Below are 71,568 nucleotides of genomic sequence, written 5' to 3' on the forward strand. Positions count from 1 at the left end.
ACTATACTATGACTTTTTTTTTAACATTTTTTGCATTGCTATACTATGACGTTTTTTGACATTTTTTGCCTTGCTATACTATGACTTTTTTAAACTTTTCTTTTTAACTTACTATATTATGACATTTTTTGCCTTGCTATACTGTGACTTTTTCTTGCCTTACTATACTATGACGTTTTATGACGTTTTTTTGCCTTACTATACTATAACGTTTTTATGACATTTCTTGCCTTACTATACTATGACTTTTTTTTTAACATTTTTTGCATTGCTATACTATGACGTTTTTTGACATTTTTTGCCTTGCTATACTATGACTTTTTTAAACTTTTCTTTTTAACTTACTATATTATGACATTTTTTGCCTTGCTATACTGTGACTTTTTCTTGCCTTACTATACTATGACGTTTTATGACGTTTTTTTGCCTTACTATACTATAACGTTTTTATGACATTTCTTGCCTTACTATACTATGACTTTTTTTTTAACATTTTTTGCATTGCTATACTATGACGTTTTTTGACATTTTTTGCCTTGCTATACTATGACTTTTTTAAACTTTTCTTTTTAACTTACTATATTATGACATTTTTTGCCTTGCTATACTGTGACTTTTTCTTGCCTTACTATACTATGACGTTTTTATGACGTTTTTTTGCCTTACTATACTATTACGTTTTTATGCGTTACTATACTATTACGTTTTTATGACGTTTTATGCCTTACTATACTATGACGTTTTTATGACTTTTGATGCCTTACTATACTATGACGTTGTTATGACTTTTAATGCGTTACTATACTATGACGTTTTTATGCCCTACTATACTATAATTTTTTTATGACTTTTCATGCCTTACTATAAAATTACTTTTTATGTCTAACTCTTTTGACAGAACTGAAATGCGACCCCAGAGCAGCGAGAAAACACAAAATACGAAACACACCAGGAATAACAGTGCAACGGAGTTTATTTGATAGAAAGCAATATTGATGGTGAATGTTGAGGGGAAGTGGGTCTGGCGAATCCAATTGTATGGAGAGTAAACACATTCTGAAAACATAAAAGCAGGCTGGAGACCAAGAGCAGGTGGGTGCTGTGGTGTGGCAAAATTGGAGTTTGGCAGGATCAGCAGACCACAAATGAGGAATTCTTCTGAAGCAAAGTAGAACAAAGTGTTAGTGCAGTCAAAACACAGAGAAGATCATTGAATCACAAACTGACAAGACCAGCCGAGAGAGTAAGTACTATGTCGTTTTTATGTCTCAATGTACTATTTACGTACGTTTTTATGACTTTTTATGCTTTAATATACTATGATATTCACAGCACAGGAGAACAAAGAGTTAGTACAAACAAAACAGAGTAGATCACTGAATCACAAGATTACTCAAGTTATACAAACTAATCAGAGCGGCCGAGAGAGAAAGTTCATATGACATTTTTATGCCTTACTATACTTGATGTTTTCAGGCCTTACTCTGCTCTGACTTATGACATATATATTAAATATGTCACTATATCAAGAGAGATGTGAGAGACCATATGTGTCACTTATAAGAGGATATAGGAAGATATAAGTTCATAATATATATTTAATATTCCTATTGCAATGCAAGGTCATTAAAATATCATTATTAAAATTCGATGTTTGTATATTCTTATATTCTTTGTATATTCTTAATTCTCATTAAAATGTCTATCGTTTATATATATATATATAATATATATATATATATATATATACATACATACACAATATGAACATATACTAACAGGCTTTGAGATGGATATACATTCATGTAACGTGTATAATATAAACCTATAATACAAACAGACATACTAAAATACATGTTTCTATTTGCTATATGTCAATATATGATATTGTTCCAATTGAAACAGGTTTCATATGTAATCTTTACATACATATATATAAAATACATATATGATTTTACTTCATGTGTACATATATCTTATATATGAAATTCATCACATCTACTTATATTACAATTGCATATGGACCTTCCTGAATCTAAATCCAGATCGTATATGTTAATGAACCGTTTGGTTGATGGCATTAAAAAGTCAGTCTCTTTGTTTTGGAGGGGTGGTGGGATTGTTGCGTCTCTACTAATGTTGAGACCGAACCTACGGCCTCGCTCTCAGTCCTGATCCAGGATCCAGTCTGTGACAGTGGGGCAGTGACTGTTTGAAACACTGACCCCCTCCAGGTCCGTGAGGACGCCCTGACCTCCTGCTGGTCCAGGGAGCAGCTCAGTCGACCTGGACCTGGAGCCGGTCCCGCTCTCCTCTTTGTCTCGTCTGGAACAAGACATTTTTATGAGGCCTCCTCTTTCCAAACGTGCACTGAGCGAGCCCAGCCCTGTAATTGGCTAAATTATTAGTCATTAGTTCCATCATATGCTAATTAGCTCATATGTAAATTGCGGGGCCAGATGAATCCCAGCGCCCGTCTCTGTGTAATTAGTCTGTAATTCCTCTGCATCCTGTGGAACAGGCCAAAACTGTGTCTGATGCAGGAAAGGGAGGGACTGGGGACTAATTAGAAATATCTCACACGAAGCATTAATTACATTAATTAATTACAACAGTTTCTGTGTCCCAATACTTTTTTCCTTCCTTCTCCCCACAACTGGGCTGCGTCAGAGGAGGACATCACAAACCAACAAGGAGCCTGACTGCCGCTTAATCAAAGATGAGCCTCCTTATTTGCATTTCTAATTGGAATTAATTAGGATTGCCCAAATTGTGTGTGTGTGTGTGTGTGTGTGTGTGTGTGCTCGGAGATTTTCTTGCTTGTGTGGATTTCTTCATTTATCTGATGATGCCATCATGAAAAGCACATGGGCAGTAGGCAGGACGCCAGACGTCTGATCAGCAGCTGTCACACTAACAACATCTGGATCACCTCTGGAGCATCTTCACTTCTACAGTCGCGTTGATGAGGAGTTCTTTAAAACCTTAACTGTTTATGATCTTATCATATATTCCTCACTGGGTCTGTTGGACTGAACTACAGACTCCAGATGTTAAACATCTGCCTTCTCCCTACATGTTACAGTGAGGGGTTTAAGAAAGGGGCTACACATCCTTTACTGATGCTTCAGGGATCATAGGACGTTCATAAAAACCTTTGGGACATCAGGTTGTGAACTGGGGGTCGATGAAGGGGCCATCATGTGGCCTCTGTGGGAGGAGCAGCACTCTATTTCTCCTGGTGTTTGATGATGGTTTGTGTGACGAGCCATTAAAGACGCAGCCGTCACACCACAGCAGCTCAGAGACTTCATACAGGATGTACCAATAAACTGACAAACCTGTTTTAAGAGGAATATTCCCTTGATTCTGTCTCTACAGGTTCACGGCTTCATGTCTCAGAGCCTCTGTTATCCACTGCAGCAGGTATTACTCCTCCAGCGAGGGCTAACTGTGGGTAACTGAGTAAGAAAAGACCCTACAGTTGCATTCAGGGACTAATCCAACAGTCTCTCAGACACTGACGTGGGTTTTCAGTGAAACAGCAGCTCAGTCTCCATCAGTCAGCAGCAGGTCGCAGCCTCTGTGTGAACCCGGCTCAGGTTTCACACCGGGGCTGAACAGAGACGCTCCCTGCTGCGATTCCTGGAAGGAACAGAAACGTCTGTGAAGCTCCGTCTGGGTCGAACCTGCTCTGAGGTGGAGTTCTGGTTCTGTTCGACAGCCCTGAGACGTTCAGGTGAACGCAGCGAACGTCCCGTCTCGTGTTCGTGTAAACAGAGACAGACACGTGGAATATGTAGCACATGACCTTGGCTCAGGCTGTGTCTAATTCAGTCTGCTGTAGTTTTGAGGGCAGCACCGCAGGCGACGCTGCACACCCCCCTCCCACCCGGCACCCCCACCCACACATGACCCCAGGCTATCTGTCTGACAGCCACCAATTAGGACTTCACCAGTAACTACCCCAGACCCTCATTAACAGTTAATTAAATCAAATCTATCAGGAATTATCTGCAGAAACCTGGGAGGAATACCTTCAAGAAAAAGCTCCAGTGACGAGAAGCTGAGATGGAGCTTTTGTTCTCAAACGTCCTTCTCTCCGACACGAACGAGGGAGGTGATTGTTTGACCTGTGGACAAAAGCTCAGCTGCTGAACCTCCAGACTTCAGCTCTCACCTGAGGACACATCAGACATCCCGAAGACCACAACACGATGAGAAAGACGAGGACACTTCACAAACAAATGTACAGTTTTATTCAAAAAGCAGCTGACGCTTTTACACATTCTATCAGAACAACAGGAAAAAGGTTAAAATCTTCCATAATGTAAACATTCACAAAAATAACATCCATTTATTTATTTATTTATTTATTCTCCAACAGGTAACAAAAGTCTACAAAAAGACTCAGATCTATGCACAGAAATAAAAACATAGAAAAGTCAGTGTGGCTGGACTGTACAGGGGGGCGTCATCGTCTCCGTCTCCTCCTCCTCCGGCCGTCGTCGCTTCGCCATCAAGTGAACTTATACGTGTGACTGTCAAGGAAAGTGACTGTTTCTACAGCAACCTGCATCCTGCGCCTGATCGTCCAGGTGAATCAACACCTGTGAGCTTCATCAGCCACGTGATGAACCGGCCTCTGAGCGAATGTCACATGACTAACGACCGCAGCAGTGGTCTGTACTACATCCACCAACAACACTGTAAACAGGAAGTGAGGACACTGGTCACTCTGCTGCTTCGGTTAGTTCTTGATTATCTTAAATCGGACTGTGGTACAATGAATTCTGGGTAAATTAAGACCTTTTTTCAAATAAATTTAAAAAAAAAAGCATCCAACCGCTCAGCTCCGTTTACCGCAGCAGAAAATGTCTTTAAGAGGAATTCAACAGTTACGGGGACGTTTTATTTTGAAAATTCAACAAAGAGTGAAACAATAGAAGAAGAAAAACCTGATTTTAATTTCTAAAAACTTTCTCTTCTCTTTGCTCTCTCCATAACAATGTCAGCAAACAACAATTTATGAGCCAGGTTTTCCTGTTTTTTGTTGTTCAGTGCTACTGGACAGCGCAAGTGTCACTTGATTGTTACCATGGTAACATTAGCTCATCCACCATGACAGCATAAGAAGACGAAATATAAAGTATAAATGTATAATATTTTATATTTAAAGGAAGAAGTCAATTAACCACATATTTATAATAAATGATATTGTGCGCTGGTACAATGTGACGAAGTTCTTTCTATACTCAGATTGAAGCTCAGTGACCTTTGACCTCTGACCGCCAAGAATCCGGGAGAGCGTTTGTACCAGATTCGGAGCAACAGGACGACCTGAGAACATGAACTGTCCCGACTCTGACTGTGTCTGAACATCTTCACGAATCATATCTTTAATAACAACAGAGCAGAGAAATCACACGTCAGTGTCAGAAGCTGCCATTGGCTGAAAAAGGATATGAGTCATAGTCCAGTTTCTGGGTCAGAACTCCGGTCAAGATGAATTCAGCGTTGTGGACATCTGGACAAAGAGACGACAGACGACATCAGCACAAGATCAACTGGAACGTCACAAGCTGAAGGTTTACTCTTCGCTCCGTCACGGCCTCCACCCGAACTTTTAAAAACACCCACCCAAACAATCCAACATCTGTTTAAATGAAGCTTCATGTAGAAGGTTTTCAGCTGTTTTTCGTCTCGTGAAAACAGCTGGACTCCCGTGTTCCTACGCTCAAGCGCTTCTACGGAGCGCCGCTTTCTGCTTCACTCAGCTGACCTGCGGCCGCGGCGTGATACAGTGCGCTCCGTAGATGCCTGAGCGTAGGAACACGGTAGTTCAGTGGTTGAAAAAAAATGTAGTGCCAAAGGAAAATTGCTGTTTTCACAGGAAGATAAACCACTGGAAATATTCCACATGAAGCTTCATTTAAACAGATGTTGGATTGTTTAAGTGGCCGTTTTTAAAAGTGTCTAAAACAGGTTTTTCCTCGTGGCCCCGCCCACAGTAACACATCGCTCTGACACTGTCGGTGCGTCGGCTTCCTAACAGACACCACTCATCATCATCTGCTGCAGGTGATGTACCGACTGTATGTGACGAACTCACATTACAACAAAAAACCAGAACTGTCCCTTTAATACTGAGGTCACGTCTACATATATGTTACATGTATCTGAAGCTGCGACAGTGAGTCCAGGTGTTTCCTCACCTGCAGGAGGCCGACAGAGGTCAGAGGGACTCAGTAGAGTTCAATAAAAACAAAGTGTGTGTGTATGTGTATGTGTGTGTGTGTGTGTGTGTGTGTGTGTGTGTGTTACCAATGTTTTTCAAGAAGTACTCTCTGAGGAGGTGGAGGTCGTTGTCACAGGAAATTAAGATGATTTCTGGAAGGTTCTGCAACAAAAGACCAGGATGCAGTTAGTAACAATAAAGTCAGACTTTATGTTTTTATTTTTAGGTGTCAAGACTTTATCAAGACTGAAGCTTATTAATGAGTTTGTTTGACTTTTTTGACCTTTTTTTTTCACCTTTTGTGTGGAAACCAAGTTAAAGAAAATATGAATCATATTAAATGTCTGCAGAGAACTTTAAGGACCTTGTTCTGTTTGTGCTCCATGATCTTCCTGTAGGACGGCTGTTTGGCCAGCAGCTTTCCTCCAGCGCTCTCCAGGATGGACTTCATGGTGCTGAGGCTGGGGCAGATCCCGGGGGTGAGGTAGAAGTACTTCCCCTACAACATCCATCACAACAAACAGTCAGTCAGTGAGCGACAGGCTGCGTGAGCTCCGGTGTAAAACCAGAGGAGAACTGAGGGCGTAAAGTCGTGGTCTGACCTTGAAGAGCGGAGCACCGTGGGCTCTCTTCAGTGACTCCTCCAGACTGAAGCCAAACAACACCTCCGCCTCGGCATCCCTCAGAGTGTGACTCTGCTCATCTGCAACACACACACACACACACACACACACACACACACACACACACACACACACACACACACACACACACACACACACACACACACACACACACATTAGACTAAGTAGTGAGAAAACACATATTGGTTTATATTTCTAGCAGTGAGGAAAAGTCCCAGCATGATTTCACAGGCCTTTTTTTAGGATTGTTGCAGCTAAAACACCTGATTTCACAGCAGCTTTTTCTAAAAAGTTGAGATGTATTTAGACGTTTTTTTTGCAATGAAACTGCACGAGGAAATAAAAATCACAATAATTTTTTTTTTTCTTTTTGGATAATTCTTTAAAAATGGAAGACAGCTTAGACAACTAAATCCAGGTCAGTGCAGCTGGTGAGCCAGTCTGTCTGGATCACAGGGAGAGCTGATCTTTACAATCACCTCATCAATTTATCAATTCCCCCCCAAACGATTTCTGCCAGTAAAACAGTTTGATCAGAGTGAACAATGGACGAAAGGATGTTTCTGTCTTTTCATCTTTACTAACGATTTAAGGAACTCAGAGGCTACCAGCAGCTACCGCCATCTTTTAAGGTGGAATGTTTTCTTCAGTGTTACTTGACGACATGGTAATCAATCAATACATCTTAAATGTCAACATGACTTGGATCATGTGTTTTTATCAGCTCTCTTCATGACAGACTCTTTAGTGATGATTTAATCATAATTATCATATGAATTCTTGAGTTATGGCCAAAAATGTGTTTGTGAGGTCACAGTGACCTTTGACCTTTGACCATAAAACTCTAATCAGTTCATCCACGAGTCCAGCTTGGCGTTCCTGAGATAGTGTGTTTAGAAGAACGTGACATGACATATACATACCCACAAACTTCTGGCTCCTCCAGCTCTCCTCCAGCCACTCCGGGCTGACGATGTGTTTGACCACAGACATGGCGGTGAGGAACTTGACGGTGCGGGTCACTTTACTGGCCACCAGGTGAGTCACCTTCTGACTGCTGTCTGCTACCTCACCGCCCAGAGCATGTAACCTCTGCGGGGGAGAAGACAGAGGACAGACCCCATCAAACACAACAGTTGAAGAGAGCCGGCGGCTGATTCAGTCACGTCCTGTTGGAATGAGGTAAGTCTGAAGCTGATGTGGATCAGAACGGGAGGAAAAGAGCGGCGCCAACACGTCATCAGACTGACTTTACCTTTGTGTACTGTTGGACTTGTGGAGGCTCGAAGCCTGTGAACATGACTCGAGGAGTGGACTCTGGAGGAAGCTTCTTACTGGGGCACTGGATCTCCTCCAGTCTGCACACACACACACACACACACACACACACACACACACACACACACACACACACACACACACACACACACACACACACACACACACACACACACACACACACACAATAATATTAACTGTTACATGGTTTGTCTGGACAGCTGATGTTTGGGTCACCTGACTGCACCTGTACTGACCTGGCCTTCTTGTTCGGAGGCTGGTTGGTGGCATCAGAGATCTTCTGCTTCTGCAGCAGCTGGAGACTCTGCACAAACACAACAGACACACAATCAGACGAGCCGCTGTCTGCTGTGTGAACCACGACCTCCAGTCCGACCGGGTCAGACACTGAACACGCGAGCACGACCTGGAGCAGTTCGTCTTTTATGAGTGAAGGTTTAAAGTTCTAATCTGTAACTTACCCACATTAAAACATCTGAAAACATCTGGACCTGTGTTCTGTATGTTGTTGAGTTGTGTTCTCACATCATCACAAATGTTTCCATCAATTCTCAACCCAGAGAAATCTGTGATTTTAATCATGGTGACGTTTCATTGGTCGCCTGTCAGTGACATCATATCCTCTACGATCATGTGTGTGTTTGTCTGACAGAAGCTCAACATTGACTTTTAGCTAGTTTTAAGTCAGATACACTTTTTAACACTTTTAAAGTGTTTTATTCAGTGTTTCTCCTGGTTTTAACCCCCTGGTGTGTTTGTTGTGGAGAGGAGGAAACCTCTGAGGATCATTCAGCTGCTGGTGAAAACCTGCTGAACGTCTGGTTCATAATATCAGAGAAACAATCAGAACGAAGGTTAGCGACAAACTCACCGCCACAGCTTCAGGAGACACTTTGATCGGCGTCCTCCAGGCAGCTACAGAGAAACACAGCGACATCGTATTGTTTTTTTTTTAACCCAGATCTTTCTCTGTTTAATCATCTTGATCCTGTCACTATCTTTCTAATAGTCTTAATTAGTGATGCCACATTCAGCTGTACTTACCCAGCAGGTTCTGGACCAGCTGTGGGTTAGGCACCAGTGGTTCAGGGTGTGTGTAGATGGAGTATCTGCTGTGCTGAATCTGTCTCAGGGCTTCGAAGTTGCCCAGCAGTATGTCACACAGCCACTGGGCATTCACACAGGGGATCTTCCACTCCTTGGCCTTCTCATATTTCAGTCCGCTGGGTCTGAAAGAGACCAGCGGGAAAACCTCATCACCAACACTGAGCTTTCTCCAGAACGGGTCAACGTCTCAAGACCGACGGTGCAGATCCTGATGTCTGACACACAACACACAGATCTACAGGAGAGTCTGACTGTATGTGACACACAGACAACAGAGAAGCGGTCCTTGTTATGTTGGAGACTGTAATCTGATTTTAGTAGTGACTGTAGTTCGACTGTCGTCAGGCTGTAATCTGATTGTAAACGTGACTGTAGCCTGACTGTAATCTGATTGTAAACGTGACTGTAGTCAGGCTGTAATCTGATTGTAAACATGACTGTAGTCTGAATGTAATCTGACTGTAGTCTGACTGTAGTCAGGCTGTAATCTGATTGTAAACGTGACTGTAGTCAGGCTGTAATCTGATTGTAAACATGACTGTAGTCTGAATGTAATCTGACTGTAGTCAGGCTGTAGTCAGGCTGTAATCTGATTGTAAACATGACTGTAGTCTGAATGTAATCTGGCTGTAGTCTGACTGTAGTTCGACTGTAGTCTGACTGTAGTCTGATTGTAGTCAGGCTGTAATTCTGACAGCACAGATCAAAACTGTCATGTTTGTCTCCAGCTGAATGTTGAAGTCGCCACCCGTTGCTTTAATCTCTGATCTCTACCACAGGTTGAGAACGTATTGTAAATATGGATTTCATGCAGTGGTTCAGTTCACGGAGTATTCAACAGAAGGACGAATCACAGTAGAGAGGTGGTAGCTGGTATTTATCATTTTCTACAGGATGCTCCCACAAAGCTCCTTCAACCCCCCAGTCTTACTCTTTACAGATGAGCACTGTGTTACTGCGACACAGGTATCCAGTGTATCTGGCTCCTGCCAGGTAGGCCATCAACTTCAGGTCGTCTCTGTCGGCATCCACAAACCCCGTCACTGATATAATCTGAGAACACAGACAGCAAGGGAGAACAGGTGAGAGAACAGGTGAGAGAACAGAGAACAGCTCAGAGAACAGGTGAGAGAACAAGTTAGAGAACAGAGAACATGTAAAAGAACAGGTCAGAGAACAGGTGAGAGAACAAGTTAGAGAACAGGTGAGAGAACAAGTTAGAGAACAGGTGAGAGAACAGGTGAGAGAACAGAGAACAGGTGAGAGAACAGGTCAGAGAAGAGAGAACAAGTCAGAGAAAATGTCAGAGAACAGGTCAGAGAACAGGTGAGAGAACAAGTTAGAGAACAGGTGAGAGAACAAGTTAGAGAACAGGTGAGAGAACAAGTTAGAGAACAGGTGAGAGAACAGGTGAGAGAACAGAGAACAGGTCAGAGAACATGTCAGAGAACAGGTGAGAGAACATGTCAGAGAACAGTCAGAGAACATGTCAGAGAACAGGTGAGAGAACATGTGAGAGAACAGTCAGAGAACAGGTGAGAGAACATGTCAGAGAGCAGTCAGAGAACATGTCAGAGAACAGTCAGAGAACATGTGAGAGAACATGTCAGAACAGTCAGAGAACATGTCAGAGAACATGTCAGAGAACATGTGAGAGAACATGTCAGAACATGTGAGAGAACAGGTGAGAGAACATGTCAGAGAAGAGAGAACATGTCAGAGAACATGTCAGAGAACAGTCAGAGAACAGGTGAGAGAACATGTCAGAGAAGAGAGAACATGTGAGAGAACAGTCAGAGAACATGTCAGAGAACAGTCAGAGAACATGTCAGAGAACATGTCAGAGAACATGTCAGAGAACAGTCAGAGAACAGGTGAGAGAACATGTGAGAGAAGAGAGAACATGTCAGAGAACATGTCAGAGAACAGGTGAGAGAACAGGTATTGATCCTGCTGCCCCACAGATTTCAGGCGGGTTCCAGACGGTGACCTACGTGCTGAGAGCAGGGCTTGGCTCCAGGAGGGAAGGCGAAGGGCAGATGCAGCGTCCGGTGAGGAGGAACCATCCTCTTCCTCTTCAGGACCGTGTTGAGCCAGTGGGCGGTTACACAGCGTTTCCCCTCTCTGAGCGCCTGGCGGAGACAACACCACACATCAACACCTGTCTCAAACATGACGTGAACCGCACCACGGAGCAGAACAGTGACATTCAGTCTTCACACACTGTTCATCTTCTCCTAACGACGTCTGCTCTTACACGCATGCTTACCTGTACATACATGTTGCTGACTTGGCTCTCACACAGCAGGTGTGTGCAACGGCCGGTCAAGGTGGGGTCGACAGCACCTCCACACGCCTGGATGACCTGAGGGAGGAGTTCAGTAAACATCAACTAATACACAACATCTGTGACCTTTGTTTGTTTTTTTAAATCATCAACAACAACATAAACTGCTGCTACAGAATGACTGAGTGACAGAGTGACTGAGTGACAGGGTGACTGAGTGACTGAGTGACTGGGTGACAGGGTGACTGAGTGACAGAGTGACAGAGTGACAGGGTGACTGAGTGACAGAGTGACAGAGTGACTGAGTGACAGGGTGACAGAGTGACAGGGTGACTGAGTGACAGAGTGACAGAGTGACAGAGTGACAGGGTGACTGAGTGACAGGGTGACAGGGTGACAGAGTGACTGAGTGACAGAGTGACAGAGTGACTGAGTGACAGAGTGACAGAGTGACTGAGTGACAGAGTGACTGAGTGACAGGGTGACAGAGTGACAGAGTGACAGGGTGACTGAGTGACAGAGTGACTGAGTGACTGAGTGACAGGGTGACAGAGTGACAGGGTGACTGAGTGACTGAGTGACTGAGTGACTGAGTGACAGGGTGACAGAGTGACAGAGTGACTGAGTGACAGAGTGACTGAGTGACTGGGTGACTGGGTGACCGGGTGACTGGGTGACAGGGTGACCGGGTGACAGAGTGACCGGGTGACCGGGTGACCGGGTGACAGAGTGACTGAGTGACTGAGTGACAGAGTGACAGAGTGACAGAGTGACAGAGTGACTGAGTGACAGAGTGACTGAGTGACTGAGTGACTGAGTGACTGAGTGACAGGGTGACAGAGTGACTGAGTGACTGAGTGACAGGGTGACAGAGTGACAGGGTGACAGAGTGACTGAGTGACAAGGTGACAGGGTGACCGGGTGACAGAGTGACAGAGTGACTGAGTGACAGAGTGACAGAGTGACTGTCTTACCCTCTTCCATGTGGCCAGCAGCTGTTTGTCAGCCATCTGTTCTGGGTAGTCAGCAATAGCAAACACACAGCCGAGCAGGAAACCGTCCTGTGGGACTGAAGTTTAGAGCAGAACAAGTTAAAGACCTTTTAACTGGACCTGAACCTAGAACAGAATCTAAACTCACACCCTGTAACAGGCAGTTTTTATTGATCTAAATCTAAAGATCTTTTTCTCCGTTTCAGTTCCACCTGAGACCAGACTTTTTTCTCGCCCAGTATCAGAGCTTTTCCAAATAATATCTGTCTGTTCAAACTTCAAAGTATTTTTATTGTACAATAGTGAAACTGACACAAGTGAAGCGCTAATCGGCTTCGAGAGCTGATGGCGATTATCTCAAAATACCAAAGATTGGCTGATTGATCAGTCAACCACTTAACTTAACGCAACTGTATCTACGTGACTTTAAATGCCAGTATTGTCGATCTGCTGGCGTCATTAACCTGGATGAACACAAGTCAACACAGTATGTAGTATGGATGTAGTCCAATCACATGGCTCTAATACACATCTCAAATATAAAGTAAGAATTGTAGTTTCACCTCTCTCCTTCTGCCCATAGACATGCTCACTCGCTCGCTTTTAGTTCCCTCTCTCTCCCTGTCTCTCTATCTCTCTGAGGAGCTGGTTAAATGAACTTCAGACATCTGAATGATGAAATTCATTTCCATCCCTGATAAAGACAAGAAATAAATCCTAAACTCGACAGAGCTTTTGTTCTTCCACCAGTTCCAAATGTAAATACGAACACAGATTCACAGTACTGTTTCACTGTGGACCAGTGTGTTAGACCAGTAGAACCCAGTGCAGCCTGGTTGTACTCACTTTCTTGTCCCAGTTCGTGTCCAAACAGCTGGGAGACGTGAGGAGGCTGCTGCAGCTGAGGCTGCAGCGTGGTGGTCTGCTGCTGCAGGACCTGCTGGTTCTGATGCTGCAGAGTCTGCTGCTGCTGCTGATTCTGCAGGTGCTGCTGCTGCTGCATCTGCTGCATGTGCTGCTGTTGTAGGAAATGCTGCTGCTGCTGCTGCTGCTGTTGCTGCTGTTGCTGCTGCTGCTGTAGATGCTGTTGGTGTAACTGCTGTTGATTCTGCTGTTGCTGCTGTTGCTGTAACATCTGCATACGTTGCTGCTGCTGGAACTGTTGGAGCTGTTGTTGCAGAGCTTGTTGCTGCTGCAGCTGCTGTAAACCAGGCCGCAGGAGCTGCTGGGGGCGCAGCTGCTGCTGGGAGAACGCATGCTGCTGCTGCTGCTGCTGCTGCTGCTGCTGTTGTTGCTGCTGCTGCTGCGAAAACATCTGTTGGTGCATTTGCTGCTGTTGTTGCAGGAACTGTTGCTGCTGTTGGGGCAACTGTGGGAACCCTTGTTGCTGCGCAACCTGAGGCTGCTGCTGCTGTTGATGTTGTTGCTGTTGTTGTTGCTGTTGCTGTTGGTGATGTAGCTGCATCATCTGATGCTGCTGCTGGAGGTGCATCATGGGATGCTGCGGTTGCTGTGGTGGCGGTTGATGCTGCTGCTGCTGGGCAGCCTGGTGCGACTGTTGTTGTTGCAGTAACTGTTGCTGCTGCTCTGCTGTGAGGGGCTGGCCGGCCAGTTTGGACTGACTGAACAGAAGAGGGTTGGTGCTGTTGGGGGTCTGAGCGTGGCTCTGATTAGGCTGCTGCTCCAGTGGCTTTGTCTGATTGGCTGTCAGATTCTGGATGATCTGCAACAGAGGACAAAGAAAAAGAAGTTAGAGAAAACACTGGCACAAACAATGTGAGTGTTTTCATGCTGGTCATCACTCATCCATATTCAGTTCCATCAGAATGATATCAGTGTCGACACGTGGCTCTTGTTGCCTCAGCGACAGCAGACACGGAGAACCTGTCCTAAAACTAGGATTTCTTACGTGTGCAACGTTGGCAGGTCGATTAGCTGGCTGCATGTCAGAGTTGTTAGTGATGTTGCGGAGGGTTCTCGCAGCTGGACTCCACCCAGGGATTCCTTCTGGAACTGACAGACCTAAAACGGGAAGAGGTGAAACCTTCAGCAGCAGGATTCTGGGTTAGAAACAAGGAGCACAACAAAAACTAACATTTATCCATTTAGAAAAGTAGGCTAACATAAAAATAAAAAGCTGCGCCTTCTTTCTAAAGAATCTCAACCTGCAGAGGAACTTCTGTGTTGCAGTCTTTGGTAACACATTTGGTAAAACATTGTGTAAACTCAATCCAACTTAACCGTCCGGACACAGTCGCTCACAAACATAAATTCATGCTGTAACCAGAGAGACATTACCAGGGAATTTATACGATTTATTATTTCATTATTATTTCTGCTTAATACTTTAACCAGCAGGAGCATTAATACATAAGTCCATCAACTTATCTCCAACTTACAGCCATGATCCACTTTTTAGAAGCTACAGATGATCTGACTCTTTCTGCCTGGAGTCCCAGACACGCTGTGAGTCTGACCACTGCTTAGACTCAAACAGCCAATCAGAATACGACATGAAATAATGACAAACACAGTTGCCGACATGACGCTGGTAGCACCATTTTCAGCTGCTAATGCTAATGTTAGCTATGTAGCAATAGCAAAACTTACACATAGCTCCTTTAAATGAAGTTTAATCGAAAACTAGCTTGTTTTTTTTGCTGTATTTGGTGGATGGACAACATTTCCACTTCAATGCTACAACATCACACAATGTGACGCTCCACAAGCCCAGGAGCACCTGACAGGTCAGTATTACCACGCAGGATGTAGTCCTGACATACTGACCCTGCTGTGTGCTGTGACTGATGGCAGCAGCAGCAGAGCGAGCCTCTGCAGGTATGGCTCCTCCGCTGCCAGGTACAGGAGGCACAGTGGCACACAGGTTGATGAGCCCACTGCCTGTAGATGACACCGGGTCTTTGCTGCCAGGCGGCCCGCCTCGCCGTCTGGCTGTGCCGGTCGGAATAGGCGGTGTCGGCGTGACGACTTCAGCCGGCGTCCAGTTGAGGTTGGTACCCTCCTTCTCTGTGGACGAGTCATCATCGGAGTCGTCAAACATGCGCTCGCTGCGGCGCTCCGGTTTCTTGGGCGATGTCGGAGACACAGAATTCAGTTTTTTGGGTCCTGGTCGTCTGCGGGGGCTGGACTCCTCGCCTGACGAGCCGCCGCTGGACATCCGGGATCTGTAGCTTCCATCTGATTGGGAGTGCTGGTCATATGACTCTGCTTCGCTCTCCTCCTCTTCCTCAGGCTCCACGTACGTTAGTCTGGGGTGATAGAGCGCCTCATCCTTCTTGCTTTTGTCTGGAAAAGAGGAAACGAATCAGTCGTTTTGTATCATATTATATATTATTGTAGTTTCACGCCTTTAAAACAAAAGATGTTGCGTAATACCTTACATTCAATCATTTACATAATTTATACCTAATTCATGTCAACCATAAAGGTAGAGGGTCACTACACAGAGCAGTGATGGTGTCCAACATTATTTTTCAGCTGACGCATTTATCAGTTGACCATTTATTATAAGTGCTATAGAGCTACACTGATTAATCAATTAATCAATTAGTCGACAACAAATATTCTGTGTGAGGATTTTCTCTGACATGTTTGACAGTAAACTGCTTATATTTCAGGTTTGGTCTGTTTGTCTGTGAACCGAAAATGGAACAGAATTATTCATTATTTTATGACATTGGACAGACCAAACAATTCATTGATTAATTGAGATAGTAATTGGTAGATTATTAGTAGCTCTGCTATGGAATAGTGATGTCACGATACCAGACATCACGGTGTGAAAATATTCATTAAAAACTGTGTTGTATTGTGACGGACTGAACCTTGACGACTGTAGCTGCTTACATTGACGTTGTGAGCTGTCTGTATGTTAGCCTAAACAAGCTAACGTTAGCCTCTGTGAACGTTGTTTGTGTGGAGCGTTGTTACAGGATGTCAGCTGTCATAATTCACAAACAGTAACAGTAACATTTCAGGACGTGAACATGACGACATGTTGCCGATATAACGTGAAACTCACTCAGCCTGAACAGTTGTATAGACATGATGTCTGTCTCTGAGCTGCTTCCTCCTGTGACACCGTTTACACACAACGACCTGTTGCTGCACCACATGTTGTTGTTATTGTTTACTGTGCCTGTCTTCTTCTTCTCTCCTGAGTTTGATGTCAGACTAGAACAGCTGTAGTGTTATTATTCTGCTCTCATCAGTCCTGTTAGACTCACGTCTTCAGTACCTACATCTACAGAACCTCCAGTACCTACAGTCCTGTAGAAAAACAAGTACAGTCACGTTTTGGTATCAACTTGGTACCAAAGTCTCGGTTCTCGTGACATCCCTCCTACAGACACACATCTACAAAACTCAGTGAGAGCACCGTGTAATCAGTATAATCTGGGACCTGAATATAAACTACATCAGACTGGAACATCACCTTTAACAGAGTCTGTGATCCAGTCCAGGGTGACGATCTTGATGCCAGGGTGTTTCAGGGCACACTCAAACTTGGCCTGGAGGGAAAAATACAACAAAAACACACATTGTATAATCAGATGAATCTGTTCAGGTGAACATCACATTTCATTTCATTTATTTCATCTACAAAATCTGTTTTTCTACATCAGCACTGACAGTGAAGATCGATAATTCTGACAGAAAGTCGAGTGAATTAGTGCTGATCACCTTCAGGTCACACACTCACCCCCTTTGGTTCCTTCACCACTAAGTGAGTGACTTTCTTGTTGAGGTTAAGCTGACATTCTCCTCCATAAAAGGTAACGTAAGCCCACACGGCATTGAGATCATCTGGAAGCTGTGTACACACACACACACACACACACACACATGCACACACACACACACACACACAATACAGGACCATCAAAACTGGATGTAGCTCTTCAAATCTGAAGATATGTAAACTTACACACTGTACACACTTACCCTGGGAAGACAAGCTGTCACACCAAAGAAGATCTGTCCTGATTCTGGGGAGAATCCAGTGACTCTGTGGTGTGTTCAGGGTTAAAGTAACACACTGTAATAACGTAAAGCTGCTTTTATTCTTGTATATTTACAAACATTTGAGTCCATTAATTCTCTGGAAAACCATCTCTGATTTTTGCAATCCCTAAACATTAATAATCACTTGTATTGTTGTTTTGTTGAAGGATACGGTAGCAGGTCTCCACAGCGGACTGAGAGGATCACCCAGGACGGCTGGAAAACATAAAGGGAGCGAAAGGTTAAATCTTTCTCATTCACTGTTTGACTGAGGTCAAAAAACAAAACCATTACCTCTCGCAGGCTGTGAATAACCATCAGCACATTTCTGTTTCTGTGCATTCAATTATTTTTTTGACATTTTGGGAAATGTGCTTTTTTTTGTTATCCAGCTGTTTCCAGTCTTTGTGCTAAGCTACGCTAACTAGCTGCTGGGTGTAGCTTTATTTTACCTGACAGACATAGGAGCTGCTGGTTTAAACCCCACCCACCAAATGAAAACATACAGCCGTAGGAGACATGATAATGATTAAAAAATTAAAAAATAGAATTTAAAAAAAATAATAAAAATGCACATTGAGGAACACACAGCCTGACACAGCTTAAATCTGGCATGACTCTTACCTTGACAACAGGCAGGTCAAAAACTTCTCTGGACTCGCCCACCTCAGGGTTGTCCCCATCCTCTGCGATGATGTGGGTGGCCAGGGCATTGTAGGACACCTCCTTCCCTTTTCCCGCTTTCAGCAGCTGCACCACCTGGAGAATCAGCGGACCATTCAGTCAGACTCTACTTCAGTCCGGACTGTCTTCCCACAACACCAGACTCAACACTGGTAAAGGGTCAATGCAATTCTATGGCTATGCAATTCAGGGGTTCAATATCTTGCCCATGGACACTTTGGCATGCCAAAGATCATATAATAGAAAGTTAACAGATAGTAGCAAAACACAAATGTTCTAAACATACTCGAAGCTCTTCCAGGAGCTGATGGCAGTTCAACATCCTAACATTCAACTTCTACTAGATATGAAGTATATTATTTGAAGAAAATAAGTCATGAGGTGTTGGAAAGAACATGATAATTTCAGCAGGTTTTAAAATGAGAAGCAGGGTTTTCCTCTGAACGTCAGTTTGAGGAGTTGTTTTCAAAGTTCTGTATCAAAGAGAAAAGTAGAACTGAATTTGAAAACCAACTTCAACACAGTAAGATACTTGTGTTCTTCTGTATGCAAGTTAGTGTACGTTCAGGTCGATGCGTCCTCCATCATGTCAAAGAGACATCTGTGTTCCCTCTACACCTGAACAAGGTCACAAACAAGTGGAACCTGGCTCAACCCCGCCTCCTTTAAAGCAACATTACCTGCTTGGCTGATCGAACAACGCATTTGCAGAAGGTCTTCCAGTTACATGAAGCAAACAAATCGATAAATCACCGTCACACATTACCGACAGCATCTCTCTTGTGTGATGATGTAGTAAGTGGTTACATGTCTATTACTCACGTTCAAATCTTTAGAGGCTATTGAATGAATGGATTTCAAAGACTGCAGGGGTTCAACAAAGTGTCTGTCACAGCTCAGTGTTCAGTTCAGTGCTCTCTAAACCCTGATGTTTATCTTCTTTGTCCTGCATGTAGCAGCTGCTTTGTCACAGACCCTCTATCTCAGGCTTAACACATCCTCACATTGTTCTTACTGAAGGCATCAATTTGTTAGCGAGGGCCTTGTTTATGTCTTAGATCTGATCCAGTCACTGTTCCGACTGGGGCAAGGGCAAAAAGAAGGGCAGTGAGAGTGTTTTTCAGCAGCCAGTCAGGTATGAAAACTTTACACAAACAGAACAGGATGTGATCCATTAACATCTGGAACTTATCTCCAAAAGCAGCTTGACATTTCTGATGAAAAGTACTTTACTGATTGTTTTCATACTGTTCTTTCTATTGAGCAATAACATGACAAGCTGCCGTATCACCTGACAACGCTGTTGTGTCCCACCAATTGTTAGTAAGAAGTTACAGTACTAAGTTGTAGATGAACAGATTCATGCGTCTCTGTATGAAACATGCAAAAATATCTCAAACAGGGACTTGGGGTCACTATTTGGCAGGAAGTCCAGCTCTGTGCCACAGGTCGCCAATAAAGACGACCGAAACAGCGGTCACACATGCGCAGTACGCGGCGCACTATGCAGCAGGATGCTAACAGTGACAGGTTGCTGCAGACAGAGTCTGATCGGTTATATATTTACATTTACATGTTTCACCCCGCGTCACATCAGCGCAAAGGTCATTGACAGAGGTGGTACCCAGAGTTTGGAAAAAAACGAGCTAACAAACACCAGCTTTAGCACTAGCTTAGCGAGATAAGCCGCAGCCTGTAAGCTTCCAGCTAAATATCTGTGCTAATGCTAAAGTACAGTGCTAAGCAGCTTCTGTACAAAATATTTACAGTCCACGAGTATCACAAACACAAACCGGTACAAGACACAAGGCAGGGACGCTGCTAAACTTTAGTGTCAAGTCCCTGTTTCTGGTCTAGTCAGCCACATATTTAGCTACTTAGCTAGTTAGCTTGTCTTGCAGCACCTCATTCACATTGAATGGTGCTAGCTAGTCGGTATGCTATATACTTAGCTACAAGAAGCTAACGTCCAGAGGCTCACCTTTTGGTCAATGTCCCCCACCACGTAGAATTTGACATCTTTGAAAAGTTCCTCTGAAACAGCATTTTCCTCCTGAGACATGACTGTCCATGAACGTCCCAGGCTTCAGACCGAGGCTGAGAGAGGGAAACGTCGGTGCAGCCGCTGCTTTGGAGCGAACCGAACCCCGGACACACAGTAGCGCCAAACCGCTGAGCGCGCCTTGGACCTCGGCATTCTCTCATACTGCGCGGGGGGAGTCTATTTGGCGATTACTATTGCCTATTCATTTACTTAGGTTTTTAATGATCTAATGCGTTCTATCGTCTAATGTGGCTCTATATAAAGAGGATTTATCCAGAGTACTACTACAACAGACTTATAGGGACGGGAATGTAGAAATATATTTTTATTTGGGACATGTAATCCCCTGTGTTATGACAGTTGGTGTTTTCGTCTAAACGTGTAACCCAGGTTATCTCGTCCAGACGGTGAAGTGAGGACATTTCATTGTTTCGTTGTCATTATTTCATTATTACCTTTGTCACTGAGGTTGTGTTTTCACCCTGTCTGTTTGTTTATCTGTCAGCAGGATTACACAAAAAGTACGGAACTGGATGGAGTGATGGGAAATGGGGCAGGGAAGAAGCCATAATATTTTGGGGGCTAGATCTGGATCATTTACTATGAGTTTGATCTGAAGTCTGGTGTATGTGTCTTCAAGTTTTATTATTTAATTGCTTCATTATTTAAAATGTCAATATACAACTTTTTTGCTGTCTTATCGTTATGTAATAAATGTTTACCATCTCAGTGTGTGATTCTTTTGTTTACTACACCAAAGAGAAATATATGTACCAGACTATTTATCTTTTTTAAGTATTTCATATTGTCATTTTGCAGTTTTTCTTTCTGTATACTGTTCACTTTGCTGCTGTAATACTGCACATTTCCCTAGTGTGGGACTAATAAAGGAATATCTTATCTTTACATTTTAAGATTAGCACAGCAGGTCCAGGGTCCTGTCTCCTCTGGTAGTCCAGAGGGGGAGAGTCTTGTCCCGGGTTAGGGCTAACCCTCACAGCTTCTGCTTCTTTGCTGATGTGTTGTGCTGATTTTCTAACATGTCATTTCTTCTACAATTGGTTCCTGCAGTAGTTAATTACTTCATTCATTAGTGGGTGTCACATCAGCTGTCAGGCGTGTACAGTCCACACAGGTAGATGTGTGTGTGCGTGCAGACACATACGTTGCACGGTGAATCATAGCTGCTTCAGAGCTAAAAGACCTTGACAAACCGAGCTGCAGCAAATTGAGCGCAGTGATTGGGGAAGCTCTCTGACAGCTCCATCACTGATGTAGACTGTCACCTTCTGACCTCATTGGTATCCAATGTAGACATTACGGCAGACACACCACCTGTCATTATGCACCACGTCAGTCTTGGTCCTTATTCCCGTGCCCCCACCACCAGGATGAGAGTGAGACACAGCCAGTAGAACAGTGATTGGACGAGCCATTTGACAGCTACATTAATGCCCAGGCTGATCACCTGATGACCATACACCTGTTGGATATAGACGTCTCTCTTTAGGCATGATGAAGGAGCGTAACCCCTGAGGTGTTTCCTCTCTCAGGTATGACAGTTCTATCTTCATCAGTGGATTTGACTCTCCCAGTCTGGCCACTTTATTTCTGCTCATGTCAATGAGCTGTTGTTAATTCTACAAGAAAAAAAACAGGGTGTTTATCATATTAACACAGTGGTCATAAAGGAATAATGACTGAATAATTGATTCTGAATGAACACATGAGCGAAAGTGTGGATTCAATGAGAGGCAGTAAATATTATGACTGAGTCAGGGTTTGACTTTTATCCCGGATGTTATATAAATTTATGAAACAAGGTAAAATATATTCACAACTTTCTCAAGAAATCATTTCCAATCAGTAGAAAAGGTAGAAACATTATTAGATGTCATTTAATTAGACTAAGCACTCCAAACACATACTGCCATTCTCTGACCTCAGTTTAATTAATGGTGCAACATCTTCATGCAAATAACGTGGAGCGTGACTCAGTTGTCATTGTACTGTATGTGAATGTTCGAGATGTGTGTGTCATCAGCATCAGTCTGCTCAGTCAGTCCTTCTGTTCTTTACTCATCAACAAATGAAAATCTCAAACCATCACTCTCTGATTTCTCTTTCTGTGATTCTCAGTCCCACTGAGTCTTTAAAATCACCTCACAAATACATAGTTTCAGCAGTGGATTAATCCTCATCTGGTGCTGTAGTGAGCATTTACAACAGCAGGAGAGAGAGAGTGTGTGGGTCTGAATAAACTACTAAATAAACTACTGTGTGTGTTCATGAAGGAACATGTCACCCAGTCAACAGTTTAGCTAACTAATGTTAGCTAGTTTCTAACATTAGCTTTAAGTTACAGTTTAGGTAACTAATATTAGCTAGTTTCTAACTTAAGCTCTAAATTACAGTTTAGCTAACTAATGTTAGCTAGTTTCTAGCTAATGTTAGCTAGTAACTAATGTTAGCTAGTTTCTAACTTTAGCTTTAAATTACAGTTTAGGTAACTAATGTTAGCTAGTTTCTAATTTAAGCTCTAAATTACAGTTTAGCTAACTAATGTTAGCTAGTTTCTAGCTAATGTTAGCTAGTAACTAATGTTAGCTAGTTTCTAACTTTAGCTTTAATTTGCAGTTAAGAGTTAGAGTTAGAGTTACAGTTACAGTTACAGTTACAGTAGAGATTTCTTACCGGTAATTATAACTATTACTATATATTTCCCGTATTCATGCTTGGAAGAATCTTGTGATACGATTTCAGACACCCCTAAAGTGGACCGTACCATGTCCTAACCCTACCGTTAAGACTTGTTTACTTACCTACCTCGCGTTAGTGGCTCGTGTCGCGTCGGTTCCCCCGCGCGACAGTGACGGTGAATGTAAGTGTCAGTATCAAACTATCCTGTTGGTTTAATACACTTTATACGGTCTTACCTTCACAGTTTCTGAATTAGATTGTGTGAAGTATCTACAGATGAACCCTGACGTTATCATGTTTCTAACTTTAGCCTTGAGTTACAATTTAGCTAACTAATGTTAGCTAGCTTATAGCGCCCATTCGTTTCCAGTGTTAGCTTGTCATTTCATTAGCAGTAGCTAATGTTAGCAAACACTGGTGCTCAGTCACGAGCAGTGAGACGGTTTAGGATTAATTGTTGTATAGATAAGTTTTGACATCAATATAGAGTTTATTATTAATGTTATTAATGTTGTGTGTCTGTGGTGGTTTAACTAGTCCTTTACCCTTTTAAGTTTTTAGGAAACACCCTCTTTGTTTTCATTCAGGAATTCGGGAGTTTTATCTGGTTTGGTAATTTAACAATTTTTTTTTTTTTTTTTACCTTGAAAATAGTAATACAAAAAAAAAAAAAAAAATCATACTCTACAGGATCTTTTCCACAGAATGAATATGTTTCTCACTGCTGAATTAACGGAAAAGATAGGATTCACTCCCGCTGCCCAGCTCTTTGTTAGGTTGATAGTGTGTTTGCTTCTGCTTCAGCATCGTGTGGGTTTGTATTTGAGTGGAAATCATGGTCTGCTGGTGTTGTTTGTGTGTGTGGGTCTGATGTGCTGGCATCATCATCTATAGACTGTAGACATTAAGTTCAACAAGCTTGGTACTGTAAGAATTGTAAAACTTCAATCTCAAATATCTTTAACTTACATTGAGTATAACAGGAAAACTACATAGACACAACGCTTTCTGTTTTTAAATCTTTTCTTTTTATATCATGTTTTTTCTTTTTGGAAAGTGGTTAATATTTTGATCTAATTTATTTTCATAAATCTTTATATTATATATTGAGTTGTTTGTATTTAGATATTCAAAATTATTTATTGTTTTGTTTATCTCTTTTTTAATTTTTTTTTTTTTTATTAATTCTTCACTTGAATTGTATCTAAAGTTTAAGACAGTCCACTGTTAAAAAGGAAAAGTGTTTTTTAAAAGTTCAATAAATGTGAGGTGTTTCTAAAGTCAATGAGTAATCGTGTTAAATAATCGCCATCTCAATATTGATCAAAATAACCTTGATTCTGATTCTTGTCTTACCTGACTGTGTGTGTCGAGACGAGTGTGTGTGAAGAAGATGAGTAGCAGCTGTAGACGAGACTCTTCAGACGGGACACGTTCCTCCATACTTTATCTCTGTAGGTTAAATGTTGTCATTAGACATTTCGGAGCAGCAGCACATGTTAAAACCAGGGTGTTAATTGAAAATGAGAGAATGACCTCCAAGAGGCAGAGTGAAGCCAGAAAGTGTCTAATAGAAAAGTTCCCCAGGGTTTACACACAGTGGTACTTACTGCCACCCAGATTCAATCAGCACCGTCAGATTAACCAGAACAAGCAGCACAGTTTTAATTAGGGCATTTTGAAGTATGATATTTAGCTGGAATAATAATAGCCTTTGCCTGATGGTTGGTAGAGAGTTGATAAGATGTGGTGGGAGAGAAGATAATGGAAAGTAAAAGGAGATGGTCGTCATGCATCAGGTCAAGGTCACAGACGGATAAACTCCAAGATCTTCTGTTTATTCCACCAGTCCCTGCACTGACATCTAAACAGTCCGAATTCAACATGTGACTCATCAAACACAGTTAATGATGCAGTTTGTTATAAAGCTATATCTGTGGACTATAAACTTACTCATAGTTACATTTATAATCTGTAACTTTTCCATATGAAAACATCTAAAAACAACTTGTCCTAAGTTCTCTATGTTGTTGAGTTCTGTTCTTACATTTTCACAAATGTTTCCAGTAAATCTCAAACCTAGAGAAATACGTAATTTTAATCATGGTCGCCTGTTGATGACATCATATCCTCTATGACCGTGTGTCAGTGTGTTTGTCTGACAGAAGCTCAACATTGACTTTCATCCAGTTTAAAGCCACATACACTTTTTACACCTCGGTGGTTTTCAGCTCGTTATTTGAAGAGATGGAAATGTGAGACAGCTCAGCTCCAGCTGCTGGAGACGTCCTGTGTCCGCCGAACAGCATCTCTGATTACTGAAGGTAAACTGTTTAATTGAGTGTTTCTGCTGGTTTTAATCTCCTGGTGTGTTTGTTGTGGAGAGGAGGAAACCTCTGTGGATCATTCAGCTGCTGGTGAAAACCTGCTGAACGTCTGGTTCATAAGTTCTCAGAGAAACAGTCAGAACAAAGGTTAGCATCAGACTCAGCTCCAACTCTTCCCTGAGTCTCTGTCCTCCGAACAGCGTCGCTCAAACTCTGACTTTAAATGTCAAACTGCTTTATTCAGTGTTTTTAACAGTTAGAATCACTGGGTCTGTTTGATTTCCTGAACCACTGACACTGAAGGAATCCAAACCGGGAGGAGACAACGACTCCCATGATCCCACGCTGTTTCATTGCCATTGTTTGTTATTGTTTAGATTGACAGACCATTAGAAACAGAAGTTAAATACTTTGCATTTAAGTCTCATTTCATGGACTTTTCAGTGAAGTGAGTGACGTGTTGTGTCATTAAAGTGTTGAACAGAAAAATATTTCTTCCTCTTAGATTGTGGATTTTCAGTGACAGAGCAGATGTGGCTCATTTTAAGGATTTTAATGAGGTTATAAACAAAAAAAACTAACATGGTTATTAAAATAAAACTGATAAAACAAATGAGTTTAAAGCAGCACTGAGTTAATACGAACCAATAACACTATCCAGTGTTCTTCCTTTACAGTAATAAAAATCACACAAGAAGTCAAACACCTTAATCAAATACAACGTTAAAGACCTCTGCATCCAAGAGACATCCAGGGTTCTGCTGGGCCCGAAGAACCTTTAGGTCCTGGTCCTGAAGAACCTGTTCATGTTCCTGTAGGACACGTTAAGACCGAAGAAGAGAAGTGCGGCTCAGCTTTGTCTCCTGTGTGTGTGCTGCGTCCTTTTCTTCTCCAGAGGACAAAGTCAGGGAGGCCTTTCAAAATTAAAAAAAGCACCGGAGCAAAACCTCCCTTTGTCAGCCGCCACTGCTGTGAACTCATGCAGGACCGAGCGACGGTCCAGGAGGCCAAGCTCCGCCGGAGCCCGGGAGGCCAGTCAGCCCGGCCCGCAGGCTGCTTTCACACCGGGTTTATCCACGGCACGACGATCAGGAGGATTAGAGCAGTTAGTGACAGCAACAGGCCTTTCAGCATGTTACAGAGAGACGAGCCGGACCAGAGGAGGACGAGGACTCTGTCCAGGTAGGACTCCGATTCTGACATAGATAGATAGATAGATAGATAGATAGATAGATAGATAGATAGATAGATAGATAGATAGATAGATAGATAGATCAGAAACTGAAGGTGTGTGTCTCGTGTTGATCAGGTCATAGTTCAACCCACTGCTCATCACTGTGTCCCTGCACTGACTCTGTAACAGAGCAGACAGAGTGGAATAGGAAGTGTCTCCCCTCCTCCCCCCTCCTCCCCCTCAGAGAGGTTTTGTAAAGGGGGACAGGAAGCTGATGGTCTCAGCTGACCTCTGCTTTGTCTCCAGGCTCATCTCACATCTGGGCACCAGCACAATGAGACAGCAGCACTCAGAGAGTCAGAGGACCTCAGTCACCACAGGGCTAATAATAAGTACTAGTAATAATTAAATAATAATTCTTATTATTCTTGTTAAACTGGCTCCATCAGCTGATTGGCGCCATGACAACCTGCCTCAGGTGTGACGTGATGCAGAGGAGCAGGTGTGTGACCCTTTGGAGAGAAGTGAATACAGACCTGTACCTGACCCCCTGAATAACATTCATGTTAACACTGATACGTACAGGTGTGCGCACAGACGTGATTACGTCTTAACTCATCACGCTGACGTTGGTGTTTCTCCAGCTTTTATTTGGGCTTCACCTGCATCTACATATGTTCAGAGCTTCTGATTGGCCTAAAGGCCACAGGTGAATCACAGAGCTGGACACAGGCTCGTGCAGCTGACGTAAGAAACGTGACATGGGCGGGAGACAACACCATCCAACGTGGAGATCAAACGGGCCTGTTGAAAACACCTGACGTTCAGGGGATCGTTACCTGATTGTGAACCGCCAGTAACCACAGGTATCTACACTGAGTTCAGGCCTCACCACATCACACTGACACAGTCCTGGAGGCGGGAAATGTGACCAGCCGCAGAGACACGCAGCTCTGACACGGACCAACAGACTTCATGAAGGGACCGGAGTTCGTTTTCACTGCTCACATTAATTTTTTTTAGCGCGGGAATTATCCTGTTATTTCTACTATTTTACTATATTTTAATTAATAATATAATATAAGACAAATTATATTATAACATTGTAAGACTATTGTTATAATATAAAAGTAATAGTATGCTATAATAGCCTATAAGACAAAAAATATAGCAGGTAGCTATAATATAATGTAATAGCCTATAATATAATATAATATGATATAATATAATATAATATAATATAATAGCCTATAATGTAATGTAATATAATATAATATGATATGATATAATATAATATAATATAACATAATATTATACTAATAAAAGTGACTTATATACAAGACTAATGATATAGACTAATACGATCATAATAATAATGATGATAAATAAGAACAATATTAGCTATAATTAAGAGTAATAATATAACATTAGGTATAACATTAACATATTATAATTTAAAAGTAGTAATATAAGATAAAATATCAGTGTTTCCCGACAAAGTCACGACAGAGATACGGGGTTGTCATCCGCCCGCAGTGACGTGTTTATGCCTCGACCTGAGCCCCAGTATCAGGCCTCAGACTGCCGGGACCGTCCCGCTGCTGCCCCGCGAGCTGCTCCACTGTCCATGCGGCCGATTATAGTGCTCTGTGCCCGGCGTAGTTCTGATGCAGTCCGCCTCCACTGAACAGCAAGGAGCGAAGCGGGACAGAAAAAACACACACTGAAAAAAACAAATAAATACACGGTCCAAGTTCAATTTAAAAACATTTAGTCTGACAGCTGGATGTACCACTTCTTTCTTTCTTTCTTTCTTTCTTCAGCCATATAGGCCTACACACACACACACACACACACACACACACACACACACACACACACACACACGTGTATATATGTGTGTGTGTATATGTACAGGCCCTATCACCTTTCTAGCCTTAATCAGAGCAGAACTGTTTTTACTTTTTAATCTGCTTGTGCATGCGTGTGCGTGTGTGTGTGTGTGTGTGTGTGTGTGTGTGTGTGTGTGTGTGTGTGTGTGTGTGTTCACCCAGCAGTTCACCCAGATGCTGCGTTCAGATGCAAAGCCAAACGAATGTCCCTCTGCTACACACACAACAAGCCTTGTTGTTGTTGTTGTTGTTGTTGTTGTTGTTGTTGTTGTTGTTGTTGTTGTTGTTGTTGTTGTTGTTGTTGTTGTTGTTGTGCACACACGTCCAGTAGCGTGTGTAGTCTGGACTCCTCGGGTCCTGGTCTGGGTGAGAACCCTAACCTCAGTCCGAAGTGGATTCAGCTGGAGCGGACGTGTAGCTTCGCCTCAGTTCGCGCGAACAGGAGCGAAGCGGCCTCAGTTCGCCTGCTGCGCGCGCGGTAAACTTTAGTTTTGCGTTGGTTTTGAAGATGAACTCGACCTGGCTGAAGTAACGCTGCACAGGAGCAACGTTAACGAATGACGTCACCTGACCCGGGCCTGAGCTGACAGGTGTGACACCACGTGCAGAGGAGACCGGGGATGGTTGCAACACTTCCTATATTTCTCTCAGTGACTCAGAGACTTTTTAACCAAACTTTTATATATTAAACTTACATCTGTCCGCTAATGACCCACACCGTCTAAAGATGATTACACATGACAGATCACATTCATTTAGATTTATTTAATGGAAGAATTCAGATGTTACAACTGACCCCAACCCTGAGAGCAGCTGCAACATATTAAAATACATTCAATTTCACCAGTTAAGTTTTTCTTTTTTCTCAATAAGCTTCTGAAAATATGCATCATTTACAATAATATTAGCATTATTTATTTGATTAATAATATTTATCAAAGAACATTTATTGAGTTTTCTTTTGTGTAGAACATAGAACCTACCATGAGTCGCAATTACACAATTTATCTATTTTATTGCTTATAATGAACAGAACATGCAAATATATTATAAGAGCAGGAGAGGCAATAACTGAATAATTCACAAAATAACTCGTTGATATTTTCCTTTATGTTAACATGAGGAATTATTGTGTTTCTGTTGTGCAATGGGACAAAATTAGCAGCGTATTTTGTCTATTTTGATCTAAAAACGTTGTGTCTGATTCGGCTGCTCAGCTCGAGAACAGTTACAATAACTTGTCAGACATGACAGAACAACATGTGCAAGACCTGACACACATTAACCGTGTCATTTAGAAGTCAACAAATCAGTGATTATAACTCACTAAGTTTTAATTAATTCAGACAAAAGTTTTGACTAAATTCACCTCCACAGATCCAAAACAAGTGATTTTCAATAAATGCAGCAGCAGATGTTGAATGTGTCTTCTGATTTCCTGGTGGGGGGAGGGGCTAACTGAGCATGTGCAGCATGAGTGTCATCACTTTAGCATGTTTCTGATTGGAGCAATAAGACTTGTTGCAACCGACCCCAGTCTGTCCTGTGAGAAGGAGGGTCCAGAGAGGTAAAGAGTGAAGCAGCACCGACGTTAACTTTAACCGTGCCGAGCCTCTTCTGAACCAGCTGAGTCTGCAGCCTCTTTCACAGCACTGACCTCTGGGCCTCCGGTTCAAGAGAGTCCACTTCCTGTGACCCAGAGTCCAGGATCAGCTGGACTCCTGCTGCACAGTCGGACCTCATGTAAATGCATGTTGGCCGGCCCGCCATCAAGATTCAGAACCTGCTCTGAACAGCACCAGGTCCACATGTGAAGGAGACCCAGAGATACTGCTCCACAAGAGGGACACTCTGAGACTCACTGAGCAGAACCAGAACTGGATTCAGGTTTCTGGACCTAAAACCTGCTGCGTTTCTGACCACACTGTGCTGACAGTAACATGTGTTGCATTCAGGTGCTGTGGTAAATCTGAAGTAAGCCTACTGAAAGAGTACCTGCCTACCTGTAAATTCTACCTGCTGATCCAGTTCACCTGAGTTCAGACAGGCTGATGTGTTCACGGTCCACAGGCACTGACACTAACTGACCCTGATGTGATGTAACAGTAACTTACCCTCCGTGCTGAGGCCTGGTCCTGTTGGACTGTGACGGTTCAGGGACTCTTGGGTCCGACCGGATCCGGACCGAGGCTGCTGATCAGCCTCCAGCAGTGGAAAATAAAGCTGCAGTAATGAGATGTTTCCGCTGTGCCGTGAACGCATCACACACTGACTGTGGATTGGGTTAATCTGTGCCTCCAGGGAATTCCGGGAGCCTCACGTGACATCAACTCCCCAGCTCTATTGGTCCGAGGCACGTGTCTGAGAAACCCGTAATATGACGTCACGCCAGCGTCTCGCAGCCAATCAGAAATGAGAACCAAAATCCGTAGTGAAAGTATTTGAGCTTCGTCTTCATCAGACTCTTTCAGCTGCTGGAAGCTTCAATCATTTTGTGCAGAGCCGCAGAAATTAAACACACTCCAGTTGTGTTTTTTTTTTTCCAGCTGAGTTTAATGTTGTGATGAAGGTGTGAGGATGAGGAGCGGCCTCTCAAACTGAAGCATGATCTCTCTTTGTCAAAATCATAAGAGGCGCCTTTTCTCTGCAGAAACACTGTGAACTGCTCCAGCAGGATTTTAAACCTCTGTCTTTGACTCGCAGTGATTCTCGTCCATTGATCAGAAGGTGAGCGGGACGCACCGGGACGCACCGGGACTCTGGGATCACTGCTCTGCACAGGGACGCACAGAATCAGGTCCTGAGGGCGACCAGGCTTCATCATTATGGAAGAAAATGCTCGCCGAGACCCAGAGGACTCCATCCGAGGCGAGGAGTCCAACCGGGCCATCCTGCCTCTCCTCCAGCCTCCTGGAAACCAGCAGTCCCACAGGATCACCAACTTCTACATCGACAACATTTTAAGACCGGACTTCGGCCGAAAGAGGAAGGACGGGACTTTGGTCCGGGACAGGGACGGTCTGGGAGTGATCCTGCGGAGAGAGGAGCTGACGGGGAGAAAGGCTCCAAAAACTGGCAACCCGCAGCAGGGTGGAGCAGGAGGCGAGGTGGAGGAGGAGGAGGAGGAGGAGGAAGAGGAGGAAGAAGAGGAGGACACGGGAGCATCCGACGACCAGCATCCGGACCCCGAGGCCAGGAGGCCTGACCTGAGAGTCGGTGATGCGGCTGTGAAGGGCCGAGCGAGCGGCGGGGACCGCTGCCTCAGCCCCCAGGCCAGCGCGGCCCCTGGAGCCAAGCCGATGCTGTGGCCGGCCTGGGTTTATTGTACCCGCTACTCAGACCGTCCGTCCTCAGGTTGGTGGGAAAAAAACTGTGTCAAATATTTTGTTTAATTCAAAGAAATAATAAAACAAAACAAAATAATAATAGATATAATAAATAAAAATTAAATAAAACTGAACGAAGCTCAGTTTGAATTCTTCAAAAAAAAAGAAGCTGAGTTGCAGAAAAAAACTCAGCTTCTTATTTCAGATAAAAACATGTGAATTAAAAAAAAAAACTGAAAAAAAGAACAAATACTAAAAAGAAACAAAAAAAGTAGAATAAGGTTTTATTCTTTTTATTCTTCCAACTGTTCGACAGTTACTTACATTTGACAAACCGATTATTTCACCTTCATAATTAATTTGATCATTTATTTTTTATTATTTCATAACTTCAATATTAGAAAAAATGATTTCAACATTTTATTTAAATTATCATTCATCACCAACCGATTTTAGACCGAACAAAGTAGTTTAACGCGGAGTAGAAACTAGTTCCTGTTGTTGTGGATGATTCGATCCGGATCCTGGTTTTAAAATAAAGATAAAGTCTGACAGATTCCAGGAAGTGATTTCAAAAATAAATCAGAAATGAAATAAGAGAGAAAAATCAAGCGAAAACGAGCAGGAGTGAAGTAAAACCAAGTTTAACGCCATTGTTCCTCAGTCTTCTTTGTTAATATCCATTAGCATATTTTTTTTGACAATGGTGGAGGGGGGGTTTAAAAAGTGAGGCCGTGAGTCCCGGAGGATCCGGGTTGGATGTGAAATGCTGAACCACGACTTTAAAGTCTTTTCGCTGACAAACAAACAAACAAATAAATAAATTAGTTAATGAATAAATAAATAAAATCGCGGTGGTCTGAGATCCTCCAGAGTCCGGACCACCTGAGTCCGCTTCAGACCGGGTCCCCTGGTCTCAGCTCGGAGTTAAATGTTGGAGGTTATGTTTAGTGGACGCGTGGTGGACTTGGACTTTTCCTTTGTCGTGGTTTGAGACTGAAGAAGCGGATGTTTTCCGAAACATGATCGAACAGCTGAGCGCGGGAAATTTAGTCTTTATCGAAGAGTGGTGTGTGAGAATCGAGACCGGAGGCTGATCCGGACTCAGATGATGTTTTATTGTTGTAGTGGGACTGAAAGTTTCCATGAGGCCTGAGCTGCTGAGGGACTGACCCACCGGCCTCCACGGGGTCCGGGGGCCGCAGCTCAGACCACCGGGCCCCCGTTCTGTTAGAGACTGCAGACCCGCAGCGGTCTGAGCCGGACTCTGGGTGCTGGTCGGGATTCTGGGTGATGGTGGTCTCAGTTAGTTTATCGATGTTAAATGAAACAGCTGATGAGGCCTGCTGTGAAAGAAGAGCACACTCTGGTGTTTCAGTCCGGATCCGGGTTTTTCTGAACGTTTGAACAGAACCGGAACCGAGTTTTACTCTTTTATTTTTTTTATAATTTTAGGAAACTACTTTTTGAAATGTGGTTCCTATGGTAACAGGGAGGGAAAGAGGCGCCTAACCCCCCAGTCCTCGATCATATCGTGACCCCACCCCCATCTGCACCCTTCTCCTTCTCCTCCTCCGGTTTTCATAGTGCTGCAGCAGATCTGGATCTGGATCTAGATGTGGATCTGGATCAGGATCTGGATCTGGATCTGGAGGACCTGCTGCCTTAGAGGTTAAACCTCAGTAGGATTTGACTGACACACTGTGCGTCAGGGGGTTTAGCCCCATCAGCTGTTCACATGTGGTCTACAGGCCGAACCGGATCTCATAAAAATAAAACATGAAATATAAATAAATCAGATTTAATGGAGAAAAAAATCAGACAGAACCGGAGACGCTGGTGTGAACAGACCCGGGTCTGCAGAGGCGGGTCTTCATTTAGTCAAACAAACATTTTCTTTGAATTAAAAACTCCTCCTGAAGGATAACCCCCCCCCCCCCCCCGACCCCCTGACCCAAATACAAGTCCAGTGGTCTGATCTGTGGAAAAGTACCGTGTACAATATGTTACTATCATTATTATTATTATTATTATTATAATAATAATTATTATTATTATATTATATATATTATTGTGCCACACCTGAAGGACCTGTGTGAGGGGGACTGTGGGAACGTGGTCTCAGTCCCGCTGTAAGGGACCGGAGTCTCTGACTTCAGGTGTCACACACCAAAATAAACTTCCTAAAAATCAATAATCAGCTGTGATCAGAAGCATCAGCAGCTCGGTCTGTGTTTATACTCTGTGGTTGTACTGACTCTGACCCCCGGATGTGGTTTTTGTCTCTGCTCCAGGGCCCAGATCCCGCAAACCAAAGAAGGCCCCGACCCCGAGTAAGGAGGACAAGCGGCCCCGGACGGCCTTCACGGCGGAGCAGCTGCAGCGGCTAAAAACTGAGTTCCAGAACAACCGGTACCTGACCGAGCAGCGGAGGCAGAGTCTGGCCCGGGACCTCGGCCTCAACGAGTCCCAGATCAAAATCTGGTTTCAGAACAAACGGGCCAAGATCAAGAAGGCCTCCGGGAACAAGAACTCTCTGGCGCTGCACCTGATGGCGCAGGGGCTGTACAACCACGCCGCGTCCAAGGACGGCAAGTCGGACAGCGACTAGAGGAGGCCCGGGGGGAGGAGTGGAGGAGGGGGGGTCCCGAACCATGCAATAAAACCACTTCAGTACCAGCATTCATATTTAAAACCAGACCAGAGACGATTTTGGTTTGTCTTCAGTGTGTGTGTGTGTGTGTGTGTGTGTGTGTGTGTGTGCAGTTTACGTGTCTTCAGGGCTTTAGTGCCGACGACGTCTGATCCGGGTCAAAGATGGTGCTGCGTTCACGTGTCAGTCAGAGGTGTAGGCCTGGACCCGGCCTCGGTGTTCACGCAGACCTCAGTCACATGTTCACAGAGCGACGCGACCTGAACTGGTTCAGATCCAGATCCAGATTAATTCAATTAAGATGCATTGATAAAAAAAAATCAACAATATTTGATCACTTTCCCGCCAAACAAAAAGAGCAGGCCGAACTCTAGACCTGACCTTTTTAGAGGCGGGAAAAGTCAACAACATCTAAGGTCACGCGCACTATAGCCCTACGTGTGTGTATGTGTGTGTGTGTGTGTGTGTGTGTGTGTGTTGTGTGTGTGTGTGTGTGTGTGTGTGTGTGTGTGTGTTGTAATGAAACGAATCTGCTGAAACCCAAAGAGTTTAGTGTGGGAGCAACTCAGTGTGTGTGTGTGTGTGTGTGTGTGTGTGTGTGTGTGTGTGTGTTTACCTGCTGTCTGCCTTCTACAGCCTTTAAAAGGCGCGAAACGCGCCTCAGATCTGGGAATGTAACGCCGCAGTTTGTTGTAATGAACGGTGACGTCACAGAGTCTACAATGATCACAATGTAACAAAAATGATTCTTTGACCTGGTTTTATAAAGTAGCGACGGATTTTCAAAATAAAAGCAGGATCTGGTTTCCTTTTTATTTTCTGTTGAGCTGTAGGACAACACTTATTTTGAAAAGTTGTCCAGTTAAATGACCAGCACAAAAACTCCAATCTGAGCCTAAACCGCTTCCCCTGCGGTCCCAGAACCAGGTCTCACTGAGCGGCCAGACCCTGGACCTGCAGCACAGACCGGTCCAGAAAACAGACCGGGTTCGAACAGTGACAAAAACCACTGTACTCTTATTTATAATAACATGGACATGTGAGGCCCGTGGGCGCGGGCTCTGCAGTGTTTACATAACTTATTTTCCTGCAATAACTCCTGTGTTTGAATGCAACATCTTCTCTGGGTCCAAACCAAATGCTGTGAATGTTTTTTATTTCAGTTCCAGACGTGAACGAGCTTCTGCCTTAAAGTCAAGCTGAAACCTTCAGAGTCAGAGCAGCAGCTTTTCTGTCAGCGGCGCTTTCATATCAGGATTTTTACAGAAGAAATAATCAGCTGTTCTCTTTTATATGCTACATGTAAATAATTTATATCGTGATGGTGTGATGGTGAATAAACGACAACAATGCAAATCTGACTCTTCAGGTCGTGCTTTTATTTTATAGCCGGAAAGAAACATGTTTTACAAAGGAGGGAAAACCTCTGGTGTTTATCTGACGTGAAGGTCTGAAACATCTGGATGATGATGGCATGGACACAACAAGCTGTGTCTCTGCTGTGACAAATGCAAATGAGGTATTATTGATAATTTATCTGAAATTTTACTGTGACGTCGTTGTTTCTTTATTTACATAAAAATCACAGTTAATAAACTTTAAATATAACAGATTATAATGTGATATTTACAGTGCAGCTGACCCACGTGTTACATTTACCTTAAAAATAAATAAATAAATAATATATATTTATATAGAAATATAAAAACAGAATAATATGTGATAAGTTTGCTGCTCAGTGAAAAAATAAATCTCCATGTTTGATTTTTTTCATGTTTTCAGAGTTTAATACATTTAAAAAAGTAAAAACAAAAAAACAAAAAAAAACAAAACAAAAAAAACATTTATTTTTATTTTTATTTTTTTATTATAAATTCTTGATGTTGATATTTCAGAGATAGGAGCTGGTGACGGGACAGCAGTGACATGGACTCAGGGTGAGGACATTTAGAGGTGTTTATCAGTGCAGAGCTTCACTCACATCAACGTGTCTGAAGCTGCAGGACAAGGTCTTCCTCTGTCCTCTTCTTCATCAGATGACATCGTACTGATTCCCTGAACAACAACACGTCAGTCTACAACAGATCTCCAACCTGTTTCACTCTCTGAACTACTTCAACAAAATAAAAGCGGCTGAGAGCTCCTCATGTCTTTATATTCACGTCGTATCCAAACACTGAAACTGATCTCCAAACTGCATCAGATCAATAAGATCATTGAACAAATCGACACATATCAACTTCCAGAAACATGTGAAACTCACATCAGACAAAAATGTGAGTCATGATTCAGTCGGAGCTGAACACAGACACGAGAACACTGTAAATAAACCTCCATGAATCTGATCAGAAACCAGAGAAGAAGAAGCAGCAGCTCCTCAGTCAGTGATAGATGTCAGTTCATCCAATGAACTTAAATAGATGATTCACTTCTCTTCATTTTACAAAACGTAAACGAACATGAGCTGAAAAAAAACCTCACTGTATCCATGGCAACATATTTCCTGTTTGTTGAAAGGTTTAGTTTCTGTCTGAAGTGATGCCTTCACTGTATATCACCTACAGCTGATCCGATGTAAACAAACTCATTTGACTGATCTGGTGTTGAATGGGTGTGTGTGTGTGTGTGTGTGTGTGTGTGTGTGTGTGTGTGTGTGTGTGTGTGTGTGTGTGTGTGTGTGTGTGTGTGTGTGTGTGTGTGTGTGTGTGTGTGTGTGTATTTAGTTGCATTTAGAGCAGATTTACTGAGTGAAGTCGTGTTGGTTTGTACAGTGAGCTACTGGGAGCTCACGAGCCGCCAGTTGGAGACCGCTGGTCTACAGGAAATGAAGTCAATCAATCAGCAACATGTGACATGATCACCAACAACACAGGGATAAAAAGGCTTCAGTTAATCATCATCATCATCATCATCTTCATCTGTGACCTCAGATGGACGTTCAACAGTCTGTGGAGGCTTCTCAGTCTGTTTCACACTGATCGATCCAGCAGCTCTCACCTGACCGGATGACCCCTCAGTCATCAGCCCGTCTCTTCATCTGTTTGTCTCAGTAGAAAAGTCTCAGGTTAAAACTCTGAGGTGTGTGTGTGTGTGTGTGTGTGTGTGTGTGTGTGTGTGTGTGTGCGGTTTACCTGAGCGTGTGAGCGAGGTGAACGTGGAGGAAATGAGCGGAGATCCACCAACAAAGAGCCGGAGAGTTTGTCTGGGACTCGTCCAGCAGCAGCAGCAGCAGAGACCTGGAGCCTGTGAATGGCTGCAGGAGCCTCATCTGCATTTCCTTTCTTAGCTGCTTGTATGTGGAAGTAACGCCCAACGGCTGCTGACTCGATGAGCCCGGCTACTCTTGACTCGGAGGAGGAAAAGGGGGAGAGAGCTGGAGCTGGGTCTGTGTGCACAGTCTGGGGTTGTCATCTGAAGGGGGGTGGGGTTGGGAGGGGGGGGCAGAGAACCTGGATGAAGGTCAAAATGCTTTGGGTGTCCATGCAAAAAGCAGCATGTGACAAAACTGCAGCCAAGAAATGGTGAGAAACGGACATGTTTTCCTTCTCCGGCTCCCACTGTGGAGATCAGGGCTTTTCCAGATTCAACACGAGGCTCTGATTTTATATTTGGTTCACATTTAAACACTTAATATAACTTAATCTTTTTTTACGTATGTGGTTCTGATTCAAAAGCTTTTAGTGACTTTTTGAATTTTTCATTTCACTCTGTTGTAAAACATGAAGTTTGTTTGGACTGAATCCTCACAGACAGGAAGAGTATGAAGGTGTCGCTGTGTCAGTGTTTCTCCTCCTGACTTCTCCCCTCATCTCTCCTCAGACGGTCAGGTGAGCACGTTTAACTCCGCCTCCTTCCACACCTCTGCACACCTGGCCCAAAAATGGCAGATGAAGCAGCTCCTTCAGCTTCACCCTCGGAAAGATAACATAACATAACATAACATGTTTGGTTTGAGTGTTACAGAAACACAGGGCCGTCCTCTGCAGTGGTCGTGCTCCTGACCCTGAGACCACCAGGTGACAGGACTCTGTCTCCCAGCATGCACCACTGCCACACCCTCAGGGAGGGAGCTGGGCAGAGATCAGTAAAAGTACCTTAGTGGTAGAGTGACTATGTAATATGAACTTTGCAGATTGGTTAGTGTTTATACTCTGATGATGGTTTTCAGTTTGGTTTCCTCTCTAGTGGCTGAAAACAATCTGACTTGAAGACACAAGCACCAGCATCAGACAAACTGCATCACAGCGTCTCAAACCAATCACACTCCAGATCTTCAGATGACGACACTATCTATTTAATCATTTCTTTATTAGAACGGGACAGTGCATTTTAAAGAACATCATCGCAGCAGAAAAAGCTCATTTACAGCTGTAGTCTCCACAGCCGACGACACAGTCAACCCGCAGCTGTATTTATTCTGCAGTTTCTGCAGCAGCAGTAAAAACCCAGCGCCACTGTCCCGTTTAAACCTTCCACGCTTCAGCAGCAGCTCCTGTTGTTTCCAGGGAAAACCCTAAAAACATCTACTTTACCCAGAGTTCACTCGTCCCCTTGTCATAAACTTAACCTCTCCAACAGGCAGAGGCAAAGGGCAGACGAGCAGAGAAAAGAAAAGTACATATCACTAAGTATTGATGTCCCATGTGTCCCAAGGACAAAAGACGGGCCATCCAGTCCCCCTTCCCCCCACTGAGTAATTTAGCCATAGTTCTCCAAACGCTTCCTAGTCAAACTTGGAATATGGAATGAAGGGGACGGGGGCTTTGTGGCGGAAATATAATTACGGTGGCTAAAAGCTGCTGAAGGTGGAGAATGGGGGATGACATCAGACCAATTTCACACTCAGGCCTCGGATGGCCGGGCCAAGCCTGGGCCTCGCCGCGCTGCACTGATCAAAGCCTGCTGCTGCCACCCCGAAAGCCAAAAAAAAGGGAGACTTAACTATGCTAATCTCCAGGACAAATATATTTTAATCTTGTTAGAATACAAGTTAATGCCACAGCTCAGCGACCAAACTTTATGGTATCAGAGTACGAGGATAGAAGGAACACTTTGTCTCAGAGGGTTTCTATTAAAAACAACATGGAGGAATCAGACTCCTCTGATAAACCTCCGTCATAAAGTCTGCAGACACTGAGCTCAGCCACTGATTCTCCAGGCCGCTGTGACCGACCTGTCAGCCTGAAAAACAACGAGTCCTCCAACATGAACGCGACCCGGAGGAGCGTCTCCCCGGCCGGCGCCCCCTGCAGCTCCACCGATGAACTGTTGCACATCACCAACTCACCCTCTGATGATGTCACGGCTGCGGTGGTGAAGGTGTGTCAGGGTCCGTGTCCTCTGCACTTGTCGCTGTTGGACACACTTGTTATTGTTTAAAGACATCTCCCCACAGTCGTCCCTGTGTCTCCCTCCAATCGTTCCAATATCTGGTTGAGATCTAGTGACTGTAAAGGTCATAGCATATGATTCTATCAAGGGTGTAAACTGGGACGTTATCATGACTGTGATGTAATGTACGTGACCCAGAGGCGGAGCTAGGCCTCTAAACAGGCCTGCAAATATTTGGTTCAAGTGACAGACAACATTTTAGGCATTTATTATACATTTATCTGCTATTTTACTCACATGTTGCGCTGTTTCTATGAACCTAAGATTTTTCAAGCACCAAAACAATTCATCCACATCTGTAGAGTTTTGTTTTCACAAGAATTAAAAAAAACTGGGCTTCACTTTTTCAGCATTTTGCAATATTTCAGCAATATTGTGATATAAAACACTTAAGTTTGATCTTATATGCAAGTTCCTTCAGCGATAATGTGGAAATCAAGAAATGACTCTTAGACGTCGGAAGGTTAAAGGAGGTCACAGACTCAGCCGACCTGATTGTTCCGGCGCCTCGGGTCCGGTCTCTGCAACAGACAAAAGACCTGAGGATCTCAAGGTGCGTACTGGGGAGTGCGGAACTAAAAAGGTCGGAGATGTAACCGGGAGCGAGGCCGAGGAGAGCTTTAAAGGTGATCGATAAAATCTTAAATCTATGGTAAAAGGTCCTGGCAGCCGGCGTGAGGAGGCTGGAGCAGGACTGACGTGGTCACGGCTCTTGGTTCTGGTTAAAGGCCGAGCAGCTGGAGGAGAGGGGAAGGGTCTGGGCTGGACGTTTTAACCAGGTGAGCTACCTGTGCATCATGCGTTAGCTTCTTTCCAACCTGATCATGTGACTGCTTGTGATTCTGGACCTGTCAGATTTCCTTAAAGATTGGAAAGACAAACATACGACCCACAAAGCACCTTAAGCTTTCTACTTAAGTAAAGACACTTAAGGTTGAATTTCTCCTCAGCTGAGGGAGTTACTTTAGTAAAAATTGAGGCATTTGCAGCAGTGAAAGAGATTTTACAGCGGTAAGATTCTTCAGTCTCCATGGAGACCGTTTGTTTTCTGGCATTAGCACTTGTGATACCGGTTAACATCCCACCTATATCGTCTCGCCCCCCGTTGCTAAGGTCTTCTGTGCGACAGCTTAACTGACTTTAAGTGATTCCTTCAGTATCAGACCTGAAATACTCAAGTGATTATTTAAGGAAACCTTAAGGAGGAGAGTTAAGGGTGTTTTTTATTTTAGGGAAAATCTTAAGTTAAGACACTTTGTGCAACTGTCCCCATGTTTTCATTCACTTCCCTCTTTCCTACCAATATATTTATACGTGTGATTATATATTCAGGCCCTCAGAGCAGCTTTGTATTTAAATGAAAAGTTCTGTTGTCAGTCACTGAGCTGTGTGAGCAGTTAGCGGGTGTGAGGGGCGTCTGTCACCCTGGAGCCAGTCAGCACCTTGGTAACCCTTGATCAGTCAGGGGTGGAAGCTGGGCTCCTTGACATTTCCAGACAGGCAGCTACACAATGAGCTTGTTCGGGTCCTACTGTGACTTCAATCCCCGGGCGGAGAGGAAACCAGGGAGGGAGGGAGGGAGGAGCAGATACTGCTGCTGCAGTCGGAGCAACAAGCAGAGGACACACTGTAAAGGTGGAGAAACACCTGCTGCTGATGACACGTGGCTGAGAGGACGTGCTGCTAAATGTTTAGAGCGTCATTATCTATAAATGAATGAATTCTCTCTCTCTCTCTCTCTCTCTCTCTCTCTCTCTCTGGCTGGTCTGTTTGTGAAACTACGACCTGAAGCTCGAAGGTCACGATATCTCAGAAACCCCTGGACGGAAACTCTTCACATTTGGCACAAACGTTCACTTGGACTCGAGGATGAACTGATTAGATTTTGGTGGCTAAAGGTCAAAGGTCAAGGTTAAACAGGGATGTAACTAGTCTGAGTGGAGGTTTACCACTGTCTAAGAAAAAGAACAGGATGGCCTGAGTCACAAAAATAGATTGAGGTGCTTTTATTTACAAAAACAGCGAGGGGAAAAAAAACAGACAAATATCCAACTTGTCAAAGTCAGTACAGCCTCGCACCGCTAAGCCCCTCCCCCTAGATCTGTTTAAAACAATACTCTTCTGCAGCTCTACTGCCACTTCTCACATTAAACTACCAAAACTCATTAAAGGAAACACAGTTAAATAACTTAAATAAATCCCAAAACCTCACCACAATCTCATTAATGAGCAAACACGACCCATGACCCTGTTAAACATGGTTTCATCAGCACACCTGTGCAGGTCACTGCTGCTTTCACAAAGACTGTCAGAGATCAGATAGAGTGTAAATCCATCTGTTGTAAAGAAGTTTAGTTCTTGGCTTCTCTTACTTTTTTCAATATAAAAAAAAAAAATGTCCGACTGAGGAAAAGCATGCAACTAGTTTACCGCAGCAGAAGCTGAAGGACGGAGCTGTTCCTCAGTCGGCCATTTTTGTTATTTTGGAAAAAGTCTGACTGTTTGTTGGATCTAAGACACAGTCAAAGTGTGTTTGTGAAACCAGCTCAGGTGTCTTGTCTCCTGCAAACACACCTACAGACGTGAGTGAGCTGAGAGGAGCCTCAGTCTGACACAGTCTGTGCTTCCCCCGCGGACACGAGGCCTTTAGCATATCAATACACAGTGTTCTGGCCAATCAGCTGCCAGCTGCTGCCCCGTCCTCTCCAATCAGACAAAGGATTCTCCAGCGTTAGCTCCGGTCTGTACACCTGCTGGTTTGTCTGAGAGGAAACCTGCGTCTTCGCGTCCAGCTGCAGCTCGTTCTGCACAGACTGAAGAGCAACACTGAGCCCGAAGGTTCAAACTGAGTGAAATGACCCGGAAGTATCAGAGCTGCTCCACGTCTCTAACTGATGAGGAAGGGAGCTTCAGTGTTTCCTATCTCCTTCAGCTTAGGAAACACTGGAGCTTCCTATAGGAAAGGAAGGGAGAAAAATACCGTCCCACAATTCCTTGCTGCAGCAACATTTAAAGCGACGCACCGTTGTAGTTTCACCTCCGCAGAAACAACGTAAATGTAGAAACAACACAAACTGTTTTATGTTTGTGACTCGATCCAGAACTGATGGAAATCCTTGTCTGATCAACTGAAGCCCAAATCCATAAATATAGATTTATTCTCTTTAAATCCAGCCAGGAAATCAAAAAATAAACAAGAAAAAAACAATATCATCATCATAACTAAATACTATAGTTTATACATCATCTAATTTCACTAAATCACCAAATGAAAAACAGCAAAAAAAAATTTTCTCCACTTAACAATTGTATAGAAATGTGAAAAGCGCAAATGCCAGGAAACTTCTTGCTCTGTTTCTTATTTCTATTTAATTATTTTAACAGCTTCAACTTCCTCCATTTATATTTTCCTATTTCAACATTTCAGTCCTGTTAGTTTAGATTCTGTCAGTAAAGGAGGATTTATCCTGCATGTGTTATAGTTAGTTTAAATAAAATCCTAGTATCAGTGCAGTCAGAATCTTTTCCTAAGTCCTCATGAAGTCTCCTTCCCACCTTGACGTGGTCAGAGAAGCAGATGTATGTTCCTGCTTTACAACGACAGCCTGCATCATGTTCACACACACTGAAATAACAGAGAATAACTGCTGTGAAAACTCTTTAATTAACTGATTCATCATTCAGTTCATTTAGTGTTTCAGTTTCTTTCAAACAGATGGAAACATGTGGAGATGAAATATCATTTAAATGAATCAGCTGATGTAAAATATTCTTATATTTCCTGCATGTCAAACACAGTCTCTCACCGCTCGGTGTGGGTCTGATAATAATACGAGTGACATCAGCGTCCGTCTCAAACCTCAGACAGAAACTAAAGTGCACAATATTTTTTGTCAAGATTTCCTCTTTTATTTATTCAAAAACTTAATCGATCATTCGTCAAAAACTTTTACAGTCTGTGCTGGTCCCTGGTCCCGCCTCCGTCCTCTGACTGTCAAACACTACAACTCCTCGTTCGAGTGGCCGCCGGCTCTGCAGTAGTCTGGAACCAAGAGCAGAGACAAACACCTCAGAGTCCAGGACTCGTCGACGCGTCTAATGTGACGCGGTAACAAAGATTTCATTTGCTGTTGAAGGTTCAGACGGTTCATTAGGATCATTTCTGAGATTGTGAGTTTGTGTTAAACACTATTCAAACACTGTGAGTTCAGGAATCCCTCTATACACCAATATGTTCCTATCTGATTTTAAATAAGTGCAGTCTTTACTTATCTATGAAATCGTCTCATTACAGGATTAATTAATGATGAAATTATGACAAATTCATCACATGAACATATGAAATAAAAGCTATCATTATTAATTCATAATCTGACTGATCTTTTTCCTCATTAATTATATCAACCATTGCTGCCTGAACCAATAACACAAACAGTGGCCTACTGACAAATCTAGACTGAACTTCACAGCTAATCGACGATTCAAAGCTGAATTAGCTCCGATTATTTACTGCATCAGTTTATCACACTTTAGCTGCTTTACCAGTAACAGGAAGTGACGTCTTTAACCAGGTTAACCACACCCAGCTAAAGATTTCATGTCATATTATGGTCTGTTTTACCTGAACAACGCAGCATTGGGTTTGAAGTGACGCTAACAAAGTTGCTAGCAAAGCAAAAACAACCGTTAGCGAGTCTTTAGCCGGTGTTTGACTAACATACAGTGACCTCCGCTTCACATTTATTATCATCAACTCTCAGGAATGAATCAACTTACATTTGAAACCTCAAACCTTTAACCTTTAGCTACAGGCTAAACAAGCTAGTAGCTAGCATTATTCAACAGTTTAAAACAAGCTAGCAAGCAACTGAACCAGAAATGCTAACTCATTATTCAACAGTTTAAAACAAGTTCGGAAGAATATGTTAATCTAAAGACTACCTATTAAAATATATATATATATAAAAATATATATATATATATATATATGTACTATAAAAACTAGCACAGTTAGCATGTGATGTGACGTCAAGGCTGCGTTCACAGCACTGACAAATAAAACCAATAGCAGCCCTATTCAAAATACTGTCTATATAACACTGTCTAATACTTCTTCTCTCATTTTCTATGTGTTTTCCAGGTTTTCAAGGTTGTAGATTGAACGATGATTAACACCCGAACCATCAGCTACAATATTATATTATATTATTTTATATTATTTATGTGCATTAAAAAAGTCCAAAGAGGAGGAGCATGTGGACCTGGTGATGAAGAGGGAAGAGAGAGTTTGAGGTGTTTTTTTTTTAGGATGAATAAACGTATGTAGCCGTCACTTCATGCTGCATTCCTATTGGTTGGTTGGAGATGTAGGTTGTAACTCAACATGTGCAATAATTAACACACACCAACTGTGCAATATCTTTTCTCTGCTGCTATTTTTGTCATATTTAAATATTGTAATTGTTGTTCTTATATCATTATCTATTATTTCTCTTTTTTGTTCTGTCCACTTTGCTGCTGATTCCATAGAGGGGGGAGGAGGGTGAGGTGTGTGTGTGTGTGTGTGTGTGTGTGTGTGTGTGTGTGTGTGTGTGTGTGTGTGTGTGTGTAGGTGGTACAAGCCGTGGTACCTGAGACTCTGCTGCAGAGCTCCTCGTGCACCTGCTCCACGTCCCGGCTGAACAGAGAGATGATATCATCCTCCAGCTCCTCCACCACCGACTCACACTGAGACACAAACACAAGAGCAGAGGAAAGGATTGGCCTGGGGGGGTGAGGGGGTGGCTCGGTCATGCATACACGACACACACACAAGCACAACACACACGCACACACACACACACACACACACACACACACACACACACACACACACAAGCACACACACTGTTTGTCACATCTTTTCGCACAATGGTGGGCCCGGCGTTTGCAGAGTGGAGGCCATGTTTTCCCTCTCTTTGCCAGTTCGGCCATCTTGACGGCTCGGTGGTCACAGGGCTACGTTCACCGACAGCCCGACCCCGGCCTCGGCCTCTGACAGCGACACTGAGTCTGTTATTTCAGGGTTTGTGCAGGAGCCAGCCGCACAAACGACCTGTGATGTGAAATTAGCTCCAACGTTAGAAATGAACTCCAGCTCAGGGTGATGAGGATTCACTTCAGCTTAGAAACAGGTCTGAGAAACCCAGATCTGAAGGGTGAAGAGAGTGAAGACTCAGACCTGGACTCACACTCAGGTTGAGCTGCGAGTTATTATGACGTGTGAACGCAGTGCAGCTACACTACAGCTGGAACATGAACCACGTTTGTTTCATTCATAAAAATCTATTTGGTCACATGATGCAGCAGCTCAGCATCATCAACATCATGTGCCAACCTTCAACCTTTTTACTCTGTACATACACACACACACACACACACACACACACACGAGCTGGTACTGAACATTTACACCTGCAGGAAAAACCTACGACACCTTGAAATTAGAGAGTAGAAGAAGATGACACACCTGAGCTGAACCTGTGTGTCGGTGTAAAATAACAGACGCAAAGACTAAAAAAATAAATGAATAAAAACAATCTTTTAAATGATTTGAAGTTTTTTTAATTTTTGTTCAGTATTTGTTTTTTGTTTTTTGATGTTTAAATTTCTTCGATATTTGTTGTTTTAATATTTCTTTTGTAAAAATGTGAAAAATAATTTTTTTCTCTTCCTTTTTAAACTGAATTATTTTATAATTAATAATTAAAAGATTAATTCTATGATCTTTAAACATTATTAAATCATTATCATAGTTCAGTAAAAACAATAATTTTAAATTAAATTTAACAAAGGTAAGTCGACGTGTCTCAGATTAATAAAACATTATAATAATAATAATGTTAATTAATTAAGACTGCTGAGATTAATGCAATCACATTGTCCCCTCGTACTCCTAACTACAGCAATATTATCTGTGTGTGTGTGTGTGTGTGTGTGTGTTATATCAAATCATATCTACTTTATTTAATTTTTCCTTGGCCGTTAACTCACAGTAACTTGTTCACTTCCTGTTTATCCAGTTGGCTGCTTTTGATTGGACAGAGCTACATGTTTCCTAGCAACTGATTCACACAGATTTAATGAAGAAACACAGTTTAGTTGGTGACTGGTCTGAAAGCAGCGAGGACCCTGAGAACTGAGGAACCTGGTCCTGGTCTGTAAATCCACACGTCTCTAAAGATCACAGTTCATTCATCACACTGCTCTTTCACTCACTGCGAACTTCATGGCCTCGGACGACTCGGGCCCGTCGAACTGGAAGTTCTTGAAGTCGGGGAAGACCCCGGTGTTCCCGCCGGTCCTGGGAGCGAACCTCATGTACTGTCTGCGCTGAGTGTCAGGGTCCACGTGGAGGGCGTAGTCGCTCATGCTGCCGCACACCGCGTCCAGCAGCTCGCTGAGGTGAGTCTCTGAGCGGGCGAAAGGAACCTGGTCACAACCAGAGAGAGAGAGAGAGAGAGAGAGAGAGAGAGAGAGAGAGAGAGAGAGAGAGAGAGAGAGAGAGAGAGAGAGAGAGAGAGAGAGAGAGAGAGAGAGTAGACGATCAGCTGGTGGAGTGAGTCCAGGATCAGGATCAGGTCCTGAGTCCAGAAACGAAACACAACAATAATAATAATAATAATAATAATAATAATGATGAAGCTGACACTTCCTGTGTCGCTGCTCGGCAACAACACAAAGGCTCTGCTCATGGTGAGGAAGAAGAGGTGGTCTTCCTCGGAGAGGTCGTCATGGTGACCTCCTGTTTCCGCTGGTTTCTCCTTCCTCACTGACGAACTCTGACTTTTAACCTGTGTGAAGACCCTCCCCACCTCTTCATCCAGCCTCCACCGTCCTCTTCCTCTCCCCCCTCTGAGGAGGCGGCGGTGTCTAGACGGGTCAAGACAGGTGCTCCTCCGTACCCGGGCGGATGTTGGGTGACAGGGGTGACGGCTGGGGGTGAGGGGGCGAGGACAGGGTGGTGCTCTCTCCACCTCTGACCAGGCTGGAGAAAGCCAGAGGGAGGGGTTGGTTTCCTGAGAAGGGTGGGGTCAGTGGAGGAGCTGGAGGAGCAGGAGGCCTCAACAGGAGCCAAGTGCAGGGTAAACAGCTCATCTCCTGGGCTCCCCTCAACCCCTGCCTCCCCCTCCACCCCCCCACCCCACCCCTGCCTCTGCTGCTCCTTTCAGCCATTCATCCTCCTCCACCCTCCACTGATCAAAGGAGGAAATCTTCCTTGTCTTCTGTGGTCAAAAGGTGGCAGAGGGGGGGTGAGGAGAGGAGTCTTTTAGCTTGGTGTGTTGGGTGGGTGGGGGTGTTGGGTGGGGGTGGGGGGGTGTTTGAGGGCATCTTGCAGATGAACTGGATTTTGTAACAATGCAGATTTATTATTCCCTGACCCCTTTGGCTGTGTTCCCTTCCGGGCCAAGCCCACTGATTACATTACACACACACACACACACACACACACACACACACACACACACACACACACAAACACACACACACACACACACATACACACACACACACACACACACACTTTGACAAAGGGCCTCTCCACCATCTGTTTTCCTTCCTGTCTTGTGTTTCCAGCCTCCGAGTAAATATGAATCCTCTAGTTTCTTCAGGACCTGCTTCAGTCCTCTCTGATCCTCTGGTCTCTTCAGGACCTGGTTCAGTCCTCTCTCTGGTCCTCTGGTCTCTTCAGAACCTGATTCAGTCCTCTCTCTGATCCTCTGGTCTCTCCAGGACCTGGTTCAGTCCTCTCTGGTCCTCTGGTCTCTTCAGGACCCGGTTCAGTCCTCTCTGGTCCTCTGGTCTCTTCAGGACCTGGTTCAGTCCTCTCTGATCCTCTGGTCTCTTCAGGACCCGGTTCAGTCCTCTCTGATCCTCTGGTCTCTTCAGGACCGGTTCAGTCCTCTCTGGTCCTCTGGTCTCTTCAGGACCTGGTTCAGTCCTCTCTCTGTCCTCTGGTCTCTTCAGACCTGGTTCAGTCCTCTCTTGGTCCTCTGGTTTCTTCAGGACCTGGTTCAGTCCTCTCTGGTCCTCTGGTCTCTTCAGGACCGGTTCAGTCCTCTCTCTGGTCCTCTGGTCTCTTCAGGACCTGGTTCAGTCCTCTCTGGTCCTCTGGTCTCTTCAGGACCCGGTTCAGTCCTCTCTCTGGTCCTCTGGTCTCTTCAGGACCCGGTTCAGTCCTCTCTGGTCCTCTGGTCTCTTCAGGACCTGGTTCAGTCCTCTCTGATCCTCTGGTCTCTTCAGGACCCGGTTCAGTCCTCTCTCTGATCCTCTGGTCTCTTCAGGACCCGGTTCAGTCCTCTCTGGTCCTCTGGTCTCTTCAGGACCTGGTTCAGTCCTCTCTGGTCCTCTGGTCTCTTCAGGACCTGGTTCAGTCCTCTTTGGTCCTCTAGTTTCTTCAGGACCTGCTTCAGTCCTCTCTGGTCCTCTGGTCTCTTCAGGACCTGGTTCAGTCCTCTCTGGTCCTCTGGTCTCTCCAGGACCTGGTTCAGTCCTCTCTGATCCTCTGGTCTCTTCAGGACCCGGTTCAGTCCTCTCTCTGATCCTCTGGTCTCTTCAGAACCTGGTTCAGTCCTCTCTCTGATCCTCTGGTCTCTTCAGGACCCGGTTCAGTCCTCTCTCTGATCCTCTGGTCTCTTCAGAACCCGGTTCAGTCCTCTCTCTGATCCTCTGGTCTCTTCAGAACCTGGTTCAGTCCTCTCTGATCCTCTGGTCTCTTCAGGACCCGGCTCAGTCCTCTCTCTGATCCTCTGGTCTCTTCAGAACCTGGTTCAGTCCTCTCTCTGGTCATCTGGTCTCTTCAGGACCTGGTTCAGTCCTCTCTCTGATCCTCTGGTCTCTTCAGGACCCGGTTCAGTCCTCTCTCTGGTCATCTGGTCTCTTCAGGACCTGGTTCAGTCCTCTCTCTGGTCGTCTGGTCTCTTCAGGACCTGGTTCAGTCCTCTCTCTGATTCTCTGGTCTCTTCAGAACCCGGTTCAGTCCTCTCTCTGGTCGTCTGGTCTCTTCAGAACCTGGTTCAGTCCTCTCTCTGGTCCTCTGGTCTCTTCAGGACCTGGTTCAGTCCTCTCTGGTCCTCTGGTCTCTTCAGGACCTGGTTCAGTCCTCTCTGGTCCTCTGGTCTCTTCAGGACCTGGTTCTGATCCCTGAGCTTGACATCACTGTTGTGCTGAGGCAGGAAGGAAGTCACCAGAATGTTACAGCACAGGGTCAAAGGTCAGAGGTCGAGCTCTGAGGGATGTAGGTCACACCAGCCGATGAAGATGAGGTTCATCTGTCAATCAAAATCTGCTGTGATGACTTTGACATTTCATCCACTGAAGATGTGAAAGTAGAGACTATGACCAGAAATATTACCGATGAATAATTATTATTATTATGTTTTGACATTAATGTTTATTTTCCCACAGTGAAGAATTAATTCACAGTTCGATTCATTACATCATTAATACGTCAGATATATAAAATCACTCTGGTGAGTGTGAACAGTTATTATACTTTTTAATATTTATTTATTTAGACAGTTATTATAAAATAATTTAAAGAAGAAACACTGAGGAACTAGTTTTTAATGTTTAACCTGTGAGAACTTTAATCATTTAGATTTGAATTTCTTCTCACTTCATTTCTTTTGTTTAAAAACAAACATGAATTATCACATGTGCTCAGATGGAAATGAAATGTATTATATTATATTATATTACTACTATTACTGGTGCATTTTCAAGTAGCATGTAAGTGTTAACTTTATGTAGTTTATCTCTAATAAATCCTCACGTGACGAGCTGCAGGTGAATCAGTGTCTTCAACAAACAGATCAAATCTTCATCGATCATCATCATCGTGACTCAGACTCGTCCGTTCTCATCATATAAACACAGATTCCAGAAAACTGGGTTTGAAATCTAAACTCAAACTAAGTCCTGAATCTCATCCAACCCCCCCCCCTTTAAAAAAGAGAAAAAGAAAAGCCCCCCCCCTCCCCTCCCCTCCGCCCCACAATGAAACCACGTCGGTCCATCTCCGCCCGTGGGCTTGGGTCTGAGTCATTATCATGCCATGCTACAAAATGGTTTGGAATTAAAGCCCTTCCCTGCCAGTCGCAGCCTGGTGAAAGGAGCTGTCAGTCACAGCGTTGTTTGAAGAATGGGGTGGGGGGGCGGGGGCGGGGGGGTGCGACCAGTCGGGCCAGAGAATAGGCTTCTCAGGGATGCTATCCTCCATTCAATTCCCATTGGACAGGGAGCCATTATTGCACCGCTGTGGACAGGGGCCTTTCAGTTTCATTGTCCCGGTGATTCGGGCCAATGAAGACTCATAAATTAATAATAATAACAATAATAATTTGTCATCAAAGTGCAAGAGAGGAGGGAGAAGCTGAGATGTCATATTAGAGTGTTTAAAACATGGATTAGTGAATAATAAAGGTTTGACTTCATGATGGCAGGAGAGAAATAAGAGTTTGTAATTAGCAGCTAATTCTGACAGTGACGTGAAAACACAGAAGAGCTGGTTGATGGAGGACAGGTGAGGCTTGCAGCAACATCAGAGTCCAGACATGGTTAGCTTAGCTTAGCATGAAGCAGGGGTACACTGTTAGCCATGTCCGAAGAAAAATAAATAACTGTGAAATAATAATAATTGTAAATAAATCATTGTTTTAAGGCTGGATCCATTTCTGTGTGGGAAGCCAGTGAGGGATTGTTTGCTGACCAACATGAACCAGATCCAGAGTCAGGTCTGGACCCTCCTGGACGAACAGGAGACTGAGACTAAAACCAGGATCTGGACTCTACCCACTGCATCCGGCAAAAAACCGCACTACAACCAGAGACTGAGACAGAAGCGCTGGGTGGATGAATACGCTGCTGTCCATCAAGAAATAGTTCCAGTATCCACAGGGGCCTCATCCAGGGACCAGATCCATGATGGTCCACGTAGTGTTTATTTAAGTACAAATGAAATTCCCGAATGGTCCAGAACAGACCGACCCCCCTCCTCAGAATTAGTCTGAATGAAGGTGGAGTTGAAATTAAAAAAAAGATATAGACAAATTGAGAATTGACCAACTCATGTCGAGCAAATAAAGCCTGACTGGAAACATCCATTCAGAGGAGAAGGCAGAGGTCAAGCTAAGCTAACAGGCTAGGCTATGTAAACGTAGCTAAGCTAAGGTGTGCAGATTTCTGAAATGAAAACCGGGGACATTTCGCGTTCGGCATCAATATATCATTTAAATGGTGGTTTATTTTGAACATGGCAACTGTTGTTCTGTAATAAACTGAGGTGAAGGATGACTGATACAACAATGGCTCCCTACCTTTGAAGCTATCGCAAAGTCCAGTTGTCTATCTATTCCTCGATTATTTATATTCCTTTAGTTCTTAAGTGTCCACAGATCAAAAGAATCAAAAACGTTTCTCATGAAAGTTTTCCAGGTTGTGAATATTGTTGTCGGGTCACTTCTTCTTCTTCACTTCTTCCAACATAAAAATCATTTTTTTAAGTTTCAGCTGGGGGGCTTTGGGTATGTTTGTTTTCGTTAGTTTACTGCCTGGTTATGAACTCCTGTCCAATGAGTGAGCCAGCTAACCTTTTCTCTGCCTAGAGACGACAAAAAAATAAAAGAAAAAAATGATTCAGATAATTCTATTTAGTTGATTTTAGTTTTATTTCTGAAGCTGCTGTAGTAACAACCAGCCCCCTCTGTTGGCCACAACAAGCATAACACTGCACATCTGTTTCTTATTCACAGTTAAAAACTGGGATGTTTCCGGTCACATCTGTCCCTGGGAAATGCGACGTCTGGAGAGTTAAACTGAGGTGTAACTGACTCTGACGTGTTTCTATGTAAAAGCATCACAGAGAAAGAAACTGTCAGGAGAGTGAAAGATAAATGACGACGGATGTTTTCTGTTTTTTCATCTTTACTAATTAACGATTTAAATCACTGAGCAGCTCAGAGGCTACCGCCATCTTTTAAGGTGGAATGTTTTCTTGTATGTTACTTGATGCGTGACTGACGTTTGGAAATCAATCTATAGACCTTAAACTTTTACCATTTCATTTGTTTTCATCAGCTCTCTACGTGACGCGCTCTTTAGTGATGATCCGATCTTCAAGAGATTAAAAATGTAGATAAACTTCAGCTGGATTCTGTGAACTGTGGCTGTTTTATTTCTTCACTTGGAGGGAAAAGAGTAGCGGTGCGCTCCAGCACTTCTACACCTGTGGCTGTAACACCTGAAGACATCAGCTGCTGTAATAGTCTAATAACTTCATGTGGTCTGATCTGTTCCGGCTTTGTTCCCGTCACAGCTCTGCTCTGATGATGATCTGACTGATGTACTTTAACACTTTCTGATACGACCTCTGACTCTGCTGAACGTGTCCTGCTCAGACCACATCCTCTTCCTCTAACGGACACAGATGATATCAGGTTGATATCCTCCGTCTCCTATCGGCGTATTTCTGTTGAGCTACTGCTTTAAGAACCTCAGTGGAGGGAAAACAAAACCCTCTGTGGATGTCCCCTCGCTCAGTCACATTTCTGGGCCATGATATTATGTGTCACTGTGTCAGCCGGCCTTTGTGCATCCTCTCATTCTCAATGCATGACTTCCCACCGGTCTCTATGAGATCAGCTCGCTGCTCCAACTAAGTTCAATGTCTTTGGAGGCCTTAAATGTGTCATTGTTGCAGCAGGCAGGTTTAACTTTTGTGCCAGAGAGCAGCCCCATGCCCCCAGGAAGTCCTACTGTGAGGGGGCCAAAGAGCAGAGACTTAAAACCTGCAAATCCTCCTCACTGATGGCATCTAAGCTGTGACATCCCTCCCTCTCCGATTCACAGCGGGTCAAAAGCTGCTGAAAAGGAGGGAGCCGAGAGGGCATGGGATCAAGGTTTGGCTTCTTCTGCGCTCAGCAACATTTGATGGAGCAAACAAAGCAACAGGTGGAGGTTAGTGTCAGCGAGGAGCAGAGGAGGAGAAGCGCTGTCCCGGTGACCGGCGCCATCACGGCCGCAAACCGTTTGCATCTGCGGCGATGACAGAGTCCCAGTCTGTCAGCAGAGCTGGAGGAGACATTTAAAACCACAGAAGAAGAAATCGTGGAGGTTTCGGTCCAGCATTAACGTCATCATTAAACTGGAGGCTGTAGAGACGCTGATGTTAAAGGGACAGTTCAGGTTGTGTGAGGTAGAAACATACAGTCGGTACATCACCTGCAGCAGATGATGATGAGTGGTGTCGGTTAGGAAGACGACCCACCGACAGAGTGTCAGAGCGATGTGTTGCTGTGGGCGGGGCCACGTGGAAAAAGCGTGTTTTAGACCCTTTTAAAAACACCCACCCAAACAATCCAATATGTGTTTAAATGAAGCTTCATGTGGAATATTTTCAGTGATTTATCTTCCTGTAAAAACAGCACTTTTCCTTTGGCACTACATTTTTGCAACCACTGAACTACCGTATTCCTACGCACAAGCGCCCCTATGGAACGCACTGTATTACGCCGCAGCTGCAGGTCAGCTGAGTGAATCAGAAAGGAATATGTTGGTTCAGTGGTTGCAAAAATGTAGGAAAGGAAAAGTGCTGTTTTCCCTTTAAGATGCCGCCTTAAACTCTGACAGGTGTCCTCATGTTTTCAAATTTCCGTCATTTGTAACTGCAGTTGCAGCATTGCACCATGTGGTGGCGCCGTTTACAGAACTGCAGAAGAAGACCTGCAGCTTTCCTGGAGGTACCAAGTTTTCAGTTGGTTCACTCCCTGCTGCGGCGGAGGAGTCAGGCTTCATCCACACTGACTCGTTTCAGTTTTAAAACACTTTCTGCCGTCGTCACTGAGCCGCTCAAACACAGACGCTGCTGATCCAGACACCTGCGTCTCCTCCTGATTGGGTCTCATCAGTCGTGACGTATCGCGTGTCATTCTGCAGAGTTAAACGCAGCTTTAAAGCAGATGAGGTCAGAGACTTCAGGTCAGGGGTAGAGGACGGTGTCTCCCGTCAGAGGACACAGCAGACTGAAGACTTCGCAGGCCGCTCGGCCAACCGTCAGCACGTTTCACTCTCTCACTTCACAGATAACGAACACAGAGACGTAGAGAATATTTTACTGCCTTCACCCAGACTCACATCAGTGGCAGCAGCTATCAGTGACAGGCTAAACAGGGATTAAAGGCCAGGAAATCAATAGCAGAGCTGGACACCTCATGATAGCCGGGTCCCTGGGCAGTAGAGGATGTCCAGGTTCCAGTGGGACGTGACCTCATTAGACCAGGAACAATAAGCTGGATCCATAGCCTCACTGTGTTCACACAGCGTCTCACACACACACACACACACACACACACACACACACACACACACACACACACACACACACACACACACACACACACACACACACACACAATCACCGATCAATCAGGACTGCAGTGATCCATCCACATCACTGATCGCGGCCTCTCTCAGAACCCAGGTCCCATATCCAGGTTTTTACAGCTTTTATTTTGAAGGAGGAGAAACGTGTTTTCAGGTGTGTTGGTTAAACGCCATTTTAAAATGAAAATTTAGCCTTAGTGTTTGTGACATAGAATTATTATTATAATATATTGTCTCGTATTATTACTGTTTCACTGATGTTAATTTCAGACCACAGTTACCTGAGCGCTGCGGGGGACAGGTGAGTGTGAGGTCAGGTGTTCTCTACCTTTTTGTCTTTCATGGATCCGTCGGGGTTGAGTCTGAAGCTGCCCACGTTGATGGTCTTCTTCGGGTCCACCTGACTGATCGAGTAGTTCAGCTCATCCACAATCGCTTTGCATGCTGGGAAACACAGGTGAATGTCAGTAAATGGAGAGCGACAGTACCGATGAACACAGGTGCTACTGATCAATAAAATATATCTGAAACAAAAAGATCTGGTTTATGAAGACGTCTAATAAACAGGCCTAAACAGGACGATCTCTCAGAGGACTGTCAGGATCTGCAGAGAACTACAAACATGTCTCCCTCCAGTCAGAGCCGACTCACCTGAGCAGTAGAGCACCTGGTCTCTCTTCCCCTGGCTGCTGTAGACGAAGACGGACAGCAGCACCACAGTCATCTGAATAATCCATGAGGCCATATTGATAACCTGAAGGAGACACACAGGCCGAGTGAACAGCAGCACAAACTACAGCCGGATACATCACGTCCCGATCTTTACCTGCTGACGGCTGAGGTTCAGCTCAGTCCTCAGCCGGGCGATAATCAATAATCATTCGTCCATTTGTATCAGGATGATATGAACATGATATTGATTTGACCCTCGTCTCAAAAACTGAAAAATAAACTGGATCATTTCGGTCTCACCAGTAACTTCTCTCATATCTGCTGCTGTGATGAAAGGTCAGAGCTACGGGAAGCCTGAAGGACAGAAGTCAACTACGACTCCCAAGATGCATTGCTAAACAAACAGCTAATCACAGATGATGGCGCTGACAAAACTAGGGTAAGTAAGAAGGTTCGTAGGCTAATTGAGTGAAATGAGCTGAAGTAGTACTTCCTATTTTATCTCCTTCAGCGTAGGAAACACGAAAGGAAAGGAGAAATGCCGTCCCACAATTCCTTGCAAATGACACACGATTGTAGTTTTACCACATAAATGTAGAAACAACAGAGCAGCTGTTTTATGTTTGTGACTCGATCCAGAACTGAAAATCCTGATCTTCAGGAGTCATCATCTCTCTCATCATCATAACAATCTGTACATGAATGTTGTTCCATAAAGAGCCGACTGATATAATATTTATATATATATATATATATATATATATAATTCACTCTTCATTTTAATGGCTCAACTCTCTCTTGTATTTTTCTTTCATGTTTTCTTATTTCAACATTTTAATCCTGTTTGTTTTGTTTCCGTGGTTACTGAAGGAGGATTTATTGTCTGTGTGTTATAAATAAAGTTATAAATAAAGTTAGTTTAAATAAAGTCCTGATGAATTCTCCTTCTCGTCTTTGACCTCATGACGTTTTCCATGGAGGTCGAGGAGAAGTGGTGAGAGACTTTTATTAAGAAGTTTGAGTTTGGTACTGCTCTGGCTTAATCTCCATGACAACGGCAGCTGAGACTCATGGGTATTGTAGTTTTTAGAGACAATCCTGACAAAATGATAAAACCTGTTAGATCTTAGTTTGTGTTGATGTAAAATAAGATGGTAATGTTTACATTTTATAAGCTAATAACTGACATATTGATAATTCCTGGACAAATCATGATTGTTGAATATTAAAAAAAAAATCATGTTGACTAAGTGAATTTGATTAAGCGACTATGATCAACTCAAACACTGAATAAACATGTTCAGGTGGCTCCACCATGTAATCAGTCAGAACAAGAGTCCTCTGTAGATATAATATTCCATGTTCTACCATCAAGATCTCAGTCCGGCCATTTACATTTATATATCACTTTATATTTATTTACTATGATGTTGTAGGCTACACCTCGGTATCGTTCCTTTTTTTAAATAAATGTGATAATAATAATAATAAATGATAAAATTATTAAATCAAAGAGCATCTTTAGGTCACCAGGTGAAGCAGTTCACAGGTGAGAACAGCACCGATATCAACCAGTTAACTCCAGTCAGGCTCTTCACAGTCTGTGCACACAGCTGATAATGACTGATATACAGTGATCAGTTTATTAGGAACATGTAGATCAACCTGATGGAGTCTGATACAACAGTCCTGCAGTAAATCCTCCTCCATGAAGCTGATAATGTTTTTATTAAAATAGTTTCTGACAGTTGTTGATGATCATTATAGAGGATGTAGTGTTTGGAGGTGTTTCTGATATTTACCTGGATTCACTGATAGAACTGGGGTGGACAAAATAATAGAAACACCTGAGTGTCCTTTATACAGCAGTAGTTCTGTGTCGTCGTATCGGTTCCAAATATCTGTTATCGGTCTCCTTGATTATCGATAATCAGTATCGGCCCTGGAAAAGACATATCGGTCGATCTGTGCTCAGCATTACCTGACAGATCAGCCCAGGTTCGTTTACCTCACCAACACCTGCAAGAAAACTCAGGACTCGGCTGAGAACTGGTCTGAGAGCAGAGTCCAGCTCTCTGTGTGAGAGAGCATCGGGACACTTCCTGAATCTAATAAAAAATATAAATAAACCGCGTTTTGGTTGAATAAAGTTTAATTTTTAATGAGTAAATATGGTTATATTTATTATTATTTGTCTCTGAAGTCGAACCCCACTGGTCCGGAGAGAGACAGCTGACCCAGATGTGAAGAAGAAGACCAGGTATCTGAACCCGGGCTGTCTGGGGGACTGGCTGAACGCCGAAGTGAAGGTGGACTCAGGTCCAACCGTGGAAAGTGTTTGTTTACCTTCCTGCAGGTACGATCTTCGTCAGAACCGGAAGCGCGTGTTAAAGTGCGACATTTCGCGGCGGGGTTTGGTGCTCCGTACCGCGCGCATCAGGGCTGAGTGGAAGTACGTCTTACCTGGCGAGGAGAGCGAGCTGTCAGCACACACCTGTTGTCCTCATGCTCAGTCTGTCACCTCACTGACAGCCTTCATTCATACAACACTACACGGTCACAGCTTCCGCTCCAAACTTTCAAAGTAAAATCTTTATTGACCCGACAAAGTAAACCTCAGTCCTCCGCGGGGACCGAGACAACAGTGGCCGTGTAGCGGAAGTGCACAGCGGGAGAAGGTGGCGTCTCTAACCGCTCCTCCTCCACTGCTCCGTCACACTCTCCCTCCTGCACCACCCCGGGCTTTTATGTTGAAGGTGCAGTCAGCTGCTTCCTCCTCACTGTCGGTCGGTACCCGGACGTGCCCGGCTGTGGTGTAGCCACGTTCAGTCCGCCGTCGGCTTCGTCAGCCAATCATGTTGCAGACTGAGAGAGCACGGACCAATCAGACCGCGTCGGTGTGTCCCAGGACCTGTGCTCAGTCTGAGGCGTTTAATGACCCGCGGAAATAATAGATGTAATTTAATAACTGCTCATGAATATGTGAATAGATGATGGCTAAAGGCAATGAAATAAATAAATAATAATTAATGATAATTAAGAAAACATTTGCTGTAAACATTTGTGGATTTTAGAGCTATGTTTGTGTGTGTGTGTGTGTGTGTGTGTGTGTTGTGTGTGTGTGTGTGTGTGTGACAGGCAGCCAGGTGGTGTCTTCACAGGGGGATCTGACCTGGTTTCCCTGCTACTAATTGAATGTCATCTGTAACATCAAGGTCTCGGTCGCACAGGTAGATGACAGATTCCTCAGACCAGCAGAGTCTGATGGGACCAGAATCCAGACCAGAATCCAGACCAACTAAAGGAAGTAAACTGTGGAGAGAGAGCGGGAACTGAAGACCTCACCGCTGGGGGCGCAGGTTTACCTGTGAGCGGGAGGAGCGTAGGTGAAACCTCCACCTTAGACATGAGGTTTCACCTACGCTCTGAGGCTGAAACGTGAAACCAACTGTGAAGAACCAGAAGCTGCAGTTCCTCTAACGACCACTAGAGTCTGGCTCCAACAGTGAGTCAGTCCCCATAGACTCCCATGTTAAAATGTCCAACTTTACAGCAGAAATAAACATGTTTACAGCCTGGTACAAAAACTGTTTTGGTGTCTAGAGCTAATTTCCTCCTTCATGACACCTGTTTATATAACTCACCTGTTTACATTTTATTAAGGACTAAAGTTATGGAGGATTGAGGGGCGTGGCCTCTTCGAGTGACAGGTGGGTGCCATTATAGTAGTTGGCTAGCTGCTAGCTGTCTGTTTGGTGTCATCTCAGCTAATTTGAGTGACTGAACGTAGCAGGTATCAGTGTCTGTGCTCACCATACTTGGCTTGTTAGCTTAGCTCATTATTAGCTAATTAGCCAGCAAATTAATTAGCTTAGCAAGATGTCCAGCTATGCTAATGACACGCACCACAGACGCTCCTCCTCTTTGACCATTTTTGGATTACCTGGGAGTTAGTGGGCGGAGTCAGACACTGCCAAGATGGTGACGATGGTGCAGCTCACTCTGAGCTCCAAAACTGCTCCTCAGAAACCTGTGGGTGACGTCACAGAGCTACGTCCATCTTTATTTACGGTCTCTGGTCTTGGTCTTGGCCAACCACAGGTTAACTAAAGCTAAACTACTGATAAATCCATCAGATGGTCGTGACCTGTTCAGGGAGAGAACAGTGAGAAGAGAAAAATAAATCCGCCTCAGTTCAGATCAAATCAACCACACCAGGTGCAGACACACAGACGGACTGAGCGTGTAGACCAGAGGAGCAGAGCCACCACGTCAGGGAGGACGTGTTGATCTGAAGAGAGCGGTGGAGATCGCCATGTTGACCTTTAACCAGACGTCCAAACTAAGAGCTGAACACATGAACAACATGTTTGTGTGTGTGTTTGTGTGTGTTTGTGTGTGTGTGTGTGTGTGTTTGTGTGTGTGTGTGTGTGTGTGGTAAAGGTCGATGAGAACAAGGTCAAGGTGAACATACATGTGATGTATCTACACAGGGATTATGTGACTGTTTTGAACAAAGACAACAACATGGAGCTGATACTGTTCTCACTTTATTAGGAACACCTGCTCTTTCATGCAATTGACCAGTCAGCCAATCACGTGTCAGCAGAGCACAGTCTCTCTCTGTCTGTCTCTGTGTCTCTCCATCTCTCTCTCTCATATTGTATTTTATTATATTAATATTGTTACTGACATTTTGTTTTGATAATTAGATTCCGTTGAATGAGTCACATTATTTGGCAACACATTGAAAATGTCTTGACAATAAATCCTGTTGAATTAAAATGGACTAGAATAGATTTACAGGGGTGTTTGTCTCCCTCCACATCTGGACACAGCTGTTGGTGAGTAAAGGATGATGAAGTTTGATGCAGCTGCTAATGCTAACGTTAGCTATGTAGCAATAGGAAAAACATACATACAGCTCCTTTAACCTTAAACACTCACACAGCACAGACAGAAACATCAGTGTCTCCTGTTGTTTATGAGTCTATAATTAGTCAGTATCATGTGGAGGAGCATCAGTGTGACAGAGTGACCTTGACAGAGTGTGTTGTGTGTCTGTGATCAGCTGTTATCAGTGACAGCTGATTCAAAGCTCCTCTGTCCAAACTAAAGGCCGCCTCCGATCAATAAGGATCATTGACCTCCTCAGTGTGATCAGGTGAGGGGCTGACGAGATAACGGCTCCTCCTCTTCAGTTTGTTTAGTGGCTGATCCAGGGACAGATATTAAAGGACAGTTACTCTGTGATTATAATGAAGCATCAGGTCACTGTGCTCCGCGGATCAATAGAGACTGACAGTTACAATCGACTGTTGACATGATAATTCTTCTAATCGCCACCAGAGGAAGTCAAGAGGATCAACTCTGAGTCATCAACCTGTTCTCCATGAGGCTGCGTCCACACGTCTCTGCATCTCTTTTCCTGTGTTTCCTCCTCCCGTCCACACGACTCCGCCGTTTTCAAGCGTCTATAACGCAGAGTTTCTGAAACGCTGCTGGACCCGTTTTACTTCGGAAGCTCTGGGGTTGTGATGTCGTCTGTAGTTTGATCAAAGACCTTTGGAAACGATGATGTAGACGCCCACGCTCGCTCTCTGATTGGGTCTCATCTTTTTTCAACCCTCAGGAGAGCGCTGTTCGATTCCCATGTGAAACTAGTCATTTATTCTATATTGTAACCATGACAACAAGGTAATGTCAAGAAGGTACTTATTTTAACCCAAATCATGATCTTTTCCTAAACCTAACCAAGCAGGCCGTTATTATAGTAACCATGGCGACAAAGGTAGGTATGTGGTAGTTCAGGTAGGAGGGACATCCATACAGCATGTGTAGCGGAGCTCGGTGGTCATGGTTACCATAATCAACACATGACTGTACTGACATACCGACCGTTGCCATGGTTACAATAATAACAGTCATGGTTTGGTTAGGGGTTAGCAAAAGATCATGATTCGCGTTAAATTAAGTACTTCCTCAACATCAGATGATCTTTGTTGTCATGGTTACAATGATAACAACGTACGGTAATGGATAATAGGAACATGGGAATCGAACACACCGCTCTCCTGTGTCACATTCATCCAACACAACCTCCTGACGTGGACTCTGTCTCTCTTTATGCTACGTCAGCGACACGTTTCCCTCTGCTCCTGTCATCATTACTACGACCACTAGATGTCGCCTAGCAACAAAACATAAACATGAGGTCATAATAAAAGGACATGAAGTACAGGTGTGACTGACCTTGTTGTCAGGAGACTGGAGGAGGAGGAGGAGGAGGAGGAGGAGGTGGAGACTGGAAGAGGAGGAGGAGGAGGAGGAGGGGACTGGAGGAGGAGGAGGAGGAGGAGGAGACTGGAGGCGGAGGAGGAGGAGGAGGAGGAGGAGGAGACTGGAGGAGGAGGAGGAGGAGGAGGAGGAGGAGGAGGAGGAGCTGGAGGAGGAGGAGGAGGAGGAGGAGGAGGAGGAGGAGGAGGAGGAGGAGGAGAGGAGGAGGAGACTGGAGGAGGAGGAGGAGGAGGAGAGGAGGAGGAGGAGGAGACTGGAGGAGGAGGAGGAGGAGGAGGAGGAGGAGGAGGAGGAGGAGGAGGTGGAGGAGACTGGAGGAGGAGGAGGAGGAGGAGGAGGAGGAGATGGAGGAGGTGGATGAGGAGGAGGTGGAGGAGGAGGAGGAGGAGGAGGAGGAGGAGGTGGAGGAGGAGGAGGAGGTGGAGGAGGTGGAGGAGGAGGAGGAGGAGGAGGACTGGAGGAGGTGGAGGTGGAGGAGGAGGAGGAGGAGGAGACTGGAGGAGGAGGAGGACTGGAGGAGGAGGAGGACTGGAGGAGGAGGAGGAGGAGAGGAGGAGGAGGAGACTGGAGGAGGAGGAGGAGGAGGAGGAGGAGGAGGAGGAGACTGGAGGAGGAGGAGGAGGAGGAGGAGGAGGAGGAGGAGGAGGAGGAGGTGGAGGAGGTGGAGGAGGTGGAGGAGGAGGAGGAGACTGGAGGAGGAGGAGGAGGAGGAGGAGAGGAGGAGGAGACTGGAGGAGGAGGAGGAGGAGGAGGAGGAGGAGGAGGAGGAGGAGGAGGAGGAGGAGGAGGAGGAGGTGGAGGAGAGGAGGAGGAGGAGGAGGAGGAGGTGGAGGAGGAGGAGGTGGAGGAGGTGGAGGAGGTGGAGGAGGAGGAGGAGGAGACTGGAGGCGGAGGAGGAGGAGGAGAGGAGGAGGAGACTGGAGGAGGAGGAGGAGGAGGAGGAGGAGGAGGAGGAGGAGGAGGAGGAGGAGGAGGAGGAGGAGGTGGAGGAGGAGAGGAGGAGGAGGAGGAGGAGGAGGTGGAGGAGGAGGAGACTGGAGGAGGAGGAGGAGGAGGAGGAGGAGGAGAGGAGGAGGAGGGGACTGGAGGAGGAGGAGGAGGAGGAGGAGGTGGAGGAGGAGGAGGTGGAGGAGGAGGTGGAGGTGGAGGAGGAGGAGAGGAGGAGGAGGTGGAGGAGGTGGAGGAGGAGAGGAGGAGGTGGAGGAGGAGGAGGTGGAGGAGGAGGTGGAGGAGGAGGAGGAGACTGGAGGAGGAGGAGGAGGTGGAGGTGGAGGAGGAGGAGGAGGAGACTGGAGGAGGTGGAGGAGGTGGAGGAGGAGGAGGTGGAGGAGGAGGTGGAGGAGGAGGAGGAGGTGATCTCAGGTATGGAGCAAGAGAGGCGGCTGCCTGTCCCATGATCTGCCTGATGGCACTGAACAAAAAACACAGTCTGATGGAGGTGGGGGGGTCAGGAGGAGGGAGGGTACAGGGGTGGTTTTGGGGGATGGTGAGGGGTAAGGGGGGCACTTGAACTGGTGGGGGGGGGGGGGGGGGGGGGGGCAGATTGGCTGTTGGCTGCCAAATAAATACGACAGCTGGCTGGTGTGTCAGTGTGCAGATATTCTGTACCATCCCTCTACATTTCTTTATATATATAAAATATATAATGTATAATACATAACACACTGTTCTTCTGTTCTTATCAAATATTATGTCACATATATTAATAAACAATAACAGAAGAGCTGCAGGGATCGTTTTCTGTGTCATTTCCATCTCATGTCTGTTTTAAAGCCAGCGTGACAGGGGGCTCCTCTGGTGGGCGGGGCTCCATAGGAACCAATCAGAGCTGTCATGTGGAATCATTTCATTACACTGGCTGAGGGAATTAACCCTGACGTTCAGTAGCAGGGCTGTAATTTAGGATTGGCAGCGTTAGAGAAGATTGCCTGTCAGCTCTGATCCAGCTTCTCCAGCGTCTCCATCCTCCAGCCGGAGTCAGAGCCGGGTCTCAGCGCCTGGCAGCCGGGCTCCTTCAGCTTCCTGCTCCGCTCAAACATGGCTTTCATATCTTAATCAGGTGGTGCCGTTAAATAACTGGACCTGCAGCGTCTGATCAGAGCGACTCCAGGTCCAGGTCTGTGGGCTCCGGACCGACTCTTGTTCCTGCACATACACAACAGTAACAGATGACATACATGTCACCTATAAGGGGATATATTATTATCACATACAAACACCCTCTGCATATATAAAGATACAAGTTTATAACATAGAATACCCATTGTAAAATTTGTATATGTACATTTATTAAAACATGTATATGATGAATTCTTGTCCGTTATAATAATGATAATAATAATAATAATAATAATGATGATGATAAACTCTATATAGCACCTTTCAAACAGGAAATGTAACACTCAGTGCTTCACATGAAAAGAAAAGATGTAAAATGAACATGAAACATGTTAATAATATAATAATATGTTGCATCTATTAAAAACAAAAATTCTATATGATTATTTATGTTTTTCTTATTCATTTCTAATTAATTTGAAACATGTCTGTCCTATAATATAATAATAATATAATATATAATATCAACAGACTTATAGATGGATATATATTTATGTATGTGTCAACAATATAAGTATATATACATAAACATACATATTTGAATGGGTTCAACATATATGTCAATATCATATATATTTTAAATGTACATGTTTTTCATATATGGAAATTCATTGACCATATATAAGATTAGAGTATTGGTGTTGCCAGTGGTGGATAAAGGAGCAACCTCCACCTCTGGACAACATCCAGACCACAGGGACAGGTGAAGGTCCAGATGTGACAGATGTGGACTGACTTTAGTTTACGGCTCAGTTTTCTTCTAATGAGAAAGAAATGTTCAATAAATGGTGAATAAAAGGATCTATTTGGTTTCTAATTAGAGAATAATTTAGCTGTATAACTGTGTTTGTTTACTGTCTGATAAATAAAGATAATTTTATAGTTTCTTCTTATTAACAACAGTTTGTTATGTTTTATCAGTCAACTGTAAAATAAAGTTAAAATGCTGTTTTCAGTTTAAATTGCTCTTGACTGGAGAAGTCTATAAAGTCGTTGGTACTTGAGACTTCCTGTTGTCATTGTGCCATTTGATTGGCTGTTGGTTGCCGTGGTCACCATCAACGAAGCGGATGATCTTCCTCCATCACCACCAGCTGTGGGACACTGTGAAAAACAAAAGAAGGAGCTTATTGACGTCCTCAGTGATGCTGAAGTGTTTCCTGGCCTTCCTCCTGTGTGTTGGTCCATGGGATTACGCACCATGTGACTTGGCTCCGCTCCTGTTTCTCAGTGTCGACAACATTTATAATCCGCCCTGCGATGTTAAAGGTCTGTCTTCTCCTGACTGGAATGTGATGGAGCAGATTACAGTGTTTACCTGCTGTCAGATCAGACCTGGTGTTTGAACACTGAAGGACCGATGGGAGTCACACGCAGATCTGCTGCAGGTCAGAGAGAAAATTGTAAGATATAAAACTATGAATTAAACATCATGTGACAGCTGTCGGAGTCGTGATCAGGTCTGTGAGCGGCGTTATTTACGGTGGCCGTGAAGTGCAAGGCACAACGACAAATAGCAAAAAACAACAACATTAACTTCATTTACAACATTAACATTAACTATAGTTGCATTGTGGGAAATGTAGGATCCAGTATATCCAGTTAAACCCATGCAACAGATACAGGGCTTTATTTCCTGCATCGTTTTATTTGTCATCACTTGTTAAATCAGTGTCTTCATCAGTGTTACTGAAACTACAATCACCACTGGCTCAAAGATGAATCCTTCTGTCTGTAGACACACACACACACACACACACACATACTGCAGTGTGTGTGTGTGTGTGTGTGTCAGCAGGAGAAGCTGCACCATGGCTGAACAGCCCAACATCTTCATTCACTACCTGCCACAACAATCTGACACACTCCTTCATCTCAACACCGGAACCTTTCACTGCGCCTGTGTGTGTGTGTGTATGTGTGTGTGTGTGTGTGTGTGTGTGGTGTGTGTGTGTGTGTGTGTGTGTGTGTGTGTGTGTGTGAGGATGCAGTGTGCTGCGTATGGCCTGAGGACAGTGTCCTGTCACGGTCATCAATTTGCTTTCAGGCCTGCAGGTGCTCCACGCTGCTGTTAATCTGTCCATGATAACTGCTATACCATACTGTACATCTGTGTGTGTGTGTGTGTGTGAGTGTGTGTGTGAGTGTGTGTGAGTGTGTGTGTGTGTGTGTGATAGGACACATAAAGAGAGGACATGACAGACAAAAGAAGACAAAGACACAACACACACTGGAAACAGAGAATATTACATTAAACCACAGCCGTGGTGAGCGCTGCGCTCTGATTGGCTGGAGGGTGTGTATAATTTTTATCTCCATATTGTGTTTTAGCTGTTGTTGGATGAATAAAGACACCGACGGGTTTTCTATCTGAGGGCGTATTAGCCCCAAATATTAAAACAACTGTCCCACAGCTGATGACTCAAACTGAGCCGTCTCCATGACGACAGAGCAAACGCCATCTGTGGATGGAGACTCTCAGACTCAACAACACTTACAGGAACATATACAGCTGAATAACAACAGCAGAACACAGTGAATACAAACAGCAGAAGAAGAAAATTAAGACTAAAGACAGAGAGACATAAACTGTGTTCTGAACATATGATACACTTTATATTGGTGGTAATATAATAAACTATAATACACTTTATATTGGTGGTAATATAATAAACTATAATACACTGTCCACTCGTGCAGTCAGGGGATAAATACAGAGCAAACTTTCAAAATCTAATTCATCAAAGATCAGAATAATCTGATATATAACAGGTGAGGAGAGGAGGAGGGGATTTTTTGACGTTTGTCCTCAGACTGTCTCTGTCTGTGTCTCTGTCTGTGTCTCTGTCGGCCATTATCTGTCCCTGACTCCTCTCACTGAAGTGTGTCCCTGTCACACACCTACCTGTCCACCTGTCCATCCGTGGACTGGCCCCGCCCCCTCCACCCAGACCAGGACCAATGAACAACCAGGACCATTTAATCCTTCAGGCTCATATCACTGTGAACCAGTTGTGTGAAGGGATGTGTATCAGTGTTTACCAACCCGTACAATGACAAACAAGCAGAGTGTGTGTGTGTGTGTGTGTGTGTGTGTGTGTGTGTGTGTGTGTGTGTGTGTGTATGTGTGTGTGTGTGTGTGTGTGTGTGTGTGTGTGTGTGTGTGTGTGTGTGTGTGTGTGTGTGTGTGTGTGAGTGTGTGTGTGTGTATGTGTGTGTGTGTGTGTGTGTGTATGTGTGTGTGTATAGAGCAGCTGCTACTCTCTGGGTGTCTCCTAGGACCACAGCAGGTCTCTGAATGTTTGTTGTGTGTGTATGTGTGTGTGTGTGTGTATGTTTGCTTAGCAAGGCATATGAAGGACACTTCAATGAGACACCAACAAAACCATCAGACAAAGGCCCAACACGCACACACACACACACACACACACACACACACACACACACACACACACACACACACACACACTTGTGTTGCGTCAGCTGTGAGGACACTCAGGTCTGAACCCTCAGACCGTCCTTTGGACTCACGAGGACCAAATGTCCTCACAGCTATTGAAACATGTCCTGGTCTAACTGCATTTGTGAGGACCCATCAATCATATAAATCGTTTCCGTTCTCCCTCACCTCTAACTATAAACCATATCACACAACCCGACCTAAACCTGATCCTGCCCCTGAAACCGCGTCTTCATTTCAGTTACGTAAACCAACCATCTATCAGCTGTAATAAACCTAACAGCCCAGAGCGTCCTCATAACTTCCACACTTTTCCTCAAAAGAACTTTCATTTGATACTAATCACAGGGAAAATAGAAACAGTTTCCAAATGGTTCACGTCGGTTAATTAATAACGATCCAATTAAATTCCAGTGAAACCCAGAGAGTCACTGTGTGAGCAGCTGATCAGCTGAACATGAAAACACGTCAGTGTGTCTGTAGGCGACCCGACACACAAGGAGAATGACAGTAGATCATGTGACACAGGTAAGACAGACCGTTGTCTTGATGTTAAATTAGCATCAGGCCCGTCCAGGTCAGGATCAGGCTCCTGGGTGCTGTGGTCCTGATGAGGTCGGTACCAGGGTCCTCATCAGGTGATGCTGTCCAGTAACCAGGGGAGACTGACTCCCTGGATTAAATCTGAGGTTACAAGTCTTGGTGTTATCTTGGATTCAGATCAAGTCCCACATCAACAAGGCGACAAAAACATCAGTTTTCCACCTTAGAAACATAAAGTTCAGCCATTTATAGACAAAAAGATGCTGAAAGGCTGATTCATGCTTTCATCTCAAGACGACTTGATCACTGTTTCATTCAAAACTCTGCAGCTCGGCTGTGAACCAGAACCAAGAGGAGAGAGCACATCGGTCCAGTTTCACTTCCTGTTACAGTTAGAACTGATCTCAAGCTCCTCCTCCTCCTCCTCCTCTTCCTCATGTACAAAGGCCTTATTGGACGAGGACCAAGCTCCCTGATTAACTGTTGACCTCTGAGAACACGGAGGTCATCTACTGCTGCTTCACTGAAGGTTCCCAACAACAGCCTGTCAGTTACTGCACTAAGCTGTGGATATCAGTTATAGATAGATATAGATATAGATATAGATATAGATATATATACCTATAGATATCAGAGGCAGCTCACTAAGTATTTTTAAAAGAAAGCTCAAAACGTATCTCTTCAATCTTAACTCGACATTTTACTTTGCGCCACATTTATGCTGCTCAGCACTTCTTTTAAATATCTTCTTATTCAATGATTTATTATTTTATTCATTATTTTATCTCATTTTACATCAATGTTTTTAACATTTTTCATTTTAGATCAAAGCTTTTAACATGTTTTTATGTTCATTATATTTCTTTCATGTGAAGCACTTGGTGATTCATTTCTTTTATGAGAGGTGCAACACAAATAAAGGTTATTATTATTATTATTATGATGAGTACAGTACTGTAGTCCAGACAGTGTCAGAGCTGTGCTGCCCTCTAGTGTTGGATATGTGTCAGCAACAGACAACACATCATCTACAAGGTTACTAGGTAACCAGGTAACTAGGTAACAGCACCTTGTTGTTCAGAGTAAAATCACTGATGTATGTGAGCTGGTGTTTCTCTGTGTAACTTCACAAGGACAATCCTCTCTGTGCGTTACCATGACGTCACCGTGTGAACAACACCCTGAGCCAGGGTGTTGTTCACACAGATGAAGAAGCTCTGACACTGGCTCAGAGACAGATCGATGCACCTGTCTGGGCCGCTCTCATTGGCTGCTCTCCGGATCAATAGTCACTGTCAGATTCAGCGTGAGTTCAGCATGGCCTGGTCTCTGACTGAGCGGGGGGGGGGGGGGGGGTTAGTGTATGAGACTGAATTTGGACATGTGTTAGTCATGTTTTATGAGGTGTTAGTTGTGGGTGTGTGTGACACCTCAGTGGACTCTGCAGGAAGTGGGTTTTTAAAGAGGAAGGAATAAAACTGTGGGTCAAACAGTGTGAAAATTATACTCTGTAATTTTAATTCAATTAAAACAGTCTATAGGTTACAGCTATAGTATGTAAAGAATTTAAATATAAATAATGTTTTTAAAATAAATTCTCTTTTAAAACATTAAAAATGTTACTTGTTAACTTAGTCAATGACAGGAACTTTGTCGCCGGGCAGAACCACTTCGTATATTGGTTTCCTGTCGCAGTTTGATTCAGATCGGCATCATGAGGACGAATTGTTCGGCCTCCATGTTGTTACGGGGTCAGGTGTGGGATGTCAGGTGTGTTTAACAAACAGAAAGAACCAAAACTTAACGCTAAGCTTCACTGAATAACTTCAGTTACGTAAACCCACCATTTATCAGCTGTAATAAACTTTGACCTAACGGACCCAGAGCCTTTCATATGAGACTAATCACAGAGAAAATAGAAAAAGTTTCCAAATCGTTCACTTCACTTAATTAATTCCGATCCAATTAATTTCCAGTGAAACCCAGAGAGTCACTGTGTGATCAGCTGATCAGCTGATCAGCTGAGCTGTTAGTCATGTTTTATGAGGTGTTAGTTGTGGGTGTGTGTGACACCTCAGTGGATTCTGCAGCAAGTGGGTTTTTAAAGAGGAAGAAATAAAACTGTGGGTCCAAAGGTGAGAAATGTATCGTCTGCAAAGGATGACTATGAAACAGTAAACGACTCTGCTTTGACGGAAGCATCAGAGTATAAAATCACATCCTATGATGTCACAAACAACCGACTCCCGACGTCACAGGAGACGCCCAGGTAACATCAAAGCTCCATCCAGTCTAAAGGTAGACAGGTAGCAGGTCTAGGTTCTGTATAAAAGCATTATGACACATTACTGAACAGCTGTGAACATCACTCCCTCTCCTGTGATGTTGTTTAAATAACACCGACGTCATCCGTTAAACATCCCAGCGTTATTATCATTATTATTATTATTATTATTATTATTAACGGGACGTTCACTGGTTGATTTCTTACACAGTCACAGTCGGTGTGTTCACCTTGTGCAGAAGTGCAGAGCTGCATCTCCCTCCTTCAGCTCTGGAGTCTAATCGTTCTGACTTCAGCCTCTCTGCTCCACAAAGGAAATGCTGAATGCGTGTGTGTGTGTGTGTGTGTGTGTGTGTGTGTGTCAGTAGCCTCTGTGTAGGGATTAAACACAGTCGACAACAGAATCAATGTGTTTTCCTTTGACATGCCTGGGCAGGATGATGCTTGTTGCCTTGGGACCTGCAGTATCTGTCTGCTCTGCCTCTGAACCGAACCTGAACAATGTTATCTCTGTCTGTGTGTGTGTGTGTGTGTGTGTGTGTGTGTGTGTGTGTGTGTGTGTGTGTGTGTGTGTGGTGTCTGTGTGTGTGTGTCACTGTCTGCTCCTTTATTTCTTCATATTGCTCTCCTGCCACCACCCCCACTTCACTCTCTATTTCCTGGCTCTCAATTATTTCCCCTGATTTGGATCCTTCAGGTAAACAATGCATGTGGCTAATTAATCTTTTATGTACACTGTGTGTGAGTGAGTGTGTGCTTCATGGCGGGAAATAAAGAAAGCCCTGCTTATTACTGGAGGGAATTTGCTTTTGAGGTGCTTATTGTGACAGACAGCAGATGAGTGGAAATTAAATTTTCATTGCCAGTGATACCTAAGAGCATAAAGCACAGTGACAAGGGCGTGTGTGTGTGTGTGTGTGTGTGTGTGTGTGTGTGATGACTGTGTACACAGGATTATTAAGGCCTTTAGCAGCTGAAGCTTCTGTGCTTT

The 71,568-nt window shown here is 44.1% G+C and overlaps 3 protein-coding genes and 1 long non-coding RNA gene across 4 annotated transcripts; 1 reads left to right on the top strand and 3 right to left on the bottom strand.

Moving 5' to 3' along the window:
- Positions 1-4,242: 4,242 nt before the first annotated feature.
- On the bottom strand, positions 4,243-20,454 carry paxip1 (PAX interacting (with transcription-activation domain) protein 1). Its single transcript, XM_056392468.1, has 23 exons — positions 20,258-20,454; positions 18,217-18,351; positions 17,765-17,808; positions 17,533-17,596; positions 17,291-17,401; positions 17,024-17,099; positions 15,355-15,873; positions 14,477-14,589; positions 13,414-14,290; positions 12,550-12,644; positions 11,558-11,653; positions 11,283-11,420; positions 10,220-10,341; positions 9,226-9,410; positions 9,053-9,096; positions 8,418-8,485; positions 8,138-8,240; positions 7,806-7,974; positions 6,841-6,941; positions 6,603-6,737; positions 6,325-6,400; positions 5,467-5,527; positions 4,243-4,535 (listed from the first exon to the last, which is right to left on the bottom strand). The coding sequence occupies exons 1-23, from the start codon at positions 20,336-20,338 to the stop codon at positions 4,520-4,522; spliced, it is 3,429 nt and encodes a 1,142-aa protein (XP_056248443.1). The 5' UTR covers positions 20,339-20,454; the 3' UTR covers positions 4,243-4,519.
- Positions 20,455-30,881: 10,427 nt separating this feature from the next.
- Positions 30,882-34,864, top strand: LOC130178381 (homeobox protein engrailed-2b-like). The gene is made up of 2 exons (XM_056390523.1): positions 30,882-31,767; positions 34,034-34,864. Exons 1-2 carry the CDS (start codon positions 31,239-31,241, stop codon positions 34,348-34,350), a joined length of 846 nt encoding a protein of 281 aa, XP_056246498.1. The 5' UTR covers positions 30,882-31,238; the 3' UTR covers positions 34,351-34,864.
- Positions 34,865-35,750: 886 nt separating this feature from the next.
- LOC130179187 (uncharacterized) lies at positions 35,751-37,761 on the bottom strand. The gene is made up of 3 exons (XR_008829250.1): positions 37,524-37,761; positions 36,374-36,447; positions 35,751-35,891 (listed from the first exon to the last, which is right to left on the bottom strand). It is a non-coding gene; the product is annotated as an uncharacterized LOC130179187 (long non-coding RNA).
- A 5,667-nt stretch (positions 37,762-43,428) lies between these two features.
- cnpy1 (canopy FGF signaling regulator 1) lies at positions 43,429-58,495 on the bottom strand. The gene is made up of 6 exons (XM_056392564.1): positions 58,339-58,495; positions 55,855-55,957; positions 55,532-55,647; positions 47,041-47,253; positions 45,414-45,510; positions 43,429-43,825 (listed from the first exon to the last, which is right to left on the bottom strand). Exons 2-6 carry the CDS (start codon positions 55,946-55,948, stop codon positions 43,785-43,787), a joined length of 561 nt encoding a protein of 186 aa, XP_056248539.1. The 5' UTR covers positions 55,949-55,957; positions 58,339-58,495; the 3' UTR covers positions 43,429-43,784.
- Between the last annotated feature and the right edge of the window lie 13,073 nt (positions 58,496-71,568).

Source organism: Seriola aureovittata, chromosome 12 (genome assembly GCF_021018895.1).
Source record: "Seriola aureovittata isolate HTS-2021-v1 ecotype China chromosome 12, ASM2101889v1, whole genome shotgun sequence".
Classification (NCBI taxonomy): Eukaryota; Metazoa; Chordata; class Actinopteri; order Carangiformes; family Carangidae; genus Seriola; species Seriola aureovittata.

What these genes read in the sequence shown, in the direction of transcription:
- LOC130178381 (XM_056390523.1), top strand. Translation starts at nt 31,239, where the DNA reads ATGGAAGAAAATGCTCGCCGAGACCCAGAGGACTCCATCCGAGGCGAG. An exon ending in CTCAGACCGTCCGTCCTCAG is followed by an intron (nt 31,768 to 34,033) that starts GTTGGTGGGAAA and finishes TCTCTGCTCCAG; the next exon opens with GGCCCAGATCCCGCAAACCA.
- cnpy1 (XM_056392564.1), bottom strand. Translation starts at nt 55,948, where the DNA reads ATGGCCTCATGGATTATTCAGATGACTGTGGTGCTGCTGTCCGTCTTC. An exon ending in CCGAGGCCATGAAGTTCGCA is followed by an intron (nt 45,511 to 47,040) that starts GTGAGTGAAAGA and finishes TTTGTGTCTCAG; the next exon opens with TGTGAGTCGGTGGTGGAGGA. An exon ending in GCTCTGCAGCAGAGTCTCAG is followed by an intron (nt 43,826 to 45,413) that starts GTACCACGGCTT and finishes TCTTGGTTCCAG; the next exon opens with ACTACTGCAGAGCCGGCGGC.
- paxip1 (XM_056392468.1), bottom strand. Translation starts at nt 20,338, where the DNA reads ATGTCTCAGGAGGAAAATGCTGTTTCAGAGGAACTTTTCAAAGATGTC. An exon ending in TGGGGGACATTGACCAAAAG is followed by an intron (nt 18,352 to 20,257) that starts GTGAGCCTCTGG and finishes CTGATTCTCCAG; the next exon opens with GTGGTGCAGCTGCTGAAAGC. An exon ending in TGACAGCTTGTCTTCCCAGG is followed by an intron (nt 17,402 to 17,532) that starts GTAAGTGTGTAC and finishes GTGTGTACACAG; the next exon opens with CTTCCAGATGATCTCAATGC.